This window comes from Lactuca saligna, chromosome 1, assembly GCF_052625555.1.
Source record: "Lactuca saligna cultivar CGN05327 chromosome 1, ASM5262555v1, whole genome shotgun sequence".
NCBI lineage: Eukaryota > Viridiplantae > Streptophyta > Magnoliopsida > Asterales > Asteraceae > Lactuca > Lactuca saligna.
The window spans coordinates 47694839-47766927 of NC_136417.1; the positions used below are offsets into that span (position 1 = coordinate 47694839).

The 72089-nt window shown below is 35.2% G+C and overlaps 4 protein-coding genes, 2 long non-coding RNA genes and 1 pseudogene across 7 annotated transcripts; 4 read left to right on the forward strand and 3 right to left on the reverse strand.

Annotated features, from left to right (window-relative positions):
* Window positions 1-6031: 6031 nt before the first annotated feature.
* On the forward strand, window positions 6032-9567 carry LOC145035586 (uncharacterized). Its single transcript, XR_013678353.1, has 3 exons — window positions 6032-6137; window positions 7392-8855; window positions 8938-9567. It is a non-coding gene; the product is annotated as an uncharacterized LOC145035586 (long non-coding RNA).
* A 2050-nt stretch (window positions 9568-11617) lies between these two features.
* Window positions 11618-13261, reverse strand: LOC145005963 (uncharacterized; annotated as a pseudogene). The gene is made up of 3 exons (XR_013662744.1): window positions 13200-13261; window positions 12260-12378; window positions 11618-12169 (listed from the first exon to the last, which is right to left on the reverse strand). The product of XR_013662744.1 is annotated as an uncharacterized LOC145005963 (transcript).
* A 3871-nt stretch (window positions 13262-17132) lies between these two features.
* Window positions 17133-18418, forward strand: LOC144997929 (uncharacterized). The gene is made up of 2 exons (XR_013660023.1): window positions 17133-17576; window positions 17659-18418. It is a non-coding gene; the product is annotated as an uncharacterized LOC144997929 (long non-coding RNA).
* Window positions 18419-19229: 811 nt separating this feature from the next.
* Window positions 19230-20731, reverse strand: LOC145035593 (uncharacterized). Its single transcript, XM_078984119.1, has 3 exons — window positions 20290-20731; window positions 19798-19905; window positions 19230-19706 (listed from the first exon to the last, which is right to left on the reverse strand). Exons 1-3 carry the CDS (start codon window positions 20599-20601, stop codon window positions 19395-19397), a joined length of 732 nt encoding a protein of 243 aa, XP_078840245.1. The 5' UTR covers window positions 20602-20731; the 3' UTR covers window positions 19230-19394.
* Window positions 20732-26510: 5779 nt separating this feature from the next.
* Window positions 26511-29152, forward strand: CLV2 (Leucine-rich repeat (LRR) family protein). The gene has a single exon (XM_078984126.1). The coding sequence runs from the start codon at window positions 26854-26856 to the stop codon at window positions 29071-29073; it is 2220 nt and encodes a 739-aa protein (XP_078840252.1). The 5' UTR covers window positions 26511-26853; the 3' UTR covers window positions 29074-29152.
* Window positions 29153-57354: 28202 nt separating this feature from the next.
* CYP97B3 (cytochrome P450, family 97, subfamily B, polypeptide 3) lies at window positions 57355-60386 on the forward strand. The gene is made up of 12 exons (XM_078984133.1): window positions 57355-57649; window positions 57846-58029; window positions 58118-58225; window positions 58300-58384; window positions 58478-58716; window positions 58793-58966; window positions 59037-59144; window positions 59248-59334; window positions 59414-59502; window positions 59594-59747; window positions 59828-59977; window positions 60066-60386. Exons 1-12 carry the CDS (start codon window positions 57531-57533, stop codon window positions 60291-60293), a joined length of 1725 nt encoding a protein of 574 aa, XP_078840259.1. The 5' UTR covers window positions 57355-57530; the 3' UTR covers window positions 60294-60386.
* On the reverse strand, window positions 60352-61644 carry LOC145035620 (syntaxin-121-like). Its single transcript, XM_078984139.1, has one exon. It carries the CDS (start codon window positions 61420-61422, stop codon window positions 60535-60537), a length of 888 nt encoding a protein of 295 aa, XP_078840265.1. The 5' UTR covers window positions 61423-61644; the 3' UTR covers window positions 60352-60534.
* Between the last annotated feature and the right edge of the window lie 10445 nt (window positions 61645-72089).

Here is a 72089-nt window from a genome sequence, read left to right on the forward strand (position 1 = left end):
GGTCCACCATTGGTTTTTGTATCTTCCATGTAAATTCACTAATCTCATGGAAATTAACAAATAAGATGTTGTCTCTCACTCTTCTATAGAGGTTGTGTATCGTGCTATGTATAAGACTACTTGTGAGATTTTTTGGTTATGTTAGCTTCTTATATATATGGGTGTTGATGTTTCTCATCCTACCCCTTACTTCATGACACAATCGTGTGGTGGAGATTACAGATAATTATGCTTTCCTGAACGGACGAGTCATATTAAGATTAAATTTCATTCCACTCCCCAACATCTACAACTTGGAAATATCTCGCTACCATATGTTTCACCGGTATTGAAAATTGGTGATGTTTTCAAGAAGGCTCGATCGACATCTTGGTTTCGTTTTTTTTCCTGGAATCTTTGATGTTGCATTGTGAGTTTGAGTGGGGATGTTATTGGGTTGTAAATGAACCGAACGAACACGAATGAGACATGTTCCTGTTCGTTCGTTTAAGTTATTCGAAAAAATAATTGAATAGGTTTTCTTGTTCATGTTTGTTCATTTAACAAATTACATTGTTCATGTTCGTTCGTTTATCTTCCTGAACATGCTAAATGAACATAAATGAACAAAGATAAAAAAAAAACATAACAGAGCATATATGAACATATGATATTAATATAATCAAACACAATTAAGCATATATGAACATAAAAGGAAGTTAGATGAATGAACATAAACAAACGTAAACAAAAAACATAAACGAACGTTCACAAACATAATTGAACGAACGAGACCATTGTTCATCTTCGTTCGCTTAACTAAACGAATGAGAATTTGTGTTCATGTTCGTTCATTTATTAAATAAACAAACATAAACGAACTTCATGTTAAATGGTGCATGAATAGTTTGTTGAACGTTCAGTTCGTTTACATCCCTAGATATTAGCAGAATAATAAAATAAGATATTATGCTCTTTTTATGTTGGGATTTTTCATTAGCCTTTTTAGCTATGTTAACTAGACAAATTTCCTATTCACCAACCTTATTTTCCCTTTCTTTGCAATTTAGTTTCAGTCAATAACAAAATCCAAACCGTTTTCTCTATATTGTTATTAGTTTGCAGAATGTTACCCATGTTGAATCCTAATACAAGGTCATGCTGAAAGCATGGTATGCAATCTCTTACCTTCACATTATCATCATTAATACATATAATCTTACAAACATTGGTATCAAACTATTTCTCATCACAACCATTTGTTTTATTATATTTTGTGGTCATCAATTAGGAGCCTATAACTCACATGAACTTTTGTTTCATATATACTCGATTTCCTTATAAGTTGATTGTAACGCTTCTTGAACTAACTAAAAATGTAATGCATAATTAATAAATATAAACATAATAACAACATTATAACTATTCAGTGTTGAGTAAACAAGTAGAAATAAGGACAATTGTGAAATTGCACAAAAATTCTAATAATAATAATAATAAATAATAATAATAGGTTGTGGATTACTTAAAACCATTTACTTAATAATAATAATAATAATAATAATAATAATAATAATAATAAATATGTTGTGCATTAATTAGAAACCAAATGGGTGGTTGGGTTGTGTTAGGTTCACCCATGAATGCTTTCTTGACAATAATTAAAATAAGAGGAATAAAAGTCGGTAACATATATCTTATGTTCAATGCTCATTTTTATTGATTGTATCATCCCAAAAATCACAACAAAATTTTCATTTTTCAATTAAAGTAAAATCATTGTTTCAATCAAAACCCAACTCATAAAAACCCAGCATCATATATAATTATCCCAAAATCAGAGTATCATAAAATCTCCAAAACATATCACCGAAAGGACGTGTATAATCACACGTTCATCTTGTCCCAATAATCTGAAGTACCTAAAACATAAAACTTAAACTATAAGTCAAAGTTTAGTGAGTTTCCTAAAAATACCACACACAAAATAAAAACAAACTTATACACTTGGCCCACAACCTATGTCTGGAATACCCCTACCAGGCCCACAACATGAGTTTGGAATGCCCTTCCCGACGCTCAACCCATGTTTGGAATGCTCTTGAGCCCTTAGAATGAGTTTGGTATACCCCTACAGGGTCCTCAACCTATGTCTAGAATGCTCCTAGTTTCTTGGCCTTCTTCACAAAGCATAATTACCTCAACCCAAACCGTTACAATATGTCGACATGTGCACATAAACAAATATTCAACAACTAACAAATAATCTTGCAGATCTAACCAATCACTACAGAATAACAACATCTTAACCAGTATACATAACATAGTGGACTGACATTGGTGCCTTCGACCCACGTGTACAGTGAGGAAAACTCACCTCACAATCTAAAAATAGCTGGACATATCACTGCTCCAGATGTTGTCTCCACCAATCACCTATACAATAAATGGAGACCTAATCTCAACTATTATTCAAATTACCCAAAATACCCCTAATTCAGACTTGGTTAAATTCCTGGTCAAAGTCAAAGTCAAAAAGTCAAAAGGGTCAACACAGATTGAGTACACCTTATGTACTCAGTCACTACGCTCGACGTAGTAGATTCTTGGCCAGATTACGGGGCCTCTTCCCAGTACACGCTGCGTACCACTAGGTGCGCCTGGTATACACAACCTGAGTCTACTTTTCTCATTAAGTGATTATTACATTAAGACATTACTTCCATAGTTTATATCTAGCCCTGAATATCATTCTAAGTCATAAAGTTTCCAACTTTATGACTTTTGTGGCTAGATAGAGTCCAAAAACCAAAACCCTAACTTAATACACAAACCTAAGCACCATAACTCTTGCATGGACGGAAAAAAGGGACCAAGATCACATTTTTATGGTTCCTAACACTCAAAAACGTATGAAAGGACAACTCTAATGGTTTAGAGTAAGCCATATTCATGAATACCAAGATTATGAGACCAAAATGCATAATAACTTAAGAACTAGCAAGATCTACGAAAACATTCATCAAGTTCATGACTTTATACCTTCTCAAGGTTGCTTGAAAGGTGCAAATCCCAGATATACAATGCTTGGAGCTTCCTAAATGCATTCTAAGGATTGTCTTCCTTCAAGCATAGACACAAAGTAAAAAATTGCTCAAAAACTCATAAGGAACACTAAGGTTTGCAAGGGGTCGTTTAGGGAGGATGGAGGCTGGAAGTGGAAATGGTTTTGAGGGTTAAGGTTACATACCCCATGAGTATGTCCAATGTACTCACATGCACCTGTAACCACTTTTAATGAGCTACCTCATGCGTATGCACCAAGTACACATGATGTAAGGACCAATCTTGAAACATATATATATATATATATATACTTCTGGGGTAAACTAGGAAAATACATGATGTTGGGTGTTACATCGATACCCTCAATGAACTCATCTTATGGCGATTTCAAGTTAACCATTGATAAGGAAACCCCAATAAATGATGTTAATGCTTGTTACCATAACACCGTATTCCCGAGTTCAACTTAAAGAATGAAAAGAAGGAAAATGGATGGAAGTGAAAAGAAAATAAAAGAAATTAATGTTTCAGAGTTTCATTAAAGGATGAAAGTGGAAAGAAATGGAAGAAAATATTTTCCTCATAACTTTCCTTTCAATTTGAAAGGATTTAAAGAGAAATAAACTATTTTTATGTTCTTTTGGTTATCAAGAATTAAACTATTTTTTATTTTTATTTTGAGCCCTCTCATATAATATGATGTAATTTTTTTTAAAAAAGCCATATTTTAGTTGTTAAATTGAATTATTTAGTTTATACTAGAAGTTTTTCCAAATATTAAACCAAGTAATAATAGTCATTGCAATAGATACAATTATTTTCGAACTTTTAACAAATTATGTTTTCCTTTTTTCAAAGTGGTAAGCGAAAATTAGAAAAGTATATGTGCTTCATAAAGCAACTGATGCGACTGTTGAAGAGAACCCAGAGTATACGGGGTAACACATTACACACGGTGGGTGTTTGAGATTGCTTATAAAATTTACTTATTGGCTTTTCCAAAAAGCCAATAAGCTAAAAATGTATTTGGCTAATTCAAAAGTGCTTTTAAAAGGGTTTTTTTGGCAAGGAAGGAAACACATGTTTTAAAAAGCCAGGCATTGTTGGCTTTTTGATGGTATATTGCTTCTTATAAATAAAATTACATTTATACCCCAACTACACTAATAATGACATTCATTATTCACAGTTGAGAAAACACCAACAACACTTGCGTCGTTCTTTCCCGTGTGTCGTTCTCCTCAACACAATTCTGTTTTTTTTTTTTTTTTTTTTTTTTTTTTTACCATTGTAACATCCCAAAACATGACGTAAAATTTTTCATTTTAAATTATTAGTTCACATAGTATTTATCCAAAAACCCATTGTAGTATCAAAAGTGTCGTAACTATCAAATTACAATAATAATCATCAATGCGGAAAATCATCAGGGGATAATGTTGTGCAGTCAAGTCAGACCATTCCCTTTAGAACTGAAGATACCTGAAAACATTCAAACCACTAATCGTAAGCACAATGCTTAGTAAGTTCCCCAAAATACAATATAGTATACATACATTGTCATAAGCTACCCTCATGATCTTGCATACAAGTATCATGGGTTAGCCCCATGGTCTTTCATACCATTGTTATGGGCTTCCCCATGGGCTTCCCTTATAGTGCCTTGGCTGCCCCCATGATCTTATACACAAGTGTCATTGGCTACCCCCATGATATTTCATACAAATGTTACGGGTTACCCCGGGGTCTAAGTACACGTTGCACCAAGAAGTTCAAAGTACACGTCGCACGAGTAATGATGATTCGTATATAGCAGCGATATGATATATTATCGCGCAAGATATAATTAAATTGAAGAGATGAATGTAATATGACGTTACCTATGATATTTTTTATGCATTATTTACAATTTGTATTCTATTTTTGTATGAACGTAATTTTTATTTTATCATGGTAAGAAAATGTTTGAAAAAAAAAAATATTATACGATTTGTAAAAAAATGTTTAAAAAATTGAAAATTTTGTTTAGTCATTTTATAAGTAAAAACCAAGTCAAATACTTTTTAAAAGTTTATTGATTTTATTTTATTTTTATTACTAAAGCTTGAGGGAGTAAAAGATAACATGCTGTACTGTCACGTCATTTTAACATTTTTAAAGTTTGTCATATCAATTTTACTACACAACATAAATGACATGATATTTTTAAGGGGTGGATGAATTTGATAAAAAAAATAAATAAGTAACCACATTCACATACACATTCTTTCTTCTCTCTTTTATCAATACTAAGGGCACCTCCAATCCACTTCCAAACTTTATTTCTTCATCCATTCTTCTCCAATTCTATCTCATTTTCACTTCTATTTTTTGAGATATGAATAATATTCCCTCATATATGGGGGAATACTATTAATATCTCAAAAAATGGAGGTGAAATTTGGTTGCCAATTTTAATCTCGTTTTTATTTTATACATTTATAATTTATTTTATTTACTAATTATAATTTAAATGTAATATTTAATATTTATAATATCATATTATATACTAATTTATATTAATTAATCATTAATATAGAGTTTAATTAGTAAAAAAATGTATTTAACAATATATAAGTTATAAAGATTAAATATTCTAGAAATATATTTTTTTGGGGTAAAAAATGAAGTAAAAAATAAAGTAAGATTAGAAATGAAAAACTATTTACATTATTTTTTACTTTATTGGAGAAAAAATAAAAATAAACCGTAGTCTAAAATACTATTTGGAGATGGTCTAAAATTTTATTTGATTTGATTTTACCATTATGTCATACTACCTTTGACTCAATGGTATTTATATCACATGCCAAAGAAATACCTAAATACTTTTGTCACCCAGTGGCTCCCTCAAGCCTAATCCAAACTCTTTAAGTAAGCCCAATAAGCATTTGAAAAAAAAAAAAAAAAAAACCCTACTTCCATCAAAAGGTGGGGAATAATTGAGCCTCCTTCATATATCGGTTTTTCTTCCTCATCGAATCACTTTGTTCACATACACACTTTCCAAAGCACTAAAAGCACAGGCGCATCCGCGCATATAGTCGACCTCGGTACGTTTTTGTTGAAATTTTTTCTCTTTGTTTATGGATAATTGGTTTTAGTTGTTTATTGTTTTGAATCCATCGGTCGTTGAAAAAGTATCTGGAAAAAATGTTTGATTTGCTACTCATTGTGAATTGTTCGTGGATGCTCTACAGATAAAATCAACTAAATGTTTAAAACTATAAATGAATGATAATATTAGTATATTAGGGCATCTAGGTTTAGGCCCTTAGGGTTTAGGAAATTTCATCTCAAAAGAATGGGATAATAGATTCATTATAGAAGCTGAAGGGTACGATATCCCAAACAACTGGATAAACACCGATTTGGATCAACTGATCCACTATATCCATGAAACAATTAAACACACAAATCTTAAGGGTTCGAAGCTGCAAGTAGCAGCTGCCTCTTATATGTATCGACCAGGCACATATTAGCAAGATAATCGAATGATGAGTGGGTTGAGATAATCAAGAGACAGTTCACAAGGAACATTATTAGCAAAAAAGTCAGCATTAAGGCTAATAAATAGCTTTGCGACCTTTTATTGTCTTAGAGAAACTCATGAATCTGAATTTGTTAGGTATCTTTTCAGTACACCTTTATCTTACACAGGTATGCATGCATATAAGCTGTTCTGTTCTTGTGTGCATAAGTTGAAGAAGGATCCAAGTTGGCTACTTAACAATCTTCATTGTCATCAATTTGCATCAGCACTATCCTCGATTTATGATATCTTGCAGAATTGGGAAGAAGGATCACCAAACTTCAATCCTGCTCTCAGATATGCGAGATTAGGTCCTGAATTCTTCTCGAATCTCCAAACAAAATCGTTTGCTGATTTAGTCTACTGTTTGGCTTGTATTATGGAGAACTTTGTTCAATCCATTGACAATGACCAGCCTACTAACATTGTGCAGTGTGAGCGATCTTGGTTTAGGCATAAGACCCTTAGGGTTTAGGTTAGGCCAAGGGGCCTTTATGTATCCCTATTTATATGAGGTTTAACCCTCGCTATTAATCAAACAATATTTTATATAACAGATAATGCCTCATCATTTTCCCACTTTTGGTTATTGAACAATGTTTTGAACAATCTATTATAATGCTAATTATACTATGGATTATATATATGATATTTGAAACATGATAGTTCTGCTGTGAATTAATAATGAAAATATCCATGGATACATCGACGTATACCTATTAACAACCTGTAACAGTTTGATCCCCTTTTTTTTAATTTGTTACATGGTTTGCAGGTCTCTATAAAAGCTAAAATACTGAAAGATGGAGTTTGTAACAGCAATCATTAGCCCGGTTATTGAATCTATAATGGTTCTTGTCAAGAAACAGCTAGGATATATCTTTTACTCCACAAAACATGTTACAAACATGAATATTAAAATGAAGCAACTGGATGCTGCAAGCCTTGATGTCAAAAATCACATGGAGGAACAATTGAAAAGGGTTGTAGAAGATAAGAAAATGTTTGATTATGTTGTGAAGGTGGTTATTGGGCAACAAATTGACATGTTTTCTATTCAGCAAACTGTGGTAGGATACATAGGTGAACCCTCACTGAAACGATTAAAACTATTAGAGCGGATCGTCTTCATATAACATTTGGGAACCCTCCAAAAGATAGAAGCAAGGTTTTAGTGATAATAGATGATGTATGGGAGACGATCGAACTCAAAGATATTGGACCGAGTCCTTTTACCAACGACTTCAAGTTGTTGCTGACATCACGAAATAAAAATATTTGCAATAAAATTGCAGTAAAAGCCAATTTTGATATGACACTAGTAAGAGTGGATGTGATGGAGGAGGTTGAAGCACTGAATTTCTTTTGGCAAATCATTGGAGTTTCAAAACAAGATGATGTGGAGTTGAATCAAATAGGAAGTGAAATTGTGAGAAGATTTGGTTTTTTGCCCCTTGTCATCAACTTTGGTAGCCTTTCCAAACTTAGAAACTTTAGCTTCTGAAACTTAATTCCACCATTCTTACTATGTGCAAGTACTTCCAAAACAGGACACTGTGAAACTGTAAGGGCACTCAAGCTTCACCAAACCACTTGCAATAGGGATTGTGAAGAGGTATCCTAAGTTTCCACACTTGAAAACATCAAGGACTCTTAGATTATTAAACGTCTGTTGGAAGCGATTCCAACTGATTCCAGTACAACTTCTTGAAGATCATTCATACCATCCACTTCTAAATAAAGCACCTGGGTTGTGGCAACGAGTTTGAATCAAACTTATTGTCACAACCCAGATGCTTTATTTAAAAGTGGATGGTATGAATGATCTTGAAGAAGTTGTATTTGAATCAGTTCGTCTTCCTCAACAGACGTTTAATAATCTAAGAGTCCTTAATGTTTTCAAATGTGAAAACTTAAGATACCTCTTCACTATCTCTATTGCAAGTGGTTTGGTGAAACTTGAGCGCCCTTAGAGTTTCACAGTGTCCTGTTTTGGAAGTACTTGCATATACTGAGAATGATGAAATTAAGTTTCAGAAACTAAAGTTTCTAAGTTTGGAAAGGCTACCAAAGTTGATAGGTCTTTGCAACACTTCTAATGTAATTTAGCTACCAAAGCTGGTGGAATTGAAACTCGATGGCCTTCCTAATTTCACTACCATTTATCCTGAGAATACATCTCTGCAACATTTCTATGCCCAGTAACATGTCTTACAATCAACCATTCTTGAACAAAGAGGTACCTCTATATTAGTATTTATGCTGACAGTTTCATAGATTGTCTTGGTAATTAAAGTCAACATGTCTTAATTATTGTGCAGATGCTAATTCCTAAGTTAGAGATATTGAAAATTCTTGGCATTGATAAGCTGAAAGAGATATGGCCTTGTCAATTTAGTGGTAATGACGAAGTTAATACCTGCATGTTGAGAGAGATTCATGTGAAGGAATGTGACAATCTTGTGAATTTGTTGCCAACAAATCCAATGTCGCTACTGCATCATGTGGAAGAGATTAGTGTTTTTCAATGTGGAAGTATTGAAGTGTTATTTGACATCGACATGAGTTGTGTTGGTGAAATCGAAGAACACAGTAGCAACTTGAGATACATTTGGGTATGTAATTCACAAAAGCTAAGAGAGTTGTGGAGGATGAAAGGTGAAAGTAGCTTTGATATCCTCATCCATAGCTTTCAAGCTGTTAGAAGCATAGTAATAAGTGGGCGTCAGAGCTTTGTAAATATGTTTACACCAACTGCCTCTAGTTCTGATGTGAGAACACTTATGAATGTGAGTATAAATGGTAGGAGACCTTGGGAAGAAAGCAAGAGAAACATTGAATTTGCTCAGAAAAGCTAAGAGATATGTGATATCATTGAGCTTTTTATTTCTATTTATATTTTGATGTTCGAGCACTTATGTATGTGTTTATATACCACATGTATTTATATGTATGTATTCATATGTGTATGTAAATGTGATAGAACCTAGCTGAATCTACCCGATAAGATAATAATTCTAACATTTGCACTAAAAGAAATACTTGATAAAATTTAGATAATCCCTTTCGAGATGTGGGTATCTCCAATGAAAGAACAAAGTTCTATAACGTAATTCTTAGCTGTTTTTCTCTACCTTCTAATTGGATATATATCACCCGTATATTATTTTAGAAATAACTAACAATATTAAAGGGGTGTGATGGTTGGTTTGAATAGTCAAAATGGTTGTGAAAGGTGTATGAATGGTTGTGATACTTCATAAAGGGCAACTATAAATATGTGATGTATTCTGATGTAACCATGTGTGATTAATAAAAGTTACATTGATATGTTTGTATACTAAATGCAATTTTCTTTTATCCCATTTATGATATGATGTGTCCATTTCTTGTGTTTGGTTAATCTGTGACCAACTTAGGAATACTTACACAAGTTTTTCTTGATCGGTTTGTACATATTCCTTTATTTTAATTTTTTTAAATAGAGCATAAATTCATGGGTTGAATCCTGAAGGTGCACAGTATGATGATCCATGGATGAAACTTACTTATCTCATACCAGACAAGAAATTAAGAAAAGAAAAGCCATGAACCTAATTTGCTATAACATGAAATTTCCCTTGATTCAGCACTTTATTCTTGAAGAAGCAAGTCCCTTTGTCTCTTGTACGATGAGTGTGTCACCCATGGATGCTTTCTTGGCAAAGAAAGATCATAAAAACGGGAAGAAAAAAATAAGTATGTCCTTAGTTTTAAGACACTGCAATCATCATAACATTATCTGAACTTCTAGTGGGAATCACTTTATAGGAACAAATGATCGTATGTAGAAGAAAGTTACTGAAATTGACCCTATGTAACATAACGAACAAAAATGGTCCCTAGTAGGAAACAGACAAAAATACAGAATTGGTTCCTATGTAGGAGAGAGTTACATTAATCGACCCTATGTAACAAAATTACAGAAGTTGTCCCTTTGTAAGACAAAATTACAGAAATGGTCCCTCCCTGCAACTTATGGGTTTAAACCCTCTTTTAATACAAGATTTAAGCTTCAAAATTATACTCCAACTATCCGTTTACAAGTTTAAAATGGTTTAAAATATGAGTGATGAAAGGACGAAGCTGCGAAGCTTCCTCAATTATCGCTCGATTTTGAGTTGAGTGGACCAAATTTTGAGGCTTCAATTTCAAGTTGAATTTTTGAGATTCTGCATGATTTTTGTAGCAAAAGGAACAGATCTTGCAAAGTTTAATTAAAAGACTAAAGACTTGCTACATCATAATGACAAAAAGTGGATCATATTCGGTAAGAACTTACAATCTTAGTTGCAATCTCAAAATCTCAGTACCGATTTAACTTGGAAAATATCCTGGTGTGATCGAGATTGTTTTTTATTTATAGGATTTCACAATCGTACTATCTTAAGATCAAGATTAACATCTTAACAACCATGAACCCACTATTCATTACATAAAATAAGTTGAACGTTGAAGTGATTATACATTAAAAACAAACCATAACGTAAGAAAAATTATTAGAGGTTATTGTTATTTGTTTTTTTATGGGGGTTACCCCCCCCCCCCCCCCCCCCCCTCTTCTCTCTCTCTCTCTCTCTCTCTCTATATATATATATATATATATATATATATATATATATATATATATATATATATATATATATATATATATAATACTATAACATAAATATATATGAGTATTTCAACCATCTAAACCTTTTCAAATCCCTGGTCCGAGAAAACCAATGGGGAACGATATGAAATAATAATAAAAGACCCGCTCGGGCAGGAAGATTATGAATGCTTAGACTGCTGAGAGTCTTCAAATAGAACCTTTAGAATCCTTTTTTGTAAAAATATCAGCAATTTAATACATGGGACATGCATAACACCGACTTGTCGTTTTGCTAATGGTTCTCACACAAAATAAACATCAATTTCAATTTGCTTTCGACGTTTATATTGAAGAATATTATCCGATAAATAAATAAAACTGACATTGTCACAAATCACAATAGACGGATGTGGCTTTTGTGATAGGAAATAACTTGAGTAGTAAATTTCAAATACAACATTGTCAATCCCTCAATAGAACACTGTTAATATATCATCTCATTGTGGTACAACAATTTACAAAAACACAGAATTTTCAAATCCAAACTTCACAAAAACATAAAAACACAATCCGTGAATGAGCAAAGATATAAAGTCATCTTTTTTAAAACTTAAAAGAAACTATTGTACTGACTAGTAAGAGAATCCTTAAGATTTTGATAAAGCCCAAACAGAGAGTACTGGCGAAGGTTTTTTACCTCATACCATGAATTAAAAACCGATTCATGTTTATCAGTTCCAGAAAACGCAAGTTGTATTCCAATGCTACAATCAACTGTTCCTCCTCTGTTCTTACAAGAATTAGTCCTGATTGCACAATCCTGATTGTTAAGGCACACAAAGTTGCTTTTCCCATGAAAAACACCCATCTCTTTTCCAAAACAAGTTCTGTAGTCTCCCCTTTTGGAATTCCATCACCTTAGTCACAAAATTATAAAATCTTTGCTTTTAGTGACGCCCAATGAAATAGTGACACGCCAGCGGTAATTGATATGATTATGATCTTACTAGGGTGAAACTGGTGACGATGTAGGTGATGTTTGCAACACAAGGCAGGGATTGATCTTGCAGCGTATTTTCTACCAACAAATGCCACCATATACCCACCAACTTTATCCTGTGTCAGTCAATATATCATTAAGGGTAAAATGGTCATTTACTTCCCATTAGCACGGTTTACAATTTCTCTCTTCTACGGTTTTACCCTCTTCATATTCCGCAAGAACAATCAATCAGGTATTGTTAAATGGATAGTAATAGACTAAGATGTCAAATGAGGTGCTTGAATTCCATTAGGGCAAATTCTATTCTTAAAGTATCAAAGGCATTTGTTGATCAAACTAAAACCAAGTTGCAACTTTAAACAATTACTTTTGTTAGAATAGAAAACAAACAGAAACATAAACTACAATAAGTTTGCCTTTTCTTCTTAGTGACAGATGATTATAGCTTTTTAATACATTACCCTCTCAAGTCATTATCCCTTAAAAAAATATCTATGTTTTTGGAAAAAAAAAAGTAAGCATATAAACATTTTTATTATATATATATATATATATATATATATATATATATATATATATATATATATATATATATATATATATATATATATATATATATATATATATATATAGGGTAAATTACATCAATCGTCCCTCGTGCACATACCAGAAAGCACGTTTAGTCCCTATTTATAAAAATTAACTCGGACTGTCCCTGAGTTTCTTTTTTCTTGCGTGCTTGGTCCCTATTGATATGAAATGACTATTTTACCCTTAGTAATTTCTTTTTCATTTTCTTTTATTTATTTATCAGTTTTAAATTTAAAAAATAAAAAAATAAATCAAATATCCCCTCTTCTCTTCCATTTCCCCATCTTTGCAACAAGGTTCTCCACAAATAACCCACCACCACCTATCACCGCCTGCACCTCCGACACCACCACCTGTCACCGTCATCTTCTCCGGCACCACCACCCATCACCTTCATCTCCGCCAGCATAACCATCTATCACCTCCAATAACTCCTCTCACTAAAAGCTAGATATGTCACCACATTTCATTTGCACTTCCGGCGACGCCTGAAGTACCACCCTTCATCTATACTCCGGCCAAACCCTTCTTCTCCGCACCACTATCATTGTGATCTCCCTCACCCTCACCGATAGAAAAGGAACAACAAATCTGCTATTTTCTGCCTTCATCTTTGATTTTAAACCCTAGATCCACCTCCACCTCAGTTCCAAACCCTAGATCTGATGTACGTTTCGCTGGAGTATTACCTGAGGTTTTCGTGTCGAATTTGTTAGGGAGGAACAAATTTTATTCAGTTTACAAAGGGGTTTTGTGGGACAGATTAGTTGTGGAAGTGTACGAGTGTGAAGAGTTGCAAGGCTAAGGAAGGTAAGTTTCTAGTGGTTTTGCAGTCTCCCTGTGGTGGTTCGGGCCGTGGTGGTGTTAATTTTCATTGATGGTGGTGATTAAGTGTTCTTCAAACAATAGACAGAGAGAGAGAGGATTCGCCAGAGATGGTGATGGATGTAGAGAGGGTTCATCGGAGAGATTATCCACCGACGGTGGCTTAAGGATGAATGGCTATATGTTTTTTTGAAAACTTTAGAGAAGAAAGACAGTAATGGGAAGGTGGGTTGGGTGGGGAGATGGGTTTGGATATGAAGTGGGACCATATTTTTTTTCTTTTTATTTTATAATTAATAATAATAACAATAAGATAAATTTAATTATAAAAGAAATACATAAAGGGCATTATGGTCATTTCAAATATGGGCAAGGACTAAAGTCACAATAAAGTCGCATATTAGGGACGAAGCATGCACATTTACAATAAACGAGGGACGGTCCGAGTTAATTTTCAAAAATAGGGACTAAACGTGCTTTTCGGCACTTGGACGAGGGACGATTGGTGTAATTTACCCATATATATAGAGTAAATTACACGAATGGTCCCTATGGTTTAGGGTAATTTGCACGTTTGGTCCCTAACTTATTTTTTTAACTCGGAAAGTCCCTACTGTTTGTTTTTGTTACACGCTTGGTCCCTATCTTACCTAAAAAAACTATTTTGCGCTTGATTTTTTAATTTATTTAAATAAACATACTCTCAACCCCACTCCACTCACCTTACCCTACCCATCCCATCATCTTTCCCTAATCAAATAATAGTCTTTTTAGATAAGATAGAGACCAAACGCGTAACAAAAACAAATAGAAGGGACCAAACACGTAACAAAAACAAACAGTAAGGACCTTCCGAGTTAAAAAAGTAAGTTAGGGACCAAACGTGCAAATTACCCAAACCATAGGGACCATTCGTGTAATTTACTCCATATATATATATATATATATATATATATATATATATATATATATATATATATATATATATATATATATATATATAAACTTTCTCAAAAGGTGGGGAATAACCGAGACTCCATATATTGGCCTTTCTTCCTCACAAATCGAATCACTTGTTCACATACACACTTTCCAAAGCACCAAAAGCACAGCAAGCCTTAGCACAGGCGCATATAGTCGACCTCGGTACGTTTTTGTTGAAAAGTTTTTCTCTTTGTTTATGGATAACTTGTTTGAGTTGTTTTTTGCTTTGAATCCATCGGTCCTTGACAAAGTATCTGGAAAAAATGTTTGATTTACTACTCATTACGAATTGTTCGTGTATGCTCTACAGATAAAATCAACTAAATGTTTAAAACTATAAATGAATGATAATATTAGTATATTAGGGCATCTAGGTTTAGGCCCTTAGGGTTTAGGAAATTTCATCTCAAAAGAATGGGATAATAGATTCATTATAGAAGCTGAAGGGTACGATATCCCAAACAACTGAATAAACACCGATTTGGATCAACTGATCCACTATATCCATGAAACAATTAAACACACAAAGCTTCAAGGGTTCGAAGCTCCGTTGCTAGTAGCAGCTGCCTCTTATATGTATCGACCAGGCACATATTAGCAAGATAATCGAATGATGAGTGGGTTGAGATAATCAAGAGACAGTTCACAAGGAACATATTAGCAAAAAAGTCAGCATTAAGGCTAATAAACAGCTTTGCGACCTTTTATTGTCTGAGAGAAACTCATGAATCTGAATTTGTTAGGTATCTTTTCAGTACACCTTTATCTTACACAGGTATGCATGCATATAAGCTGTTCTGTTCTTGTGTGCATAAGTTGAAGAAGGACCCAAGTTGGCTACTTAACAATCTTCATTGTCATCAATTTGCACCAGCACTATCCTCAATTTATAATATCTTGCAGAATTGGGAAGACGGATCACCAAACTTCAATCCTGCTCTCAGATATGCGAGATTAGGTCCTGAATTCTTCTTGAATCTCCAAACAAAATCGTGTGCTGATTTAGTCTACTGTTTGGCTTGTATTATGGAGAACTTTGTTCAATCCATTGATAATGACCAGCCTACTAACATTGTGCAGTGTGAGCGATCTGGGTTTAGGCATAAGACCCTTAGGGTTTAGGTTAGGCCAAGGGCCCTTTATGTATCTCTATTTATATGAGGTTTAACCCTCACTATTAATCAAACAGTCTTTTATATAACAGATAATGCCTCATCATTTTCCCTCTTTTGATTATTGAACAATCTATTATAATGCTAATTATATATATATATATATATATATATATATATATATATATATATATATATATATATATATATATATATATATATATGAAACATGATACTTTTGCTGTTAATTAATAATGAAAATATCCATGGATACATGGATGTATACCTATTAACAACTTGTAACAGTTTGATCCCCTTTTTTTTAATTTGTTACATGGTTTGCAGGTCTCTATAAAAGCTAAAATACTGAAAGATGGAGTTTGTAACAACAATCATTAGCCCGGTTATTGAATCTATAATGGTTCCTGTCAAGAAACAGCTAGAATATATATTTTACTCCACAAAACATGTTACAAACATGAATACTAAAATGAAGCTACCGGATGTTGTAAGCTTTGATGTCAAAAATCACATGGAGGAACAACTAAAAAGGGTTGCAGAAGATAAGAAAATGTTTGATTATGTTGTGAAGGTGGTTATTGGGCAACAAATTGACATGTTTTCTATTCAGCAAACTGTGGTAGGATACATAGGTGAACCCTCACTGAAACGATTAAAACTATTAGAGCGGATCGTCTTCATATAACATTTGGGAACCCTCCAAAAGGTAGATGCAAGGTTTTAGTGATATTAGATGATGTATGGGAGACGATCGAACTCAAAGATATTGGACCGAGTTCTTTTCCTAACGACTTCAAGTTGTCGCTGACATCACGAAATAAAAATATTTGCAATAAAATTGCAGTAGAAGCCAATTTGGATAGGACACTAGTAAGAGTGGATGTGATGGAGGAGGTTGAAACATTGAATTTCTTTTGGCAAATCATTGGAGTTTCAAAACAAGATGATGTGGAGTTGAATCAAATAGGAAGTGAAATTGTGAGAAGATGTGGTTTTTTGCCCCTTGCCATCAATTTTGGTAGTTTTTCCAAACTTAGAAACTTTAGCTCTTGAAACTTAATTCCACCACTCTTACTATGTGCAAGTACTTCCAAAACAGGACACTGTGAAACTGTAAGGGCGCTCAAGCTTCACCAAACCACTTGCAATAGGGATTGTGAAGAGGTATCCTAAGTTTCCACACTTGAAAACATCAAGGACTCTTAGATTATTAAACGTCTGTTGGAAGCGATTCCAACTGATTCTAGTACAACTTATTCAAGATCATTCATACCATCCACTTCTAAATAAAGCACCTGGGTTGTGGCAACGAGTTTGAATCAAACTTATTGTCACAACCCAGGTGCTTTATTGAGAAGTGGATTGTATGAATGATCTTGAAGAAGTTGTACTGGAATTAGTTCGTCTCCTCGACAGACGTTTAATAATCTAAGAATCCTTAATGTTTTCAAGTGTGAAAATTTATGATACCTCTTCACAATCTCTATTGCAAGTGGTTTGGTGAAACTTGAGCGCCCTTACAGTTTCACAGTATCCTGTTTTGGAAGTACTTGCACATAATGAAAATGGTGGAATTAAGTTTTAGGAGCTAAAGTTTCTAAGTTTGGAAAGGCTACCAAAGTTGATAGGTCTTTGCAACACTACTAATGTAATTGAGCTACCAAAGCTGGTGGAATTGAAACTCGATGGCCTTCCTAATTTCACTATCATTTATCCTGAGAATACATCTCCGCAACATCTTCTATGCCCAGTAACATGTCTTCCAATCAACCATTCTTGAACAAAGAGGTACCTCTATATTAGTATTTATGCTGACAGTTTCATAGATTGTCTAAGTAATTAAACTCAACATGTCTTAATTATTGTGCAGATGCTAATTCCTAAGTTAGAGATATTGAAAATTCTTAGCATTGATAAGCTGAAAGAGATATGGCCTTGTCAATTTAGTGGTAATGACAAAGTTAATACCTGCATGTTGAGAGAGATTCATGTGAAGGAATGTGACAATCTTGTGAATCTGTTTCCAACACATCCAATGTTGTTGCTGCGTCATGTGGAAAAGATTAGTGTTTTTCAATGTGGAAGTATTGAAGTGTTATTTGACATCGACATGAGTTGTGTTGGTAAAATCAAAGAACACAATAGCAAATTGAGATACATTTGATAGTTGTGGAGGATGAAAGGTGAAAGTAGCTTTAATATCCTCATCCATATCTTTCAAGTTGTTAGAAGCATAGTAATAAGTGGGTGTGAGAGCTTTGTAAACATATTCACACCAACCGCCACCAGTTCTGATGTGAGAAGTTTTATGAATGTTAGTATAGATGGTGGGAGACCTCGGGAAGAAAGCAGGAGAAACATTGAATTGGCTCAAAAAAGCCAAGAGGAATGTGATAGCATTGAGCTTTTGATTTCCATTTCTGTTTTGATGATAGAGCCCTTATGTAGATGTGTCTCTAGATACACACTAACACGTATGTATGTGTATGTGTATGTAAATGTGTGTGAGTGTGTGTACATACGTACATATACATGTATACATATCATACTACAACAAATCAATAAATTCTACACAGTTCTTTAGATGTATTCACACTTGAAGTGTATAAGATGTATTAACTTGCCGACAATTTATTTCTAAATATTTGCACATCAACACATGATTAAAAAAAAAGTTAAAAGTCCAAATTTAAATACGTGGACAAATTATTTATATAACTACCGTTTTAAGTTTGGAAAAGTAGCACATTGTCAAGTGTGGATCTCTCTCAACCTACATATTATTATCTTTAGAGTAAATTACACGATTTGTACCTCATCCAAGTGTCAAATTGCACGTTTGGTTTCTACTTTATAAAATTACCTCGGACCGTCTCTATAATGTTTTTTTTTTCTCCGTCTCTGATAAATATAAAATGACTCTTTTACCCTTTATGTTTCCTTTTTTGATATATTTTTTTGCTTTGTTTGTTATTAACAATTAAAAAAATAATAAAAAATAAAGAAAAACAAAAAATGAGCCCACCACCGCAAACACTTATCCTTCTACCCTAACCCCATCCACACCCTTCAATCCTTAACTTATGTTTTCTTAGTGTTTTTTAATACTTATGTCAAACCTAACATCTTGTTTGTTGAACCTCAGAAATACCCATTTTGCCCTTGTTTTTATTATTAAGCCATCCCTCCTGGTGATCATCTCAGCCCCTTCCATGCCTTGTTCTTCAAATACTTGAAGGACATCTTACTTCAATTGTTTGTTGAATCTCACCTGAAGCTTGATGATTATATATATATATATATATATATATATATATATATATATATATATATATATATATATATATATATATATATATATATATATATATATATATATACCCTTTGTTGAATAGTCATTTAAGAAGGTGCATGGAATGATAATTTGCTATAACATGAAAATTTCAAACACAACACTGTCAATCCCTCAATAGAACACGGTTAATATATCATCTCATTGTGGTACAACAATTTACAAAAACACAGAACTTTCAAATCCAAACTTCACAAAAACATAAAAACACAATCCGTGAATGAGCAAAGATATAAAGTCATCTTTTTTAAAACTTAAAAGAAACTATTGTACTGACTAGTAAGAGAATCCTTAAGATTTTGATAAAGCCCAAACAGAGAGTACTGACGAAGATTTTTAACCTCATACCATGAATTAAAAACCGATTCATGTTTATCAGTTCCAGAAAACGCAAGCTGTATTCCAATGCTACAATCAACTGTTCCTCCTCTGTTCTTGCAAGAATTAGTCCTGATTGCACAATCCTGATTGTTAAGACACACAAAGTTGCTTTTCCCTGAACATGAAGAACACCCGTCTCTTTTCCAAAACAAGTTCTGTAGTCTCCCCTTTTGGAACTCCATCGCCTGTAGTCACAAAATGATAAAACCTTTACTTAAAGTGATGCCCAATGAAATAGTGACATGTCAGCGGTAGTTGATATGATTATGATCTTACTAGGGTGAAACTGGTGACGATGTAGGTGCTGTTTGCAACAAAGGCAGGGATTGATCTTGCTGCGTATTTTCTACCAGCAAATGCCACCATATACCCACCAACGTTATCCTGTGTCAGTCAATATATGAAGAGAAACAAAAAAATATCAAGAATTAAACAGGTTTGTTCCCAATTTTCCTAAAGGGGGCAATTATACACGAACAGATCTATGGAGGGCTGTGATGAATGTTCACTGTCTCCAAAACAATCACTTTCTATCTAATTTCATGAACTCTTTCTGGTTCATAAACCTTATGGCCATTAATACCTTCCATTTAGTATCAATGCGGAGGCTGGACGTTCAAAGCTTGTGAACTGCAGAACCCTAAATTGTTTGGCCTCTAGACTACGTTGTCCTCATCGATTATTCATGCTAAGTACAGATCCAAACTCAATCAATCTACAAAATTTATTATATAATCGCAATTAAAATCGACAAAATTGAAAAAATACCGGTGGAAAAGTACTGCTGTTGACCGTGAGAAGGGAGATCTCATCTACTTTTGGGCGAAAGACGGCGAGTTGTGAGTTCGAAAGAGAAAGCCTCCTATCGCAAGGTGACAACTGAACCGAGCTGTTGAAGAAAAACGCAGTCCTCGACGCAAAAACGATTCCGAAAGTGAAACCGTCCGATCTCTGTATGGTGGTATCGGTGCACGGCGAGAAGACGTTGTTATTGTCGCTGCTCGGTTCGACAAAACGCGTCGTCGTGGAGAGAATTGTTACGGCGACGATGAGTAGGATTGAAGTAACCGGAATCGCCATTGCCGCCGGGAAGATTCGAAAACGGTCTAACGATGTTGACTCAGGTTTTGAAGGTTTTGTGCCTGTGTAGGTTGGAGTGAATTGACGCCGTTAGATTTAGCACGATGATGAAGCCCGAAGACAGCTAATGCTGCTATGCGTTGGGTTCTACGCATATTAGTACAATTTTTGTTGTAATAATCACAAAAATAACAATTATGGATTTTGTTATTTGAATGTTTCTTTTAAGTTTGATAAAAATTACTACAAAACTTTTTAAAATAGTAATACGTTTTATAGAAAGGTATTACGGATATGTTCTTATAGCATAAAAAATGAACATTTATTTTGTAATAAATAGGTTCATTATGAAATATATTTATGTTATAAACTATTATGATTATGAAGTATAAGGCTATTGTTAATTTTTTTTAGGAATTTTAACTTGTATTTTGCCATTGAGTGTGTAATTACTTTTCACAATTTACATTGTAAATTAGTTTTTAGAGTAAATTACACGAATGGTCCCTATGGTTTAAGGTAATTTGCGTGTTTGGTCCCTAACTTATTTTTTTAACTCGGAAGGTCCCTATGGTTTGTTTTTGTTACGCGTTTGATCCCTACTGTTTATTTTTGTTACGTGTTTGGTCCCTATCTTATCAAAAAAGATTATTATTTAAAGAGGAAAAAATAATGGGATAGGTGAGGTAAGGTGGGGGGGGGGGGGGGGATTAGGGGAGTGTTCATTTAAATAAATTAAAAAAATCAAGGGCATAATAGTCTTTTTAGGTAAGATAGGGACCAAGCGCGTAACAAAAACAAACAGTAGGGACCTTCCGAGTTAAAAAAATAAGTTAGGGACCAAACGCGCAAATTACCCTAAACCATAGGGACCATTCGTGTAATTTACTCTAGTTTTTATTGTGAAATCTGTATATTTTGTTGTATATAATTTATCTTAATACTTCAAAATATTGTAATCTTTATCTTTAATAAAAGCATTCATAATGCATTGAACTCATTAAAATTTAATGGATTGACACATTACTTTTCTAATCTCCATACAACTTTACCAAAGTTTTTTTACAGTGTATTAAATTCTACAAAGTTCAATAAAATATATTTATAAAATCTAATTTAAGATATATTTAATAGTTGAAATGTTTCATTTTTCTCATTGAATAGTTCAACGGTCATTGAACTTCATATCGATTGAATGCTAGCATGGTATCTTACAAATGGTATAGTATAATCCATTGAATGCCAATTAGACATGTCATCTCATTCAACTCTCTCATTGAATTGTATATTATGAATGTTCTAAGTCTCAAAACGTATTTTTATTAATCAAAATAATGAGTTATGATATGGATTTTTTTTTTTTTTTTTTTTTTGGGTATAAACCTCTTTAACCTTTCTGATTTCATGACAAAAAATAATGTTTAACAGATAATGAAATCAATTTATTTTTCCAATATTTATAAATGAAATACATTATCTAAACTAATTGACAATAATCACGTCATTCACTCTATAGATGTTGTTCATGCTTCTTCATTAAATATGGCAACATTGTTTTGTTGTCAATAGTAATAAGTTTTGCTAGTGAAGGCGTAATTGGTTATACTGAATATGAATCCAGCTAGACTTCTGATTAGAATCAAACAAATTTAAATAAAAGATAAATTTTGGAAAGATAAATAGATAAGTATAATCTCAATACTCCCTCCCAAAATGGAGTCTGTAGTAAGGATAAGATATAAATTTTGGAAAATCAGTCTGGAATCGGAACTGGTATAACCAGAAAATGCTTAAACGGTCTGGGTATTAGATCTAAAAATTAGTCTTATTCGGGTTTCGGGTATTCCTAGAGGTGGCAAAAATTGGCACGACACGAAACCCAACACGAACCCGACACAAAATAAACGGGTTTGGTTAAGATATTTCAACCCGTTTAAATAAACGGGTTGACACGACACGGCACGAAAATTAAACGGGTAAGGTTAGGGTTGAGAATTTCAACTCGAATATGACTCGAAAATGACCCGTTTATTTATATGCAAATTATTTGAATTATTTAAATAAATTAGAAAGTTGCAAAACCAAAATCATAAGTAAAAGAAAACCTTCTAATTGAGTCGTTTTGTAATGTTGAAATGACTTAGCTGTCTAGATGAAGACTTAATTTCAGTTTTTCCATTCTCTCCCAAACTATCCAGTCTCTTTCACCAATCTCACATCCTCACGAACTTTTCATCCACCTGTCCAACTCCCACTCTTTTAATTTTGTCATCTGAACTTGCTATGACTTCATCTATTTTGTCTCCAAACTCTTAGTTTTTCCTCTCCGCCTACCTAACGCCTACTCTTTCAACATGCTTAATTTTTTAACCTCACATGACACGATATATTTCAAGGTATAGCCCTAACCCGAAACCCGACACGAACTCAACACGAAAATAAACGGGTTGACACGACACGACACGTTAATTAAATGGGTCGGGTTAGGGTCAAACACTTTCAACCCGTTTAGTGTTTCGACACGACACGACACGATTGCCACCTCTAGGTATTCCAGGTATGGGTATTTCGGGTTTTAGAACTAGATTTGTAAAAGAAAAAAAAATGGAACCAGTTTATTATACCCTAGACAGGAATTTGAAAGGGTACTTAAAAAAAGACGCATACCGATTCAATTTGAAATCGACGAAAATGGCTACTCCTCTCATGTGAATGTGATCGACATCGACGACAAGGGCTACTTAAATCAATCTCATTTTTTTTATTCCCTTCTCTGTGATAGACGACAACTACAAGAGGGACGTAAAGTAAAACTTTATCTTTTCCTCTCTGCGATCAACATTGTCTATCACATTCATCCTATTTTTATTTTTCTTTCATTCATTCACAATTGAACTTCAAATCAATCTCCTACATTCAATTAAAGAGCAATTATGGATAATTGGGTAGATAACAATCAAGATAAGCAAGTAAGTTGTCAAGAATTTTGATTTCATGTGTTATGATGTTTGTGTTTTTTATTGTGTTTCAAGATTAGTGTTTTTATTGTAAATATTATCAGTTTGTTACCCAATACATTGTTCTTTGTATCTAATGCACTGAGTTGAGAGGTAACGTCTTAAGAATCATTATTCATTGTTACTTTTCACCTCAAATGCTGTAAGTGGTTGAACTGTCCTCGGATCTGAAATCGATCCACTCAAGCTCCTAAACATTAAAGATTTCCTTTTAAATACTCCCTTTCATAATCATATCCCCTTAAGATACAACTTTGGTCAAAGTCAAAGTCAATACCCTGGTTAAAGTCAACATTCTAGGTTGACTCAACTCGCCGAGTTTTCAGGCTACTCGTGGTTGTGATAAATGAGTCTACTCGTCGAGTTCCTCTATGAACTCGTCGATTTCTTCAGTCTAATAAGACTTTGTTAATAGGTCAAGCCCCTACTATTCAGATCTAAGCTCCAAGTTTCATAAGCACACTGAAAATGTCCTTTTAAGGGTAAAGTTTCCACATTTACTCGTTAATACCTTTCCTCAATGGATTTAACTTAAACCCTAACTATTTAAGACCTATATTTTGATCTAAAAGCCGTTAATACTTTAAGCTAAGGCATACAAACTGAGATCTGTACCCTAAACATTGCATGAACACGTAAAGTCGCTGACTTTCTCTCCATGCATGGGCTTTTGGAGCTTAAAAGACCAAAATGACATCCTAAAGCTTGCATGGGGTTCAATGGCCATAAAGTTTTCACCTTTATGCCAGGAAAGCCCTTCAAAGTCCTAGATCTGGAAGTATACTTACTTGGGAAGTCTATTTCCGAACGACCATGCTACTTGGACCAAAACCTTTATGCTACTCGAATGTTGCTTGCTTTGTGCTTTTAGGAGTTCTCATTAACATCATCTAACTAGTAAATGAATGCGCTTGGTTACATATTTTTGAGATTAGATAATTTTACAAGGTTATGTTAACTCTACTGTGTAGCTCTCGTTTGAGTCCAACTGTTGTAGTGTAGTACCTTTCATTCGAAGAATTATCTAATATTGGTAATATCTAATTGTAATCGTGTAAATTTTATGGGGTATTAGAGGGAATTCCTTCTGCAGCTGATAGCGGAGAGTGGTCTGGGAAGGAACCTAAGGAAAGCCTAGGATATGTCTTGACGCATGGTGTACTCTATAGTACGAGTGAGGTAATAGATAGTAAGGAAGCGACTTGGAGGGTGGGTTCAAGATTATCCTTAAGAAATGTATAGGTAGGTGTAGAAGGTAGTAATGGTCCCGTACTACTGAAAGCACAAGATCTATACCCAAAATAATGGAGGCTTTTATGAATTCGAGAAACTTTAGGAGTGTAAACCTCTTCGTGCATATATTGATTATTTTGTATTATGTTTCAACATGGTGATGACATGTGGCGAAGAAGGAGGTCCATGATCTGGGTTTGATTCAGGAACGAGCACCAAACCAATTGACGAGGGATTGTGCGAGTTCATCACATATGAGATCATGATAGGCATCCATGATGCGACCCTGATGATGTTCAAGTCGATCAAGGTGGGTATCATCAAGCTGATGGAGGATCGTCTCCAGACCTATAGGTTCAAGCTAGCTACTGGTCAGTATGGAGTCCACATTCTATCCTTCAAGGATTTCAGGGGATGTAGGGCGTCAGAATTATTTGGGGGTGAAGGAACCCATTGCTACCTGACGATGGATATATGGAGTGTGCTCAGATGACTAGTTTCTGCCCCGAGGGGTCGAAGGTGAGGTTCGTTGCAGACTGTCTGAAGGATAGAACCCAAGATTGGTAGGGATAGTTGACATTCTACCATTCCGACAGAATAAAATCGAAAAATATATTTATTAGTTTATGGTTTGCATTCTATCATTCTGACAGAATAAAATCGGATTTTTAAACTTGAATTAATTTAAAATATTCAGATTTTTAAATAATAAAGGAATTAATCATCCCTAAAAATCCGAAAATTTCCTTTTTTAATATAGGTTAATTAACTAAAATGCCCTTATGTTGAAATTTGTGTGATTATACGGTACATGTTATCATATTCTACTATCATATACCCTCAGATCATGACCTTTGATTATATTTCATCCGATGTTATCATATTCTACTATCATATATATAGTTTTTAATTTTAAAAATTGAAAAAAATTAACAAATGGATATTATTTATTTCAAAATACCACAAAATGACAAATATAAAACTAATGAGAGACTGATATATGGTTAACACATTGGTAAAATGTAAAAAATATTGTGATGAGAAATAGAAATATAATTTATTTCAAATTAGTTACCAAGTGTTTTTTTTTAATGAAAAAATTTTAATACTAAGAAATCAATTATAATTTAGTTTTTTAACAGATTTAAATTGGTTACAATTTTAGTTCCCTATTTAATATTGTTTAAACATAAAGAAAATGTATATTAGAAAATCTTAAATAATTTATTTGAAATTTGATATTATAAATCTAATACATGATTTATTTGAACTTTAAAAACTAAATTAATAAAGAAAATTTTATGAGCTTGACACGTATCAACTTAAGAATAAAAAATAAAATTTTAAATTAATATTCTAAAAGATTAAAATATATCATAAGTTATGTTTATTTATTAGATAGTATAGATAGATATAAATAAATATATTCTCTAATTATTTAATTTAACAAAGATATTTTTTATTCCCATTTTACCAACAAATAGATATTTTAGATTCTTGAGTTTCAAAGGTCATATTCTACAAATCCATTAAGATGCCAAGAAATAGTGGCTTAAACATGAAAAGAAGATAAATTTAGAGAAATTTATTGTTTAATCAACTCGTTTAAGCTTTAGAAATTCAAAAGGGGAAATGTTATGAAAGAGAGTGCAACCACGCGTGTAAAAAGTAGGCAAATCGAAAGATGCCTCGACAGAGATTTTTTCACGCTTATCAAAAGTTTATGTGAAGAAGTAAATAAATTCCCAAAAGCCATACTCTTTGCCTGGACTCGAGCCCAGAATGTTTGCTTTTTAATTCTCTTCTTACACAGATTAGCTTAGCTGCTTTCCTTACCCATTATTTATAACTCAAACCTTTTAATCTTAATGCCTGTTGAATGTCTGTCCAATCCCCATCATTTATCAGGTATCTTGGTTTCCCCTATTACCTGAAAGATGAAAACCCTCATCTTCTTGTCTTAAATTTTGTGAAAATCTGAAGGAATCACTTCTTTAAATCAATGGAAGCAAGATGGGATCCGGATTTCTGTTTCAAGACTTTCAGAATCTTTAATTCAAGGTTTACGCCGCTGTTTCTGTTGTTTTGCCTTTCGTTCTCGACACTTTCTTCTTCACTTACTAACGAAGATAACGTGCTCGACGAAATTACACTCAACATACAAGACAGAGCTTCACTTCTCCTGTTCAAGTCACAGCTCCATGACCCGAATCAAAGATTGTCATGGGTCGGTTCGAGTTGCACCAACTGGACTGGGGTGAGTTGCTCGAGATGGAACGGTCGGGTTGTTGCACTCAACCTCACTGGGTTTAACCTCTCCGGCCAACTTCATTCAAGCTTGTGTAAACTCTCATTCCTCGAAACCCTATATCTGTCTCATAACAATCTCGATGGCCAGATTCCAGCTTGTTTTAGTTTGTTTTGGAATATCAAAATCTTGGATCTTAGTCATAACATGTTTAGTGGTGTTATTCCTGATACCCTCATGAAATTGAGCAGATTAACCCATCTTGATTTTAGCCACAACCTGTTTGATCAAATGCTTCCGTACTGGATTGGGAACTTCTCAATGAAGCTAGAAAAACTCGAAATGGGATTTAATTCGTTTCGAGGGGGGATCCCCGAGGGTTTATTGCACTTGAAATCACTTAAATACTTGGGTTTATCTCACAATAATTTCTCCGGTGATCTCCCGGACTTCCGGCAAGCGTTGGAGCATCTTAGTCTCGTGTCAAATTCGTTTTCCGGTACGTTACCTTGTTTATCATCATCGGTTGAATCACTCTCTTTTCTCGATTTAGCTGAAAACTTACTCGAAGGTGGAGTTCCGACTTGCATTTCTTCCCTACGAGCATTAGAACATCTTAATTTGTCGTTCAATCATCTAACCTACGAGATTTCGCCAAGATTCCTGTTTTCGAATAGACTTGTTGTTCTGGACTTGAGTTACAATCAGTTGTCGGGTTATCTTCCTAAAAAAATTCTCGACTCACCGGAAAAGTCAGGGCTAATTGTGCTAGACCTTTCGCACAACCAGTTCTCCGGCGAAATCCCGCCGGATTTCACAGAGTTAAAAAGTTTACAAGCTTTATTTCTCTCCCACAATCTTCTCACCGGCGAAATCCCGTCAAGAATCGGAAACCTAACCTATCTCCAGGTAATCGATCTCTCTCACAACTCGTTATCCGGTTCAATCCCTCTAAACATCGTCGGTTGTTTCCAACTTCTCGCATTAATCCTCAACAACAACAATCTCTCCGGCGAAATTCAACCGGAGCTCGACGCATTAGACAGTTTAAAAATTCTCGATATCAGCAACAACAAAATTTCCGGCGAAATCCCATTGACGTTGGCCGGATGTAAATCATTAGAGGTCGTCGATTTAAGCTACAACAATCTCTCGGGACCTCTAAACGATGCGTTGACCAAATGGTCAAACCTAAGGTACCTTTCTCTTTCACACAACAAGTTCACCGGAGCTCTCGCCATTTGGATCTTCATGTTTGAATCAATCCAAACAATCGACCTCTCCGGCAACAAATTTTCCGGCGACATCCCCGACGGGATTTTCAACCTCAGTTTACATTTCAACAATGGCGAAGCTAAAGAAAACCCCAAAGCGCCATTGTTAGATAGTAAGTTTTCATTGGTGATGGGTGATGATCTGCATCTAAACTACAATCTTTCATCAACAGTCACCATTGATTTATCAGATAACTTGTTACATGGTCAAATCCCAGAAGGGCTATTTGGTCTACATGGTTTGGAGTATCTAAATTTATCTTACAATTTCCTCGATGGTCAAATTCCCACAAATTTGGAGTCAATGTGGAGGTTAAAGATTCTCGATTTATCGCATAATTCATTATCTGGTGAAGTCCCGGAAAATTTATCGGGGAATTTGACACATTTGAATCTTTCGTTTAATTATTTTTCCGGGATTGTTAATAAGACGAAAGGTTATTGGAGATTTTCGGGGGCGTTTGCGGGAAACCCTAATTTGTGTGTGGAGTCATCTGGCGGTGATGGTGGTGGTGGTGGTGGTTGTCTGACCGGAAAGTTGCCGGAGGAGCCGGAGAGGGTTTACGAAGAGGGGAAAGAAGATGGGTTGATATCGGGATGGGTGTTTTCAGTTAGTGCTTGTGTTAGTTTTTATTCGGTTGGAGTTGCTTTGTTTTGTTCATCAAGAAGTAGGAATTTTATGTTTCAGACGAAAGTTTAAATGTAGAAAGGGTAGATTACGATTGTATAGATGATGAATTTGCTAATGGGTTACATATAAAGTGTTTATCTTTTGTAAACATTTATGGTTTAGATGAATTTTAAACTATGAAATGAAATGAAATGAAATGAGTTCCATTTTGTATATAAAATAGAGATAGAGATACGCACGTCTTATGTCAAGATTGAGTCTTGAATTCATGACCATTAAAATTAAGAGTTGTGTGAATATTTTTGTTCTCATATAAAGCGAAAAGATTCCACTGTTAATTATTTGTTGGATGGAATATGTGCAATTTATGTGCAATTTGTGTGTTAAAAGCAATCTAGTTGGCTAGTTGTAGAAAAATTGGATGCCACCCTATGTATTGATATATTGTATGAAATTACTGTTTGTACTTGAAATCACCTTATAATCTTTTTTTGGGAATTATAACTATAACATTTATAAATCTCTATGGGGAGGGAAGGGAGGCCAGAGGGAGAAAAGGGAAGAAGATAGGAAGGAAAAAAATTAGGGTTTCCAAGTTGAAAACCCTAGATGCCTCAACTATAAAAGGAACCCCATGGCTCCAAAATCGGCACCTATGCATTCATAGAGAACCCTAGCCGATTTTGAGCCTCTCTAACCTCTCTCATAATTATCCATTGCTACTTGGTGTTTATGACTAATTAAAGGTGCAACACTTGAGACACTAAGCTCTTGAAATTCAAGATCAACTAGCTACGAGGAAAAAGTATTAATCTAACTTGGGTTTAGTTATCAATTTCGAAATTGTGTATGCTAGTCATAGGGTTTATGCTTTGGATGATTATTTGCATGTATAACTTGAGAAAAACTTAGATCCAAAGCATTATGGTTGCATGTACACCATATAAATGTTGTAGTACTCAAAACTCATTAGTGATATGAGAGACTAGGGTGGTTTTCTGTTATATTTGATGCGTTAATGAATTGTTCAAAGCAAAAAGAAAATCATTCTTTGGTTCTGCCTGATGATCACGTCGTGATGGCTCTCACGACGTGAGTCGGATGGTTCTCACGACGTGAAGTCGAGTCAGATAGCAGATTTTCTGGATTTTGCTTAAACTAGGCTTGGATAATTAGCATAAGTTTTTTACTAATTAAAAATTTTGATTTTTTGATATGGTAATTGATATCTTAACATATTTAGAAGATAATAGTCAAATGTTAAGATAATTACAAGCTTTTGTGATAAACTAATTATTTGTAAAATATGATTTGTATTTATCTTACAAATTAAAACTGGATTAGGTCAAATTTAGATAATCGTAAATTTATATGATTATTTTAATTATATTAAATTTGATCTACAAAGTTTTGAAAAGTTTCAAAACTTACCCTCAAATTTTGGAATTTAAAATTTGATTAAAAAAGTTTTAATTTTGAAAAGCTGAATTCTAAAACCCTAGTGTTTTAAAAGTTTAAAAATACACACTCATGGTTTTATTAATAATTTAATTAAAATATTAATTAAGAGACAATTAATAATTTCTTGACATGGTTTAAAATTAATTAAATTAAAAGATTAATTTATTAAAAGATTAAACCACCTAGTATTTTAAAAGTTTAAAATATATCATTATACTATTATAACATTAAAAGTTTAATTTATACATAAGTATAAGAATAAGTCAGTCTTACCATTAGTAGGCCTCATTCACGAAGCTGGTCTATAAGGGGTGTTTAAGGAAGCGGCCTGTAAAAAATAACTGTCATTGGGTATCCGCTCTTACCCACCACACCCTTGACTAGTGGAGGGTCGTTAGCTGAACGGGTAGGATAGGACACTAAGCTCTCATTAAAAGTATAATGAAAATACAAAGTAACTAAATCTTTTATACATTCCCAATCTTAGTTACTTAGGAAAATGTGAATTTGATGCTAACCTATGAAATTGCACTTTGCACGTTATTGTCGTTAGTGGAGCGTGTGTGGTTAACCGGCACACTTATATGGGACTAACGATGGATGAAAATAGGTTTCTCGTAAATTATTGTTGATTGATGGAGCGTGTGTGGTTAACCGACACATTGATTAGACGATAAATGATATCGAGAGTACCAAGTTAATTTGCATGGTTATTCACACCTCGTTTGGGATCCTCGGTATCACAGTCACAAACTTGAAGGGCCTAATCGAGATTAAACATGTCATTGAAAAGTTCAATGAATCTCAAAAGATCTAGGAATTTCATCTAAAACCTAATTCGTTTAAAATTTTGTTTTCCTTGTGGAATTGGTAAATCGTCATTTACCTACCTTCAGATAATTTGCAATTGGATTACGGCATCCATCTTCCGAATTGTAAATTATTATGTTGGGTCCTAGCCTTAATATTTCATTTAGGTGTTATATTAACGACTTAATCAACTAACTTGAATTTCTACCCTTTGTAGATGTCCAGTTTTGACAGGTATGGTCTTTGTAACATCCATAAATTTTATGCCAAATTTAAACTTTTTCAATCATAAATAAAATCAAACAGTGTTTGTTTACAAAAATGTTTTCAAATCAATATCCATCAGAGTGTCCCAAAATCATAACATAAGGATGAGGAGCGGTGCGGTCACGCCTTCGCCTTGCCATGATCTCCTGAAGTACGTGAAACAATAAACTGAAAACTGTAAGCCCAAGGGCTTAGTGAGCTACCCCCAAAATACCAATACCACACCGTTAATTCCATATCAATAACAAATAATCAACAACATGCATACCGGGCCTTCGGCCTGACTGGACCGCCCTACAGGGCCTACAGTCTATCTGGATCTATCCTGAGCCTTCGGCATGACTGGTCCGCCACGTGGGCCTACAGTCTTCTCGGACCGCTCATAGGGTACGTTGGCCTTCAGCACAAAGCAGGACCGCCTCAACCCAACCAACAAGAAAATAACCACATGCGCATAACTATCATATACTGGCATATACAACATCAAACACATCTATCTCACTGATCATCAATCATAGAATTCTCTCGTAACTAGAGCACCGACCTAGCAGGTCACTAACATACCAATCCCTACGGATCATAAGAGCATAACATATTGTCTACCCTGATTCCGATCTACCACGTGATAACCACACGTAACATACCATAACAATAACAACTAAAGGGTCGGCCTTGGTGCCGTAGACCCTATCGATATAATGAGGATAACTCACCTCACAGATGTCTACTCGAAAGGTAAACTCCAACTCTCAGATCACTTGACACGGGCTCCACCACCTATTATCATAGTACAACATACTTATAAGTCCTTAACCTTATAAAGTACTCCATAACCCATTAGTCAACCCCTGGTCAAGGTCAAAGTCCTCAGTCAAGGTCAATAGTCCATGTAGACCTTAACTCACCGAGTTCCTTGGAGCACTTTCCAACTCGCCGAGTCATCGGGGTGGCTCATCGAGTTCCTTCGATTTTCGATCAACCTTTAAGGCCACTCGTCGAGTTTCCTCCTTTCAACTCGACGGATACACACGCATACATATCCTGGAGAAAACTCATCCGACTCGCCGAGTTGTCCTTCAACTCATCGAGTTTATGGCAATCTTCATCAGACTTGCCGAGTTGTTCATCCAACTCGTCGAGTTCACGGCCATCTTCATGTGACTCGCCAAGTCAACCTTGCGACTCGCCGAGTCCATTCAGTTCTTTTTCCATACAGACTTGTTTTGATCCATGCAACGGCTCCAAATCATAGATCCAAGCTCCTAGGGCATGCTTATCACGTAAAATTGCAAACTTTACGTGCATGCATGGCTATAAAGGCTCTAAATGCCTATTTTAAGTTCTTAATGGAGCTTCATGCTCAAGAGGGACCTCAATCATGACCAAAACTGCAACTTTATGCCTTTAAAACCCAAGGAGGGTCCAGATCTGAAGTTACAACTTCAGATCTAGCCCATAACTCATCTTGTCAACTTAATATTCCATAAAAACCCTAAAACTCAACCAATATAAGAGATCTACAAAGAAAATGGCGATTTGGGTACCTCTAGAAGATGATAACTGAGATAAGTGTTGACTCCTACACTCTACTTGTTCCAATCTCCTTTTCCTCCAAGCCTTCTCCCTCCAAAGGTCCTCTTTTCAAGCTTCAAACACACAATGGGCACACACACACACACACGTATTAGGGTTCTCAAGGACTCTCTAGAACTGTAAAGAGGCCCAAGGGAGGCTAAGGTCCCTTTAAATAAGGTGCAAAACCCCGGGATTTAGGGTTTCATCTGCCAGCTCCTACTCGCCGAGTCTCAATATAGACTCGTCGAGTAGGTCACTTAACACACGATCCCACCCCGTTGCTACTCGACGAGTTGGGCAATCAACTATTCGAGTAGGGCTTAACCCAAGAAATGTTATTTAAAACAATACCTGAGAATCGGGGCGTTACAATCTTCCTCAATCCATTGGAAAAGGCATTCCATTCAAATATGATATTCCACATGTCGATCAAGGTGAAAGATCAATCCCTTCTTCGTGCAAAGGTGAAACTAGAAATCATACTTCTCTTCCTCTACCTCCTCCAATAATTCTCCTTGACCCAAATATCCATCGACTTGAAAAGTTCAAAGTCACTCAAGCCCTATTGGCAAACAAAGACCAAGATGGAGGGTCTGTGTGTGCACATGTCTTGAAGATGAAGTCAAACATTGATAGACCAGGAATGTTGGGTGTCGTTTTCCCGAGGAAGTTAGCTGTTGACTTGGTTCTTCAATCACTTCCTGAGTCGTATAGTCAGTTCGTTAAGGACTACTATATGACAAACCACGACGTAACCCTTAATGATTTGACATATTTACTAATTGTTGCTGAATCAACGATGATTTGGCGCACTGGTAAAGCAAAATTGATTGGAAGATCTACATCTTAAAATTCCATGGACATAGGAAATGACAGAGGTGATAGTCCATAAATAGTTTCTTCTCCTAAGGGAGAGAAATCGGCCATGGTAAAAAAGTTTGATCATAAGAGAAAGGCTAAGTCTAAGATTGTTCCATTTGTAATTCCCAAAGAGTCTACTTGTTTCTATTGCCAAGAAAATGGGCATTGGATGCAAACCTGCCGTATCTACCTGAAGGATCACAAGGATGGTAAAGTCAAAATGTATGACTTTGATTCAGGTAAGTCCACTATCTAACTCTATTAAGTTCCTGATTTATAGATTCTTAATACATGGCGTGATAAGATTGCATTTTGATATTTTGTAGTATCGAAGAAAAGGAAGGAAGCTTAAAAGAGATTAAGAGTAAGCTGAGTCTGATCATGAAGAGATGGATTTCAATCACATGGTTCGATGATCTGATTTTTGAGCTGCTGCTTAGGAGTTATGATAGATTTCTTGGGAATATATAAAAACAAAGTTTTCATATGTATTTGTGTTGTAAGGACAAGTTTTCCGCATATTAATATGATTGTTTTTATTTACTTTAATGTTTCCTTGCAATGGTATTTATGGAAAATTGGTGTTTATATATTTCCATTATTAGCAATATTAAAAATCGATTTGATTCTTAATTGTATCGTTTTGTGGTAGTGTCATAATTTAACAAGTGAGGAAGGATTCTCATCACCCAAGTTTCGATTGGACAAAGTCTTGATTTTATAAGATTTGAATTGTGTGATGTATGAAAATCTTAATCCTTGGGAAATTGAGATTGATTCCTTGTTCACATATGTGTGTGAGTCAAGTGAAGGAATAAATGATCTAGTACATATTGATGTGCACTGGTCAGAGCCATCACAAAGGATGATAAAGTCTATTTGTCATGGTTTACTGATAATTCGGTAAATATGGTTATGCTTATAAGATTAAGTGTAATTCTAATACCTTGAAAACTTTCAAAGTATAGCAGAACGAATAAGAAGAATCAATTCGGCAGAAAGATAAAAGTTTCTCCAATCTGAAAGGAAAGAAGACTACTTTAGTATCGTGTTTTATGATCATCCTAATGATTATGGAACCATATAACTGTTGATCCTCTAAGGACACCTTAGTGCATTTACATCACTAAGAAGAGGTATCAGGAATTGTTGAAATGGTTAAATCAAAAGAATGAATCATACTTAGTTCCATAGTCGAGTTTAAGTGTTATACTTACTCAAAGATTATACCTTGAGTAATACTCCTTCCATCCCAAATTAATATTCCATGTTTCCTTTTTGGTTTGTCTCAAAATAATTATCCACTTCTAAAAATAAATATCATTTTTACCAAAATATCCTTCATTATTAGTTAAACTACTATGTAATTAAATGCAACTATCATAGAATTAAATGCAACTATCATCGAATTAAATGCAACAAATGGTATAATTGTCATTTCATTTAATAAAGTTAATGGTAATTAATATTTCCTTAATATGTGTGTTTTTTGTCTGTGGACAATAATTTTGGGACGAAGGGAGTATGTTCTAAGAAGGTTTAAAACACATCATGAAATATGGAGTAGAAGTGTTTTTCTTACTCTTGCACATTTGAAATTGGTAATTATGACGTTTTGGATAAAACAAAGACCAGCTAAGACCAATTATGTGAAGTGTTATCTTGATAAGAATCCACACCAACTCTTGAATATTTGTTTGTCAAGGAATGTTGCTTGACAGATAATCTTATATGTCAATAGGTTAGTGAGAGTCTTAAATGGACTTGAATAGTTTCAAGAACTAGTCAAGAATAAACCTATTGTTAATCACTAGGACACGACTTGAGGTTGATAACCTATCATGTTGACATAATCTTGTTTCTATCCCCTTCCAGTTAGGTTGACTATGAATGTGAGTTCTATAAGTTCTCATTTGATTGCATAAGGAAAAGCACCTTGATCAGTGAAATTGCATTGATCAGTGTAGGTGAGCTGATCAATAACTTGGAAACGATGGTAGACCCTTGTGTTGCCCATATGGAAAGAAATTGAGATTAAGAAAGTTTAGTCCACATGAGTTTGAATTTTTCATAAACTTTGTCTTTATGATAGTGGGTAGAAATGACAAATTCACATGGATAGGAACACATACACCATAAAATCTAAGTGGTAAGAGGTTTCTATTTACTTCATGAAAATGATTGTGAGGAAACACTTTCACGAGTAGATTTTAAAGGATTATAGTAAGCAGTTGTGATAATTTCATTCTCAAATTCGAGTATGATTACGACATCCCTTTTCATAGTTCAATTTGTGAGAAATGACAATTAGTTTGAACATTCGGGACTAATTGCTATAAGTTCTGAAAAGGTTTAGACATACATATAAGCTATTTAATCGAAGGTGTATGAGGTTGATAAGTATAGGTAAAGACTCATCAAATCATCATGTATCAAAAATATGAACTTTGGTAAGAAAGTCAATAGGTATTGATTTCTAGAACTCCACCTGATTTCTGAGTACATGTCAAAGTTAGTGGGAACATAATTGCTATGCTCGTAAGAACATAATTGTTACGCTAGTGGGAGCATGATTATTATGTTAAGTGTTGCAAGTAAGCAATGTTATGTATAGGAAACAGAGTTTTCAGTTTGCAAAGTTGCAGAATTTGGAAATTGTTTCGTTGCAGTAAGGTTTAAGGGAGAGGACATTTATACTTCATTTCAAATCTAAAATCTTAGATTGAAATTTTAATCAAACTTAGTCATGTACATATATGAATATCATGCTGAAATATTTCAACATAGGAAATTCTGTATATGGGAATATTTTAGCAAAAGACTGGTCAAGTATCATGTCTTTATGTAAGACGTTATGAATCGTATCCCATATGCTTCATGTATAGGATCGATTGCATATGCTATAATATTCGTCTATTCTGATTTTTCCAAATGCCTAGCACATTAAGAGGGAAAAGGGACCAGAACCGGATATTACTAAAGATATTAAACAACTATCAAGGACAATCTGAGGTTTACCGAAGATTGGTTTCTTGTGGGCAGTTGGGAGTATAGTAATGGATGGACCATAATGATATAATTCTGAATAGATAAGATTCTATTTAGAATGGATAGTCATATGGCAATTACGGAAATGTTTCCATAATAGGAGTTTGAAATTAAGAATCTCTGTGTAAGTTAGAAAATCTAATGCAAGAAGGATGTTCAAGGAATGTTCTTTGAACGAGAGACTTAATTTTCGTGGAATTGTCTTGTAACAATCTCAATGGAATGTTTTGTAATATTTTTGTCCAAGTCTCTATGACTTTGGTGCCTCGACATTACAAAAGGAACATTGCTTGAAAGTTAAGACTCTAACAGATTCTATTAGTGGCAAGAATTTAGTATTCTTACACTTATAAGGATTAGAAAATTGTGAAATGTGCATCATTGGAAATGTGTTCAATTGATCTATTTCACAAAAAAATGACCATAGATGAACATAGTATGCATGCTTGGAGGATGAGATGACTGTTGTTTTCATTCAAGTATTAAGTTGATTGTTCGAAACATTATACAATGAATAAATTCTAATCAATATAGTGATTAAATAATAAGTGTTTTATTTATATTCAAAAGTTCTGAGACCATATTTGATTGTTTTATTCTTGTGTTTCACTCGCATGTTTTACTTCCCGGGTAATAAGATTATTCAAACATACACCGTCGATCATACTTTAGAAGTAAGTAATGAGGCAAGACTGTCATGAATCCGACTGTAGATTGTCTAAGCGTTTAGACATAGCAAATGTTTGATTCATTGTTCAAGGGTATTATGAAATAGGAATTTGAGTATTGGATTAAACCCACGTGTATTTGAATCACTTCATGGATTTTATCACGAGTGATTGTGAGATGATAATATCTTATATTTTTGAAATGGAAACACATGAGTTGTTGTTTACGAGTCGGTTGTGCATTGATAATACGTAAACGCATCAGTAACTTGATGTTATAAAACGTATTGTTGTGTATGATTTGATGAGTAAATAGTACAAGCATATGGGTAAAAGTTTATATGTTCCTTTTACCCAAAGTGGGATAAAAAGCAATATTTATGGGCCCCTCGATAATTTAGTGATGACACTCTAAGTGCTTGGCCAAGCCTGGACTAAGTTGACGTGTTCAATTGTAGTCTGTTATCGGTCGTCATAAATCAGAAATCGGGAAACAACACATGGACAGAGAGAATGATTATAAATACATATCTCATGTCCATATGATATCTTGTACAATTGAGGAATATTTGATCCCTTATCTAAAGGACGCGTTACTGATAAGATCATAGTTCGACAATGGCTTTTGAGAGCTACAATTGCTAATCGGATTTTGAAGTCCTACTTGCAGTTATAGTTATTAGACTTATCCAAGTGGGAGACTGTTGGATTAGGTGTCTAAGCTCATAACTATAATTGGTATGTACTTGACCCGATAGTAGCATAGTCCTTTTGGGTTGCCTTCACCATAGCAATTTAATAGGATAAATTATGGAGAAATAGGTTAATTGTGATTTATTAATATATTATAAGAATAGTATATTAATTGTGAAATCATATTATTTAATTAGTATTGATCAGAAGTTAATTTGGAATTAATTTAGTGATCAAAAGAGACTGATTAAATCAACGGGGATTGATTATGTAAATCAGTAATAGTTGTAGTTTGGGCTAATGGACCCTATTGGTATAGGGTGGACAAAAACTATATGAAAGTCCATATATATTTCATATGTAGGCTTACGTAAGGGATCCATGTGTTGCTTAGGGCCTAAGCAATGGAATTAGGGTTTCCAAGTTGAAAATCCTAGAAGCCTCAACTATAAAAGGAACCCCATGGCTCCAAAATCGGCACCTATGCATTCATAGAGAACCCTAGCTGATTTTGAGCTTCTCTAACCTCTCATTCATAATTATCCATTGCTACTTGGTGTTTGTGACTCATTAGAGGTGCAACAATTGAGGCACTAAGCTCTTGAAGTTCAAGATCAACTAGCTACGAGGAAAAGGTATTCATCTAACTTGGTTTTAGTTATCAATTTCAAAATTGTGTATGCTAGTCAGCTAGTCATAAGGTTTATGCTTTGGATGATTATTTGCATGTATAACTTGAGAAAAACTTAGATCCAAAGCATAAGGGTTTCATGTATACCATAGGAATCTTGTAGTGCTCAAAACCCATCAACACATTCATTGAATGAGTGACCTTGAGTAGAGGTGTGCTTCTTTGGTGGCAAGTGAATTGAAGTTGAAGCGTTAGGTTGCTATGCTCGTGGGAAAGACTTGTGAGTTTGAACAGAAGTACAAGTTCTTAATGGTTAAGAAAATGTCTCTTGAGGAGATGAGGGCTGTGTTGGATAACAAAGTGGACACCCTTACTCAAGCCAATGGAAGCTTGATGATTTAGAATGAGAGCCTGGACCGAGATGTCAATGATCAAAATAAGCTTATAGAGGAGGCTAGATAGGGGTTGGCACAGATGGGTGAAGATTTTTACTGGCGACTATGTGTTGGTGGTGTTCACATTACGGACAAACTAATTGAACACCCTGAGTTTGTTAGCAACTTCCACCAAATTCACCATGCTTATTTCGTTATCAGAGAGGAATCTGGTCATGCGGGCCTAAAAGCATAAATTGTCACATGGATGTATGACCCTAAAGTGAGTGATTGTCATTCCATACATACTACCGACAAGTACCATAACATTATGGATTTCACGACGTTGTATTATGCATCGATTCTTGGTCTTGGTCGTCTTGACTTTGCATGTCTAAGGCAATTGTGTGTTTTTGATGATGAGGATGTTGTTGATGCACCTGTTGGTGGTGGTGCCTATGGAGATTCGAGTGATGATGGAACTGGTGGTGGAGCTTTCTCAGGAGGAGGCCAAGGTTCTGATGGTGTTAGGCCTAGCAATGTTCAGGCTGGTTGAAGTTTCATGTCCTATTATAATGCCCTTGGGGATGAAAAGAAAAACTTATGTATTTTTTACATTTGGATGATAGCTCTGAATGGTATATGGTTGTTAATGTCCGTTTGGCCTATCTTTAAGATAATTTCCTAATAATTCCCCACTATATATTGGGGTAGTTTGTGTTACTTTGCATCTTGGCATGTTTGTATTTGCCTTTAACTCTTCCACTTTTGCCTAATTTTTTATTATGTTATTTGGATTTGATCTTTGTATGTTGCGGTTGTGGAAAAGTTTATGGTTATTCCTAAGGTTGATATTGGGGTCTCTCCGTCCTTGGGAATCTGGTCTTGTTGGCTTCCTCTGTAGGAATTTACCAGAATTCTAGTCAATTTGAGTTGGAGATCGTCGAGCCTTTGTGATTTGGGTCTATTGGCCTACTAGTGGGAGTTGGGATATGATGCCAATTAGCTTCGAAGCTAAGATTGAGATTTCTGAGCTTTCATGTTATGGGATTGTTGGCCGACACGTGAGAGTTGAGTGGAGACGCCAAGAAACTTCAAAGTTGAGATTGGAATCTCTAATCTTATGTGTTTAGGGCTTGTTGTTCGGCGCGTGAAAGTTATTCGGAGACGCCAAGCAACTTCAAGTCTAAGGTTATGATCCTTTCTATTATTTTTCCCCCTCCCCCCTTTTTTGTTGGATGAAGGGTGGGTGTGGATTCTTATTATAATCATCAACATTGGAAAGTAAATGTATTCAAATTAACCATTAAACTGGGTGATAAACCCATCCGAAAAATAAGTAAACAAGATATGAAAGAGTATATAAATTCATCGCTCTTTAATAGGGGTTGCATGATATCCTAACCGTTATTGTGCCTAATACGGTACTCAATTCTTCATTCTTCTTGTTGAGCTTCATTCTTTTAGAAGAATAATCGTTTAAGGCTCCTTGCATTCCATGTCCTGGGTATGGGTTGTCCCCTCAGGGTTTCTAGCATGTATTACCCATTCCGATGGGCTTCAACAGTTTTGTATGGTCCCTCCCAGGTTGGTCCCAATTTTCCTCAAGTCATGACGTGACTTACTTCGTTCTTCCTTAGCACGAAGTCTCTGACTTTGAATGCCTTCTCCTTTACTTACTTGTTGTAGTAATTTTGATGGAATTTTTATAGGCCTCCTGATAGATGTTGGATCACTTGTGTCTTTCCTTGATAAGGTCTAGATCTTCCCCCGTTTAGTCTTCTTGGAAGTTGATCATTCGTATTGATCCAAACATTAATTATGTGGGCAGCACCACCTCCATTCCGTAAGTTAGGCTAAAGGGGTTTCCTGGGTGCTTATTCTTAGGGTAGTTCTATATGACCAGATCACATTGGGTAGCTCTTCAACCTGGTTGCCTTTAGCATTTCCTAGTCACTTTTTGATTATGTTGACCAACATCCTATTAGATACTTTCTTCTGTCCATTTACTTGGGGGCGTGCCACCGATGTGAACCTTTGTTCTGTGTACTTCTCGGCACACCAACTTCTGAATAGGTTCTCGATGAATTGTAATCTGTTGTCACTTATTAGGACTTTTGGTGTTCTAAACCTTGTTAGGATATTCTTTCATAGAAATTTGATGATTTGTCTCCTCGAAATGCAAGCCAGGGTTTCTACTTCGATATATTTGGTGAAGTAGTCTACTATGACTACCATTAATTTCACCTTTCTATGGGCCTCTGGTAACAGCCCTACTATGTATTCTTCTTTGATAAAAGGGTCATAGGCTTGTGATGCTTTCCAGAAGCACGACAGGGAGGCTATGCACTGGAGAGAAGGTTTGGCACTCTACACACGCTCCTTTTAGTGTTACTGTATCTTTATGGGCATCTGTCCAGTAAATTCTCATCCGAAGGACATTTCATGTGAGTTCTTACATTCCTTCGTGGGCGCCCGCTGGCCCCACATGGATGTCCTTGAGTGTTGCTTGGTCTGTGGCACTGTTGACACATTTTAACCATGGTGTCGTGAATCCCTTCTTGTAGAGCATTCCTTTGGGGATTGCATATTCGGGGCTTTCACTCTTATCTTCTAGGCATCCACTTAGTTTTATGAGAGGACTCTGTGTTGGAGGTAGTCTAAGAAAGGCATCATCCATTTTGTCTATTCGAACAAGAGTGTGTTTACCTGGCACTCGTCAATGCTCATTTCCTTTAGTACTTCTACTAAAAAAATTTGTACAGGTGGTCGAAACATGTTGATGTCAGCTTGTTGAGGGCGTTCGCCCTTTTGTTGCTTCCTCGTGGTATTTTTTATGGAAAAACTCTTAAAGGATCGTGTTAATCTATTGACTGCCTTTACACATCTCTCCATTCATTTATCTTTTGTTTAGAACTCCCCATTGATCTGATTTGCTGCCAACATTGAGTATGTCACATGAGTTACCCTTTCTACCCATATCTTGTATGTCAGCCAGAGGAAGATGTTTTAAGGGGCCAGAGGGGGCCATGGTCCCTCTGTTTTTTAGCCTTCCAGGTATGAATACTCAAGGATTATGGACGCATGAGTGGATCTCTTAGGGCCAATGAGGATATGGCCTCCCCGTTGTTTAGGCTCCTATATGTGAGGATTGGCGAGACCAAGGACCTTCAGAGGATATTTGCAAAACATTCATGTCGTCATTCATACTCAACCCCTCTCTGCTCTGACGATTCTTCTAAATCGCTCTGTTTTATGGCAATCTACCCTAATTAATTAGTATGCTTCCTACTCATTCTCATCTTTAATTCTTTTATTTTCCAGAACGTCATTTTCTTGTACATTCTTTAGGTTTTTGCAACCCAATTTTGCTACAAATTTATTTGCATTTACATTGTTAACATCGATTTTGAATTTGAAATTACATTTCGTACTCATAATATTTTGATTTGAATATGAACATGAATGAGTATTTTGAGATTCAATAATCAAATTTATCAATCAGTAATAATGACAACTATTTGATCTTTTGAGGCAATTGTACATTATACTTTTTGTTCCGTTTACTTTATTGAATATGTTTCATATTGGTTGTTCATCATTATTTTTATTAGTTTAATATATGATTTAAGGATTAAAATCCTTTAAGTTTCCAAAATAATGGAAAAGGGGTTTCAAGAATTTAGTCGGTAGATGATGTGTTATAGGAATTTATCTATTTTTTGTTAACTGGGGTGTCTTATCCTCATAGATGTGTGTTATTAGTTACTAGATGAATAATGAACTTCATAAATATAATTCAATTTAATAATTGTGTCTGGTTAAATGTGTTCCATCATATGCTCTTTCTGCATGCTTTCTTTCACATATGGATATCTTGAAAGTCGAAAATAAATTGTTTGGATGCTTCAATATTCTCACACACAGTTATGTTTGTTACTTTTGCACTGTCTACTTATATGTTTTTCTTCTGGTTGTCTATGCTCAATCTCTTATGGTCACTTGTTAGTCCTTTGTAATACTATACACAAACGTTACTATGATGATCTACCAAAGAATAGGAGCAAGCTCTTACTAAAGTAATAGGCTTGTATTAAACAGAAATGGTGATCTTACTTTCTATTGTTAATGTTTGCTATGGTGGTATTAGTCACTACTTCTCGTTAAGGTTATAATTTTTCTTTTATTATCATTAACGACATTGTTTACTTTTTATATAGTTTTGCTTTGAAAGTTGAATTCGGCCCCCTAGTTCTAATGTCCGTGTTTCACCCCTGATGCTAGCCTTAGACTGGCTAGTAGGTCTTTTCACTTAGCTTCGGTTTTTAATGTGTTGAAGTTAAAGTGGAGTGCATAGATGACTTGTTCTCCGTCTAGGCTTTTCAGTATTAGGCTTGCTCCTGATCCTTCTTTTCTTGATGTTCCCTTGATGTATAGCATCCATACTTGTGTCCCATCCCGACCTTCTACCATTTTTCCATCCAAGATTTGGCTTGGGCTTGTGTTTTTGGGTCTCTCGTTATTTCTAGCAAGAAATATATCAAGTCTTGTCCTTTGATTCTCATATGGGGTGGTAGTTGATGTTGTGTTCCCCTAATTCTATTGCCCACTTGGCTAGCCGTCCCAGTTGTTATGTTTTGAGGAGGATATGCTTAATAGAACAACTCGTTATAACTTCTATCTAGTATGTCTGGAAGTAGCGTCTTAAGCCTTGGTCCTCCTAGACGAGTGTTGGTACTAGCTTTTCCAGGATAGGGTAATTGATATTCGGACCCTGTAGATCCCGACTGATGAAGTAGATTAGGAGCTACATGCCCTCTATTTTTACTGCCAGGATTGAGGATATGGCTTCATCGGATGCATATAGATATACCGGAAGGGTCTCTCCTGGTAGGGATCCTGTGTAAGGCTTCCTTTAGTTATTTTTACACAACTTTTTCCTTTGCCATCCAGTGGAAGTTGTTCTTCTCTATGCATCCACTAAGCATCTGGAAGAGTGGTATGACCTTCTCTGTTGACTTGGATATGAAGCGGATTGGCTCGGTCAGTTTTCCATTCAGTCCTTGCATGTCCCTTAGAGTGTGTGGTGACCTCATCTCTAGCAGCTCTTCCACCTTGGTTGGGCTTGGTAGAATGCATTCTCTCATAACATAATATCTCAAGAACTGCCTTTCTTCCACTCCAAAGGTGCACTTTCTTGGGTTTACCTTCATCTGAACCATCTCCAAGGTTTTGAAAGTTTCCTCGATGTCTTTGAGAAATGTTGCTTCGTCGGGACTCTTGATGACCATGTCATCTATGTATACTTCCACATTGTGTGTCATATTTTTTGAGAAAATGGAGTCTACTGGTCTTTTGTAAATTTCCCCCACATTTTTTAGACTGAATGAAATATTTGTATAGCAGAACGTGCGATAATCTATGTAGAAGATAGTTTTCTCTTCATCTTCTCCGCTCATGAGTATCTGATGGTAGCATTTGTAGGCATTTAGGAAGCACTTCCATTTGAACCCGTAGAGGGAATCTACCTTCTATTCAATTTTTAAAAGTCGATAGTGGTCCTTGGGGTATGATTTTTTCAGGTTTGAGTAGTTGATGCTCGTATGTCATATTCCATCGTGTTTTTTCACCATGATCAGATATGCAATCCATGTTGGGAAGATTGTTTCTCTTAGTATCCCTTCTTTGGTGAGCTTGGTGACTTTTGCGTTGATTGCCTTGTTCCTATCTCCCCTTTGAACCCTCTTCTTCTGTTTGGTTTCCTTGATTCCTAACTTGATGTTCAACTTGTGGTCTATCATCTTTCTGTCCACCCCTACCATACATGTGGGTTTCCATGTGAATACATGTTTTTACTTCTTGAGGAGTTCCAAGGGTGCCTATCTTGATATCGACTGGAGATTGGTTCCTATCATTATTGGCAGATCAAGATATTTCATAACCTCCTTCTCGTTTGGCATTTCTAATCGTGGCTGCTTGGTTCCCCTGGTGATATCTTCTAGCTGCATGATCTGATGGAATTGTAGTTCTCTTGGTGGGGTGGCTAGGATTATTCCTGGTCCATCCGTCGTATAAAATTTCAAGATATTATGTATGGTGGATGGTACCGCCCTGAATTTGAATAAAGTTGTCTCTCCTAGTATAATGTTGTGCTCCATTGGGTGTCGAATTACTACAAAGTCTACGAGAGCTGTTATTCTTTTTTCCTCTGGGTGGATGGTTAACGTGAATGGCATATGGATCGTCTTGAATGGCATAGGTTGTGCCTGGTAAAACTTGTCAGTAGTCCTACCGTGGGCTTGAGATGTTCCTTCTATCTGTCAGGGAGGAGGTGGAAACTATGTTCATAAATAACGTCCATGAAGCTGCCCGTGTCGATATATACACCGCGTATCGTGACCATCCGTATCGAGCCTTGGATGATAAGCGGGTCGTCTCGCCTCCATCCACCAGGTTGTGGGTCTGTGATTGAGAATGGCAGGCCTTGCATGCATCTCGCGATGTTATCAATGTCTCTATGGTTTCCTAGACATTTTCTGTTGATGAGTATGGCAAATATTTCTTGTGTTCGGTCATAGGGCCTCCAATTCTCCCTAGGGTTATATGCTTCAAACTTTTACGCATAGGCTCCGTGTGATTTCCCTTAGTTGGTGGTGTCGTGGGCTCTACTCTTATGATACTCGCAATATCTCGTCTTTAGGTTCGTGTTTTTCCCAGTGGGCTTTTCTGGTATAGTGTTGATATCTGATCAACTTCCCCTCCGTTCCTCTCTACGGAACGACTAAAATTTCCTTGGTGGACATCCTCCATGTCCATGATACCTATTTCCACCATGACATTCTTGATAAAAACTGGGTTGGTGGTGTTGTTTTGTGTGTGTGGCTGACATCATGTTTAAGTACGTTGTCTTTAACACTTCTCCTTCTTCTTGTCATAGATAAAGTTCCACCTTTTCTTTTAACTCAACATGTTTTTGGGGGATTTTTCCTCATAAGCTTTTGGGATAACGAGCCTAGTGGGAATCCCAATGTGAAAGCTTCTTCAATTAGGCATTCGTCAATACCCTGGAATGTCCAAAGCAGCGTTGGTGAACCTTGTGAAGTAGTATTTGACTGAACCCCCTTATTTTTGCTTACATCCTATGATAGAACGTGAGTCTCGTTTGTATTTTCTCAGTTGCATGAAGTTTGTTAAGAAGATAAATTTTAACTGTTGTAAATTATATATACATCCTGGTTGTAACATTTTAAACCACATACCCGCGTTGCCATCGAGTGTCGTCAGGAAATATGTGACCAGAATCACTCGTCGAGTTTTATTGAGGCTATGGTCCATTTGTATGTATCTATGTGGCTATCTGGGTATGTGGTTCCATTGTAGGTCTACAGGTGAGGTAATTTTGTTGTGTTTAGGATCTTATAGTTGAGTATCTATTTCATGAAAGTGGATGTAATGCTTCTTGATAAGAAGCGTTGGTTTGGGATTTGAAGTTTGTAGTTAGGTTAGGGTTATTGTAATGGTATGTCCGATTGCATAAGCATGTTGTTGTACGCAAAGAGGTTTGTTTGTGCCGGGCTATAGAAGGTTTGTTGTGGTAACGAGAAGGTGGGCATTTGGTTCGTCAATGGTGTTATCATTTGTTGGTATGGCAGAAATAGGTTCGACGGTGGGAATGGTGTTTAGGTAGCCATCAGAGGTGGTAGGTTTTGGCTACCTGTGGTCATGACTACTGGTGGGGTACAATATTGAGGATCTGTGTTGGTCTCGGAGGGTGTAACATGTAGTTTGCTAATAGTGTTGTGTAAAACGATAACATTGGTCACCACATTTCGCTTATCAATGTGTTGAATAATTGTTTATCGCCAGATTGTGGCAAGCTACTTGTGGTTGTTGCTGCTGGAGCTGACGGCATCACCGGAGTAACGAATGGTTCTAGTGATACCATCGGTTGCACCACACTTCTTGGTTTTTGGTTGCTTTCACTGGTATTTCCGTTTGTCATCATCAAGATTGGGTGATGTACGGTGTTTGTATCGGTTGTCACACATTGGACGGTGCCAAATGATGTGAATTGAGTAAAACCATGTTTTAACCAATGGAAAACCAACAAATACAAATATGTGTAATCAGTCATCAAAGATGTGTATATCATTTTAATTTAACATTTGACGATAAAATGAATAACTAACAATTTATAATTATATAAACTATAAAAAATATCTTTAAATTTTATATAGATAACGAATATTAAACATAAAGAAAATATTCTCCCTCGAAATCATTTAACATTTTTAAAAGAGGGGCCATGAAACTCACATTCGTCATGTGCTTTAACCGTTGCGAAGCTTAGATTGAAACCGTAATCGGAAACGAAACGGAAAGCAGTTTGTTTAACGAAAAGTCGAAAGAGAGTTGTAGATCGGGACACTTCGGATCTGAACGAGGCTGGAAAAATCTTGCTGAGAAACTGCTTGGACTCACCAGAAAACCACTTTGGTGACGGCGGCGGTGGTGGTGGCTCTCGGCAGCTGTTTTGGGCTGCCGGAGCTAGTACCTCGTCATAGATGGTGGGGTGGAAGGGAGATGAATTTGGAGGGTCATCAGCTGTGACATCCACATTTTTATGGCCATTTTAAAACTTTTTTTTATGCTTATTTAAAACAAATTTTATTTATAAATGCAGAATTTGGTCCCATAAAAGTATTTTCGAAAAAATGTTTTTCATTGATTATTAAAAACTTTGGGATATTATAATTAATATAAGAAATATAAGCATAAACAGGTCTTATAGTATCTTTGGACTAATAGTCTACATCTCATTGAATCTCTCATCATTCATGTACCTTTGTACTGCTACTTGTGATACAAAGAAGTTGAGTGAGTTAGGTTGGGAAACCTGGTGAGTACATAGAGTTTTCAATCCTTAGTAATATAAATAATATGTTTAATTGTCAAACACTTAACACAATTACCCATCCTCGTTACCTTTTATATTATTTTCTAAGAACTTGTCCTAATGATTATCACCTACATCGCATGTCATCGCTAAGGACTTATCCTAAGGTTCATCACCTAACATCACATTTTATATTTTCATTGCTAAAGACTTCTCCTAATGTTCATCGCCTAACATCGCACTGACAATACTACTTCGGGGATTTCTCCGCAATACATGTTGGTAGATTACATCGCATGAATACACGATTTGTGCATTACCTAAACTCGTAATTCGTCACCTACAGGTTGCAATCCTGCCGATGTTCCATCGGACTGCCTAGATTAGTCTGTGGTCATCATCTATACTCTGGTAGATGACTACATCGCAATCATCGCAAGTAAGGGTCAGGGCGTCTCCTAATCATTTTTTTATCTCTCATCTCTCATCTCTCATCACCCATCACTACCCGATATATATATATATATATATATATATATATATATATATATATATATATATATATATAGTCACCTCGGATCGTGACACGTAGCCCCCTCGCTACGCCCAACGTCTGGTCTCGTACGCGCAACGTACACCTAGCGCTCCTTGGTCCAGCTTGAGCCACGTCGCTCCACCCGAAGCGTGCCATCTGTCCGCCCCATCCGAAGTTACGCCCCACGTAGCCAAGGATTACGCCCAGCGTAGTCCGAGGCTCGCAGGCTATAAAAGGGGGTGAGGGTCTCCGGATTTTTCACACCATTTCTCAGTCTCTCTCTAAAATCTTTCTCTCTCTAGGGTTTTGAACCCTCCCTAAAGTCCAGGTGAACCCCTAGCACCCTAAGGAAGCCCCGAGGCTCCCGGAGTCCCGAGAAAAAGGAGTCTTTCGGTTTCGAAACACTGCTCCAATTAAGTTCCGGTTTTCGATAAAACTCGCTGTAAGTGTGCTACGCTCACGCAACTTTTAATATAGCTTTCAAATAATTATAGGAATGTTATTAGGTCCTTAAAATAATTATTTGGGCTATTATTATGAGTTATATTGAGTGTTATTAACGCTTATATAATAATAATAATAATAATAGTTAGACTAATTAATTTGTCGCGGTTATCGTTAGACTAAACCCTAGTGGTATTGGTACTAGGTTTTATCGAAGGAAATTGTTTTGAGAGTATCGAAGCGCTGTTTGAGTACTAAGTCACCACCTTTCAAGTGAGTGCATAGTTCCCTTTCATCTTACACATAGATATGAAGTATTTTATATAAATTAGGTGCTATGTGTGCATATTATCTGAGTACTTGTTGTCTATGCTAAATGAAAGATTTTTATACATGTTTTAAATGATTTAAATTGTATATGTATTTTATATCTACAAAATATGTTGGGTAAAACATGGGTAGATGAATGATGAGGGATAAAAGCTGAAATAGAGGAACATTAGTAGCATGGACCTAGTGCCCTATAGGTATACATTGGCAGCAGTGGGCCTAGTACCCTATAGATGAGCACTGGCAGCTGCGCCACAACCCGTAGATGTTTCAGGTCTAGGGTAAACATCCTAGCAGCTGCACTCTAAGGACAATATCGGCAGCTGCGCCTAATAGGGAGCCTTATGACCATGACAGTAGCGTTTAAAGGTCAATACCGGCAGAAGCGCCTCATAGAAAATCTCCCAATTTTGGCAGCTGCGCCTAAGTGACCAGATTAGCAGCTGCGCTTGACCAATGTGTCATTGGCAACAATGGACTTCATGTTATTTCCTTAGGATGATCCTTAGGAATGAATGAATGAGAAATAGCTGATTCTTAGGGTAGATCCTTAAGAATAAAGAAGATAATGGGGATGGGTAATTGGGTTGATTGTTTGATTGTTTAAACATAATAATTATATTATTGTGGGTTGAAAATCCTATGTACTCACCAGGTTTTCCAACCTGGCCCACTCAGTTTATTTATATCACAGGTGTTGATCTGAAGTCACATTACACTGAGAGATTTAAAGAGATGTAGATCACTAGTGTAAATAAATGTAAGTTCTGTTTATGCTTATGTTTATGTATTAACGATGACATCCCAAACGTTTTGAAACAAATAAAATATGTTCCTTCGAAAATGTTTTAATAACGTATTTATCATGTTTTTCTGGGAACAAATTCCGCAACATTTTTATTAAAAGAAGAACTCTGATTTTTATAAAGCATAAACAAAATCGGTCTTTTCTGGTCGTGAAAATGGGGATGTCACACCTTATTTGAGCGAGGTGCACTCGGGAAACTTCAAAAATTTGTAACTTCTTCATATGAACTCTGTTTTTTACGTTCTTTATATCCACACATAGCTATCGTCAAGATCTACAACTTTCTTTAGACTTCGTTGGTTAATTATCACTTTATTTGTTTCTCTATTATTTTAGAAGGCTTAGATTGCTAATCTCCATTTAAATTTCATATCTTTTGCATACGAGGTCCGTTCTTGACCGCCTTTATATTGACGGACTCTTATTAACGAGATCTTCAACTCCCGTTTAGATTGTTTCAACTAACAATCAATCAAACAAAAATTTGATTTTTGTGCTAGCACAGTTGCGCCAAAACGTTGAAAAATCATAACTTCCTCTCACGAATTCAGATTTGGACGTTATTTATATGCAAGCCCTCGGTTTTACGTCTATTGTGACTTTCGTTTAGATAGCTTAGGCTAATAAAAAACCTATCTAAAATTCACTTTTTATGATGTGTAGAGTCGTGTTGGTTTAATCGCAAAACTTCGAAGAAGCATGACTTCTCCATACGAAGTCGGATTTCGTAGTTTTTTTTTTATATGTATGTGATCCTTATGACATATACTAAAAATTCTGTTAAGATTATTTAACCTAAAAAATATTCTATCAAAAAATGTTGTATCGCTAGTTGTGCAGCTCGAATATGCGGGCGTTACATCAACAACAGGTTAGGTGGCAAGGAACGGTGACGTAAAGCGGAGGAGGCGGGGGTCGGTGGCGATGTTGTCATCGGTGATTGAAAAACAAGGTTGGGAGAGCTAGAGAGCAGTGGGGAGAGAGGGAAACCCCCTCTTTCTATTTATAGGGATTTTTAGAGCACAAAATGTTGACAAGTGGCACTTCCCAAGCTTGACAACTGTCGCACTCACAACGAGGATGTGTCGCTGTCACACCCCAAACCGAAACGGCGGAAACGTTTGGGGTGGAGGACGTCATGTGTAGTATCATAACATTTGCATTATAGTAATCAAAGTAAACACAAACATTACATTGAATAAGTAGAATATTTACATCTCTTTGATACCTAGATTTTATACATCAAAAGTGTAACAAAATATAAAAGACGTGACTCTAAACGCTCTGTCTTCTCAAAAGCTGCAGGGATACCTGTTTACTGATTTCCTGAGAATACAAGCGGTTTTAAAAAGAGTAGATCTGCATTTAAGGCGTTAAGTTCATAAGCATGTTTTGTAATGAAAACCTATCATTGAGTCTGTGAAAATGTTTATATGTTCTCAATAAAATCCAATATTTTCTTAGTATTGAAAAGTAGTCTTAAACTCTAAGACCAGAGTGTATGTTTGTTACTGAATTATGTAATTGTATATGAAAATCCCTGAATACCATTAGTAATGTAAAGTAATGTATTGTATAAAAATCCTGGCTAAAACTAGTAATGTATAGTATATTCTTTTATGAAAACCCTGACTAACACGAGTAATGTATAGTATGTCCTTGTATCAAAACCCCTGGTTACCACTAGTATGTATAGTAGTTTCATTACTTAAAATAAAACTGTGTATTATCCATACTTATATGATATTACAAAACATTTTGTAACCTATAAATATGAGCATCTACCCCTCATTTACACTTTTCTGGCCGAAAACTCTCCTACTCTCTCTCTCTCTAACCTCTTAACCGTAAACACCAAAACACCATCTTTTCTTCCCTTTTGTAACATGTTGAGCACAAGGGAAACTTTCAACTTGAAATTATAATTGCATAGTTTTCAGAATAATTCAAGAAATAAGTACAAAACATTTTAGGCAAACTATAATGGGTATAGTTTAGGGAATTCATTACACAGTTTTCAGATCAACTCATAACATACATACAAACTATAATAGGTATAGTTTGGAAGTTAAATACACGGTTTTCCATATACAGACGGTAACGTCCGCGTTTCAAGGCTAGGCATTATCCTTGATGTAATAGTCTAGGTTAACCCTTGAAACTCTTTTTTGAAGTATTAATGATGAAATATTTGAGTATTATGTGAATTATGTGTTTATTTTCTTAATTATTATGATTTAATGAATTAAGAATAAAATAAGCGTCAAATTTAAGATGTGAGATAAGCCCTATATCTTTGCATAAAGATGTAGTGGTTGAAACAAGGATTCCGAAGATATAAAGAATGCCGAAATCCGAGTTATAACGAAGAAGTTATGACCCGTCGAAGTTTCTCGACAGAACCGACAACGTTGAATGACGTAAAAAGTGAAATTTACGTTAGAGCAATATTTAGCGTTAGTGATCTAAACGAAAGTCGTAGAGTTCGTTAAACCGAGAGCGTGCATAAAAAGAACGCCCAACTCTGACATCGTATGACGAAGTTATGATTTTTCTAAGTTTCGACTTTGTAGTATGCAGCCCGAATACTCGATTTGAGACCGGGCGGTTTTTAGCCAAAACAATCTAAATGAGAATCGAAGATCTCGTTAATAGTAGTGAAACGATAAAAAGGTAGGCGAAAACGGACGTCGGATGAAGAAGTTATGAATTTATAATGGAGTTTTCCTGTCCCGACCTACTAAAAATAAATAACAAAAATAATCAAAATTAGCCGACGGAGTCTAAACGAAAGTTTTAGAGCGTAGTCTCACCTACGCGGGGATATAAACAACATCGAAAACGGAGTTCGTATGAGGAAGATATGAATTTTTGAAGTTTATTAAATAATTTTGGTATTTAATTTAATTATAAAATACCCGATATTATCCAAATTGGGGGGGGGGGGGGGGAGTCAGCGAGCTTATCCAAGTTACGCCCAACGTAACCTTAATTATGCCCAGCGTAATTCGGTGGTTCAACCCCTATAAAAGGAAGTCAAGGCTGCCGAGTTTCAATTGCTATTTTCTTTCCTTCTCCCGCGTTTTTACCTCGTTTTTCGTGTAAGAATTATCTCGAAGCCCCGATATCATTCCCGAGACCCGAAGCAAGTCCCGAAGCCCCGAAGATCCCGAGAAGTGAGATTCTCGAGCCAAATCTCTGCCCGCGAGGAGCCCGGTTTTTGTGAAGATCTTCTAGATCTACCGAAGAATACTACTTCTACAAGCCGTAGTGTTGTCCGATCATCTTCTGATCAAGTGAGTGTGTAGTCACTTTCTTCTAACTCATAATTAAGAAGTATTTTATACGAAATACATGTTATGTGTATATTTTGTTGTTATATGTGTGAATGTATATTCACTTTCTTCTATCTCATAGATATGATTTATTCTCTATGAAATACGTGTTATGTATATGTGTCTCATCTGTTGTTTGGAATATGTAATGAATAAGAATGCTATACAGGTTTTAAACTATGTATATATATATATATATATATATATATACTAATATGTTGGGTAGAACATGGGTAGATAGTTGTGTGATAAACAGATGCGAGGTCTCGATGTTGTTTTTGATTCAGTCATCTAGCGGAGTTTAGATGACGACCACTGACTTTTCTAGACAGTCCTGTGGAACGCTAGCAAGTTCGCCACTTGTAGGTGTTAATGAACTTGGGTGTTCATTCGCTATACTCTATCCCCCTCATGGTTGCCTTATTTGACATATATTGCTGGGAAACCCCCGAGTGCATGTGTTGTCGCCCCGATGAAATATTCTAAGACTAGGTCCCTTGTGTTAGTTGTTTTAGGGACGTAAAGTGAGAATAACGGAAATGCGTAATTGGGTTATTGTTGGTTGGTGAAATTAAATATAATTATTTATTGTGGGTTGAAAACCCTATATGCTCACCAAACTCCCAATCCTGACCCACTCAGTTTCTTTGTATTACAGGTAGTGGCGCCAGAGCATAAGTTGGATGATTTGTCAGGATATTTTGGATTATAGACCTGTTGTTGTAAATAATTATTGTAAGGTCTGTATTGAAATGTTTATGCTTTTGGTCTGTTTATCGGAACATGACATCCCAAGTATTGTAATATAATGAAAAATACATTTCTTTAAGAAATGCTTTGGTAAATCTTATTTTTATCATATTTCGTTTTAGGAACAAATGTCGCAACTCTTTTAATCAAAAGATTACTCTGAAATCATTTTAAAAGCATAAATTAAACTGGTCTTTTCTGGCCGTGATTTTGGGGATGTCACACAGACATATAAACTATTACAAGAATATAGTTTAGGGAACAAACGTATCTTTTTATAAACTTATCAGTTATTTTTAAAAAGGTTCTTTCAAAATATTGCTTGTAAAGTCGTTTATCTAGTTTGAGAGACACGTCTTTGGGTACAATTACATGTGCTAGTGGAAGACTACCCTTATGATCCAGAGTCTACAGCGTGAGTTTGTGTATAGATCTATACGGGACTGACTACCCCGCACCTTGCTGCTAGCTACAGTAGGACCAGCAGGTCTACAAGTGACAAAGTCATTAAGGATATTGGCATCCGATTCACGTTGTATCAGTTAGCATGGTCATAAAACTCGCAAGTAGATAGCAACGATATATTTACGTAGTATTATACTTTACATGGACAATGCTTATATGATATAAGTATGAATAATACACAGTTTTATTTGAAGTATGAAACTAGTATACATACTAGTGGTAACCAAGGGTTTTCATACAAGGACATACTATAAATTACTCGTGTTAGCCAGGGTTTTCATAAAAGAATATACTATACATTATTGGTGTTAGCCAAGATTTTTATACAATACATTACTTTACATTACTAATGGTATTCAGGGATTTTCATATACAATTACAGAATTCAGTAACAAACATACACTCTGGTCTTAGAGTTTAAGACTACTTTTTAATACTAAGAAAATATTGGATTTTATTGAGAACATATAAACATTTTCACAGACTCAATGACAGGTTTTCATTACAAAACATGCTTATGAAATCACCGCCTTAAATGCAGATCTACTCTTTTCAAAACCGCTTGTATTCTTAGGAAATCAGTAGACAGGTATCCCTACAGCTTTTGAGAAGACAGAGCGTTTAGAGTCACGTCTTTTATATTTTGTTACACTTTTGATGTATAAAATCTAGGTATCAAACATATGTAAATATTCTACTTATTCAATGTAATGTTTGTGTTTACTTTGATTACTATAATGCAAATGTTATGATACTACACATGACGTCATCTACCCCCAAATGTTTCCGCCGTTTCGGTTTGGGGGTGTGACAGCGACACATCCTCGCCTAGATCTACATGCAATCTGATATCTCACATTTATTCAAACACTACTTCAATGTCCCGAAAATTATATTTCAGAATATGTAAATATATTCTTCTAACGAATAGCATAACTATGTTAAATTTGTGTTTGAAGTCATTTGTCGGGGGATTTCAGTTTCAACGAATCAACTGTTTTTCATAAAAGTGTTATGACTTCAAGTTACGGTTATTTATAAAATAGAATCCAATACTAGAGTGTTGTTTGATTCATGAAATATTTTCAAAATCACTTAACAAGATGTGTAGCTATTCCAACAAATCGTTTGAAGATTCGTTTGCGAAAAAGCCAGTATTGTGTTGTTTCATGTCGAACTTTTTTCGGGCAAAATGAGTTAGTTCCAAAATCAAATACTAAATTGACTAGTGATAATGGGAAAATTGTTCGAGATCAAAAATTCATGTTTTAAAGTACACTACATAGCGTTTGAAGTGACGTTTCCAAGCCGCAGACCGATATCTGACAGTTTGTGTTCTTTAAAAGGTCGTAACTTTTGTATATGAACTCCGTTTTCGACGTTCTTTATATCTATGAAATTGTGTTCTCATGCTCTATCAGTCTAGAGCGTTGTTTGTACATAATAATATTTAATACATAAATCTTATTTTCAATGCATTAATTCATTACTTATGTATAGTGAATAGTGTTTGTTTGACAAAGTTCTATATTCATAGAAGACTTGAGTGGTATTCCGCATGCATTTCCAAGTATAAAAACTTTATTTGCATTAAACTACATTGCATCAGGTCTATTACATGAGGTGTTTGTAGTGGTTTGACTGATGATCTTTGACCTAATTCTTGATTGTCACATGTAGTGTCCACGGATGGCGCCATCTGCCTCAGGTTTTCGAGTCTAAGATATCTTGTTAACTTCTTCACGTATGGATTATGTGACTAGCTCTCATACCTGAATTGCACTATAAATCGTTACACGTTCATCGGGATGAACTCCCAGGAGAACGTCCTGAAGCTTAAGTTAGAAGATAAATATCGAATAAACCTCAAGGAACAGTGAATTTGATCGATGGTACATACATTTGTTATTCGTTATGACTTGCTTTTATACCTATTTTCCATGAGAAGTAACGGCTTGGACATGTCGAGACGATAGTCTAGCCGCCATTAATGTTCTTGCTACCGAAGGTAGAAAATGTTGTACTTAGGTTGTATCATTAGTCTTATCAATATGGATTCATGAACTTTTATGATTCGCTAGTACATTACAATCTATTTAATGATAATGCCAATGTTTATATGACTTGATGTCATTTGTTACTAGTGTAAGAGATCTGATCATCTGAATGGTTCGAAAAGACCATACTTGTGGTAACCTCGGTGACTCAACATAAACCATGGTTTAGGTTCGACAAGTATTGTTGTTCTCGTTCTGGAGGTAGTATGCCTCTCTAAGCATATACCTCATTAGTCATGAAGGACATATATGAAAAAACCAAAAGTTATAGGGGGTGGAATGCAAATATCCCCACCTTACCAAAATCCGATTTTGGGCGCACAGTAAACAAACATTTCAGTTAAAGTATCTTCCCAATGCATTCCAAGTTCAGTTTTTTAACTTCAACATTCTACTATAATTAGCAGCAATACCATGTGGGTGGCTCCCCAAATTTGCCACTGATATCATAATATCGCAATCTCCAATTGCGTCGATCTTCCTAACTGAAACCCCTTTCCGATTGAATTTCAGTAGCCATGTCAATTGTCACCACTAGTTGCTCGTTGCTCCCTCAGTTCTGCGCAAATGATATTCCATCTTCAACTTCTCCTAAACCCTATCGCTTCAGTGCGAATCCGAGAACATGTCGAATCAGGTAACTCAATTTGAAATTCTAGGAGAAAATAGAAATCCATTCTGCTGCTTCATCTGTGTTAAGTTTTTTTTGTTAAAGAGGTGATTTGGACATTCGATTTACTCTGTGTGGTGGCATGAATTACTTAAATTGATTACAATTTTTTTGAATCTGATTATAAGAGATTAGTTGTGGTTGTGTCGTATGATGAATGCAGATGTCAATCAACAAGTACAGATGAGAAGACGAATAAGAGTAGGAATGTTTTGGATAACGCAAGCAATTTATTGACTAATTTCTTGAGTGGTGGAAGCATTGGTTCCATGCCTGTAGCTGAAGGTGCTGTGTCTGATTTGTTTGGGAAACCTCTTTTCTTCTCTTTGTTTGACTGGTTCATAGAGGTATTTTTCATTTTTCTTCTCTTTATAAGATTGATTCATAGGCTATTAGCATCTATGATACCTCAATGATGGTTTGTTTGTTTTACAGCATGGCTCAGTTTATAAACTTGCTTTTGGTCCAAAAGCATTTGTAGTTGTATCAGATCCAATTGTTGCCCGATATATTCTTCGTGAAAATGCATTTTCATATGATAAGGTACAATTCTTAAGTTCTTGATATTCTTTTTCTATTCTTCCCTCTCTGTATGACACTTGATATGCATCGTGTAGGGAGTTCTTGCTGATATTCTGGAACCAATCATGGGGAAAGGATTAATTCCTGCTGACTTGGAGACTTGGAAGCAAAGGAGAAGAGGTAAACTGGATATTTATTAGGCCCTTTTTTGTATTGTTTGAAAATGAGAGTTGATAATTAATACAGGTGTTCTTGATTTGTAACTTTTCACAGTTATAGCTCCTGGATTCCACACCTTATATCTGGAAGCCATGGTGCAAATGTTTGCCAATTGTTCAGAAAGAACAATATCTAAACTCGAGAACCTTCTAGAAGCAAAAAACTCACAAGGAGAACATGAGATCGAGTTAGATCTCGAAGCAGAATTCTCAAATTTGGCACTTGACATAATCGGTCTTGGTGTTTTCAATTATGACTTTGGTTCTGTCACAAAAGAATCTCCTGTCATTAAGGTCTACTCATCATTCAATACATTAACAATTTTTTTTTAATTATTAAAATCTTTTTTTTTTTTTTTTTTTATCTCAGGCAGTATATGGTACACTTTTTGAAGCTGAACATCGTTCTACATTCTACATTCCTTACTGGAAATTTCCTTTAGCTAGATGGCTTGTTCCAAGACAAAGAAAGTTTGCAAATGATCTCAAGATTATTAATGATTGTCTCGATGGTCTTATAAGAAATGCAAAAGATACAAGACAGGTGACTCTCATTAATAAAAGTATAAAACCCACAATTTTTTTTTTTAAACTTGTAAACTTTTTGTTGATAGGAAACAGATGTTGAGAAATTGCAACAAAGGGACTACAAAAATCTTAAAGATGCGAGTCTTTTGCGTTTCTTGGTTGACATGAGAGGAGTTGATGTTGATGATCGTCAAGTAAGTCTGTCATGACTCATGTGTTAAGTGTTATCTCACTTTTTAAAATTAAAATAATAAATTTCAATTTGAATAATATTTTTTTAGAAAATTTATGTAACAGTTACGAGATGACTTGATGACAATGCTTATTGCTGGGCATGAAACAACAGCTGCTGTTCTTACTTGGGCTGTCTTCCTTCTTGCTCAAGTACAAATCAGACCAAAATACTCTACCATTTTGGACATTTTTGTAATTATCACTTAATTTTATGTGTCTTATTATTTAGCATCCAGACAAAATGAAGAAAGCACAAGCTGAAATCGATACAGTCATCTCTGAGGATGGAATAACTTTGGAGTCCCTTAAAAAACTAGAGTAGGTTTTCGGGTTTTCCAAATGAATGTTACTTTTTTTATAAGTATATTGTTATAATTTATGATGATTACTATTTTTTTGCACTTGACAGATATGTTAGACTCATCATTTCTGAGAGTTTACGTTTATACCCTCAGCCTCCATTGCTCATCAGACGTTCTTTAAAATCAGATATATTACCAGGAGGTTATAAGGGTGATAAACAGGGTTACCAAATTCCTGCTGGAACAGATATTTTTATTTCAGTAAGTAAAAAATCAACATTTTTCATAGTCTTTTATATGGGAATTCAATTGTTCTTACGTTAAGATTTTGTTATTTTGAGATATATAATCTCCATAGATCTCCATACTTCTGGGAGAATCCGAATGAATTTGAACCAGAAAGATTTCTAGTTCAAAAAGATAACAATAATATTGAAGGGTGGGCTGGTTTTGATCCATCTAGAAGCCCTGGAGCTCTTTACCCAAATGAGGTTTTTACTTTTTACTTTTTACTGTTCTTACTTGATGAATTGTGGAAAGCGTGATCTAACAGATTCATGGGTGGTGATGTGATAACAGATTGTATCAGATTTTGCTTTCTTACCATTTGGTGGAGGACCTAGAAGATGCGTAGGAGATCAGTTTGCGTTAATGGAGTCTACGATAGCTTTAGCGATGCTATTATGGAAATTTGATGTGGAGTTGAAAGGATCGCCGGAATCTGTGGAGCTTGTCACCGGAGCAACCATCCATACGAAGAACGGACTCTTCTGCAAACTCAAGAACAGGTCTCGCAGAGAAGATTGAATTCAGGTGATTTTAATTGTATTATTGTAGAGAAATTAATCAAATATTGATACAGAAATTAACGAAGAAAATAGAAGAATGAATATCGTCTCATCTGCCATTAAATTACATACTATGAACACCGATCAAACCAGAAAACATCAATCTCAGTATCTCACTCACGAATATGAACAAATAATTGGAAAACAAAAACTAATAAACATACCAAAGGTACAAGTATTGGAGCGCAGAGTACAGGTTTCTACTTCCATGGTCTAATGGACAAGACGATGATGGCGATGATAATCAGTAACAGAAGGATCGCATAACAAGTCCACTTTCGTGTGTTCTTTTGTTTCTTCCTGGCTTCATTCAATTGAACAGTTCCACGAGTCACGTACGAGTTGGCTCTGTTGACATGATCCTCGATGTTATCGAGTTGCGCTCCTTGATGTTCCACAAGCACAGCCATATCCATGAAAACTTGGTGAAGCTCCTTAAGGTTTCTCTCGATCACTGTAACGGCGTCGTGTCGTTCCTGAATTTCAAGCACTGTATCCATCACCTGTCCTCTTCCTTGCTCCTGAATCGCCTTCTGTAGAAAAGTCTCGCTTTGTCCTGTTGAGATTAGGTTATCGACTGTAGCTTCATCCGCGTTTTCGCCGGTGACGGTGTAGTACCTTCTCTGAACGGTTTCCCGGTGTTCGGCGGTCATTTTCTGACGGAGCTCGTTGAAGGACTTCATCGACGTCTGGAGCTGCTTACGAAGGCCGTTGACGACGGAGGTTCGTGTCCGGTCGGTGGAGGTCCCCGGACCACAGCCGGGGAGATTCCGGTTGGATGCATTGGAACGGTCTAGGACTTCTAGACGATTCTTAATAAGCTTCGCTTTCTTCAGAGACAAAGCGACGTCGTTGTCCATCTTCGTTCGTAGGGTTTTGATGGATTTAGCGTTGTGTAGGGTTTTGCTCTCCTCGTTCGACGATTGAAGTTGATCGTGAAGTAACTCAAGACCTTTGAGCTCCTCCTTTATCGCCTCCACATCTTCAAAGAACTTGTCGAGGTTCGTACCGTCGCCATCGGCGGCGTTCCCCATCTCAATATCACCGTTGCGACCGGCGGAAAAGGAGCGGGATAGAAGATCGTTCATCTTTGTCGCCGGCGTTTTCAAAATTCAAAAAAATAAAACACAAAATCAGAAATCAAAATCGTTCCTTAATCTGATCGATTGGAGAAAGAAAGAATTTGTGGATTTGGGAGAGGATTATGGGAGAATTATGTAAGGATTAGAACTGAAAAACGCGGTGGCGAATTGACTTTTCTTCCACGGCTGCTTCTGGTAGACTAGTCCAGGTCGTTGGAGGATGGCGGGACGAAATTTCAGTAACCCTCGTATTACTTTCAATATTTGAATGTTTTCTTATAAACTTTTACTAATATAATTAGAAAACATCAAAAAATTTATCTAATTTTTAGTTAAATAAATATAATCATTATCAAATAATATGGATTTGCGTTCACAAATTATATAACTAATACGACTTAAAGAAATTCAAGTGTAACATATTTATTTATCATTTACCATTTTTAATTAGGTTGATTGACTTTTTACTCGACATCTAACCGTGGGTAAAAGCTTTTTGTGTTAATTTTTTCTCAGTTTTTTAAAAATAAAATTTGTAAAGTATCACATGATTATTGTCTAACTTCAACTTATCTAAATGACCCGATTAAATACCGACTTTGGGACTTGATTGGTTGTAAATTATTAGTTTTGTTTGATAATTACTTTTAGGATTATATTATGTAATAAAAAAAATTAAATTTATCAGAAGCACATAAACAGAAATTATATGGATGCTAATAGATTAATTAAGTCAAATGGAAAGATAATCTTTGCCAACCGAAAGATATATTATGGTTGGCCACGAGAAGGATGATCGCCGCCAGGTTTGGCTTTTTCGAATACTATATTGCTTCCTTCATTGTTAAAAAAGAATATCTCTTTTTGATTTATAACTTTTTAATTTGAATTTATTTGTAATTATCGTTGTATGGTACTCGTTAAGTTTACTTTTTTTGGTCCATAAATTCTGGATTGATAACAAAAGTTGTTGATCAATTTGTTACGTTAAAACTTTTGTTTTCGAAGTTTACAACGTTATATTTCATACGTTTTGAAATTTCATCTCACGTTTGTTTCTTAGTTATTTTGAATACTAAAATCTTAAAACCAACTATGTACCTTATGGGTAGCATTAATTTTTATTCTTATTATAAAGTTAATGAATTTCTAATGTACATTGATGGAACAACACTTACGTTTTAGTTATGATTATGCCACCATTTTAGAAATGTCCATACTAAATACTGATGTGTCAATGATGTTAACTGTTCCATTATGATAATAAAATCTATTGCGTTTACGATTATACATCCGCATGTTTGCTTAATGCAACTATGTGTTTTCAAAACAATAAGTTTTTCAAAATTTATATTTTTCCTATGTTGTTAACGACGTTATCTCCTTATACAAATTTGATTCTCTGGCTTTCATCCTCACCTTCTTCTCCAAATACAAACACAAAGTCAACCATCTTTATTTTTGAATTCATGGTCGTTCAAGTTCTTTGCAGCGTAAATGAAACTTGAAATAAAGTTTTTCATGGGGTTAAATGGGTTGGGTGTATTAGATAATTATAAAGAAAAGAAAAACCGCATGTTAAATTTTTAAGTCGCATGTTTCCACCAGCCCAACAAACATAATTTAATCGCCATGTTTTTAATTTTTTTATATACTAAATATTAAAAAACACAGAAACGGTTAAAACAAAAAGTATAATTAAAACCCTAAACAGCAGCCGTTTGACTTTGCCTACCGGTGTTGACTATGTGGCTAATTTTCCAGACAACTTTCAGAATCAAGATTTTTAGAAAATATGTGAACAATATGGAGTGGTTTCAAATGTCTATCTAATTATTAGAGATTGGTATACAAGATTTGGATGTGTATGATTGTTAAAGGTGATTGATCAAGAAATGTTAGTATGAAACTTATGCGCCATTTGCATCAGTTTTGAAAGGAAAGGTGACACAAGGTGGTGGAGTAGCTAAAGGGTTAGGGAAGACAAGTAAATTGGTGGAAAGGGATCTCTTGAATGTTTTGGACGCTTCATGTGTGGTTTTTGTTAATGCTTGTGATGCAAACTTGATTGCTAACCTTTACAAGGTGTATAAGAAAGAAGGATTCCTAGATTTAGAGATTAATTATCATGTTTATTGATGAATATCAAAAAGATAATGTATCTATGGGAAGAGTTTGCATCAAAACGGAAATATGTCCTTGATTTATGAAAGAGCATGGTGATTATTGGAGATATGAATTTTGAAATTTTGTATTAGAGAATGGCGGGCTTGGATTCCTATAACTGAAAAAAAGAGGAAAAAGAAGATGGGGATGGTGAAGATTGGAATGAAGCAAACTTCTATAAAAATGATAGGTGACACCGATAATATTGAAAGTAACGAGAAGGTGGAAGGAGTTTTCTTTGTCACGTGGTGGTTTTTTGGCTTGTTAGGAATAAGACATTGTTTAGGAAATAACGAAGCATCTCCAACTTACTCTTATTTTTCATTTTTTATCATAATTCTTACCCCATTCCTCTCCAACTATACCTCATTTATTCCTTTATTTGGGGGAAATGAATAGTATAATATCATATTTGGTGTTATACTATTATTTTAAATCTATATTTAATACTTATAATATTGTCTTATATATTATATTATAATAATTAATTATAAATATAAAGTTTATTTTTGTTTATAAATATAAAGTTTATTTTTTGTTTATCAAATTCATATAAAATTTTAAATATATATTGAAATTTTAAAACACGATAACGTATTTTATAAAAGCTTATACTTAAGTGTTATAAATATAAGCTTATTTATTTAATAGTATTGTAATAAAAGAATATAGATTATATATTTGTTAAAACCAAATTAGTAGAAAGAGTATGGTTATATAAATTGGAAGAATGAAATATATAAAACATATTTAGCCTTCCTGCCATAGGAACCGTTTATGTAATTTGTTCAAGCCACAGGAACCATTTATGTAATTCTATCTATTATTTATTATCTTTATACTTTATCTATTTATATTTTTTGTGAATTAATTTTTTTATGTTTTTTTCAATATAATGTTTAATTTTTTATTTTTTCGCTTATATTTGTTTGACTTTTTTGTTCAAATAAATTTCTTAAATTTTTTTGACACTTTATTGGTTCCAAATCGAAGCAAAACAAATTGGTTCCAAATAATTATATAAAAAACAAATCGGATTTAAATAATCATATAAAAACACTTCAACTTTATTTTGAACATATAATCACATATAATCATACAAATAATTGACACATATCCATAACTGTTGGAGTTCTTCATCGGTACTAAGACATTTTTCGAAGTTGGAATAGCCTAAAACGGAGAAGTCTAAAACATAGTACGAAATGAATGTCTTGGATTGGGGGTCCACAACACCGAGCCAGATTTGTCACGTTTAATAATACGAGCCGGAATGTATACATTGTTGAGTAAGTGATTATTTAAAAAAATTGGTTATTTTTATAAAATACAGTAAACTCTTAGAATAGTGATGAATGGAAACATATTGGAAAAATAAGGAGACAAACAATCCTAATAAAGGTGATCAATATATTTAGAATATGATTAAATAGTGTTGGCGTATTTAATTCAAAGTTACGCACAATGATTTCTTCACAATGAGGCTAGTGAGTTACTCAGATATAAAACTTGATGCGCCACGTCTGAGATATATAAACAAAACCAGAGACCGGAACATAAGATATGGTAAGAAAACCACTATTGTGTAGGCTCCTCTATAAAGAAGGTACATTTCTAAATACAAATTTTAGGAAGCCATACACAATATAATTTCCTTACCATTTAATGATCAAGACCAAATCTCCGATACGTTGTCTTTATGCACATAAGAGGTAGATGAAAACACACTCACACAATATCCCTTCCCCCACCTTTTTTTAAAAGGATTCGAGTCATCTAATGTCCTAAAGATTAAGTATGTCCTTCCACCTTAATAAAAGATGGTCAAAGAACAGCTTTGATATAAGTGCCACGTGAGAAATATGAAATTTTCACATTTTCGTCTACTAATCACTATAAGTGTTAACAGCCTCACCATGGGCAATGTACATTACATTAAAACCATCATATTACCCTCCACACTTTTTCCTCCCTTGGAACATATATCTATGTATATTCCCCAAACCTCGTTCTGAAACACCACCACCCTTCCATTTTTTCTTCTTTTAGATTGTTTCAACTTGTGGTTCGTTCAATCCACGCTAGTGATACAAAATTGAGATTTCCTCCCTTTAAGGGGGTGGTTGGGATTGCTTATTTAAACTCATGATTTGTTTATACGGGGTTGACATCGATATTAAGTAGATTTTAGTGCTTGGATACCAATGATTTATAAACACTTATTGGCTTGAATAAGGAGTTTTATGGCGTGTTTGGCAAAAGTAGCTAGTAGCTGGAAGTGGGTAGCGGTTAGCTGATAGCGGTTAGCTGGTAGCGGTTAGCTGGTAGCATGTAGCAAATAGCTGGTAGCGGGAAGCTGTAGCTTTTATTTGTTATATGAATGTTTGGCAAAAGTAACTGAAAGTTTTTATATGAATGTTTGGCAAAAGTAGCTGGAAGCTTTTGAAATATATAAAATTACATAAAAGGACAATTGATTAAAAATAAATAAATATATAAATATATTTTTACGGGTAATTATGGAAATTGATTTCAAAAGCTCTGGAGCGTTTTGTTAAACGCTACATGAAGTAGCTTTTAGAATCGGAGCGTTTTGTTAAAACTAAAAGTTAAACGCTCGTACTGTCAAACGAAACTTTTTGTTTAAATTAGAGCGTTTTATCAAAAGTTAAAAGCTAGAAGCTCTCAAACGTTTCTAAAAGCTCCGTGCCAATAACGTCCTTAAATAAGTTTATTATTCGTTATTTATTATTTGACTAGGAAACCTAATTACTTTTTTTAATGGCTGTAATATTATAAAAAGAAAGCTCTAACGAAAAGCTAGAATAAAAACCAAACGATTACATAGAGAGTTTAACATAGGGTTATGAAGCCAATCATTCCATTTACCCTGGAACTTATGCTTCCTACGAGCAACCCATTAAAAAGCAAACAAAACAATATCATCAAATAATCTAGGTTTATTTATTTACCCTATCTTAACGTAATACCTTTTTATATATCGTCGACAACTTTGCCTTTTTTTTCCCTTAGAACGTTCATGTTGTTTCATCGTTGGTTATCATTATTATTATTTTACATTAATGTCACATAATTAGTATTTATTAAATTTAATTTATAATGATTTTTTTTGAATCATCACATTATATTTTCTCATATAATAGAATTTTTATGATGCACTACTTATGAGATGGTATAGATGTTCAATTTTGTCCACGTGAATGAATGAATGATTTTTTTTTTACTTTAACATCTTCACTTTTGTTGTTTTTTATTTTGTAATTCACGTCTCACGCATGCAAAAAACAATAAGAAAAAAAACTCTTTTCAGATAATATTTTTATAATGAAAAAAAAACATAAGCTATATTAAAAAAATCAATAATATTTAAGATGTCTTGTTTATAACCACACTTATTAATCACACCACCAAAAACTAAGTTCTTCATAATCTTAACATGTATAATATTTCTAAGAAAAAGCACTTTTCGATAACTAAAACATAAAGACATAGAACTATGACCAACAAGAGGTACTTTATTGTGGCCTCCCATGTACAACACTAATCCATCATCTACGATTTATAATCCTTGAACCAAAAGACATATTTATATACATAACTTGTCGCCCCCAAGTCTATCCAACATGCATGATCATCAACCTGAACATAAGTTATTGCCCCCAAATCTATCCAACATGCATGATCATCAACCTGAACATAAAATGTTTCAAGAATAAGTCTTACATGATATATATATATATATATATATATATATATATATATATATAACATAAGTAGTTTCTACATAAATAAAATTCTAACTTTATTTTGATTTTGGACCTTGATCCTGAGGTCCTTGTGCAAAAGTGCTTGCACCATTCTTGTTTTTCTCAAATGAAAATCTCATTTCATGTGACCAACAATTCCAACACACAAGTTTTGCTTTCTTGTTTGAACCTTTGTGGTGGTTATTTTTCTTCTCCATTTTTTCTTTGTTATTTTTCTGATGTTTTTTATCTTCCACCATATTCATAAAAGATCCAAGAACTTCTTTTTCTTTTCATTTGTCACTTTCTTGAACCCGAATGTCTCTTCAATTCTCGAGTGACTGCCAAGCTGTACAACAGACAACCCTTCATTTTGGTGTTTCAGCGTGTTCTTAAAGTCTTTCCATGATGGGAACACCTAAGACGAAAATGGATTCATCCAATTTTCATATATTCTTGTTTAAATTATCCTAAAATCCTCATGAGTTTATTGTATTGTTTTATTACAAGTCTTGAACATTTTGTAATTGTTAAAATTACTCATTAGGAACTCCTTACTAGAAGCATCATGGACCATGTATTTGGATTTCAAGGCACCCCAAAGATCCTTTGCAGATTCATGATTTTGATAGAGATTAAAGAGCGAGTAAGACATAAAATTCAAGATGTTCTCCCGACATATGTAGTCATCATTGTCTTGCTTGCATCTTCTTTTGGTATATTCTACAATTTCACATTCCATTGGTTATGGTGCATGAGTGCTTAGAACATGAACAACTTTCATGGTGGTGAGAAGGATATGCATCTTCTATAGCCAATGTCGTAAATCATTTCCTTCAAACTTATCCAGTTTCTCGAATTTGGAACTCATGCCCCTTACCGATTCGGCCATTGTTATTCCTTGTAAAATTACACATTTCGAATTTTAAAGTTTAAGGGAATTAGATTAACTGTAACTTGGATATCTCTTGGATTGTGTTTGGACATCACTTTAAAAAATATGTAATTTTACCCTTATTACCGGGGTTTGCACTGTGACATCCCCATTTTCACAGCCAGAAAGAGACCGATTTTGTTTATGCTTTATAGAAGTCAGAGTACATCTTTTAATAAAAATGTTGCGGAATTTGTTCCCAGTAAAACATGATAAATACGTTATCAAAGCATTTCCAAACAAATGTATTTTTATTCATTTTAAAGCGTTTGGGATGTCATCGTCAATACAGAAACATAAGCATAAACATAACTTACATTCATTATCACTAGTGATTTATATCTCCTTAATCTCTTAGTGTAATGTAACTTCATATCAACACCTGTGATATAAATAAACTGAGTGGGTTAGGTTGGTGTGACATCCCCAAAATCACGGCCAGAAAAGACCGGTTTTGTTTATACTTTATTTCAAAATCAGAGTTATTTTTTAATAAAAAGGGTTGCGGAATTTGTCCCAAAACAATAATATGATAAAGATTTATCAAAAGCATTTCCATAGAAATGTATTTCATTAAAAGACTCGGGATGTCATGTTCGTACAGATCAAAAGTATAAACAGTACAATATAAGCCTTACTACATTATTTCATATCTACAGGCCTATATCCGTAATCCCTCGTCCAAAACATCACACCTATGCTCATGCGCCACTACCTGTAATGCATAAAACTGAGTGGGTCAGGCTTGGGAGCCTGGTGAGCACATAGGGTTTTCAACCCACAATAAATAAGTTTATTAATTTCATCAATCAACAATAACCCGATTACCCGTTCCCGTTATCCTCACTTTACGTCCCTAAACACCTATCATAAGGGACCTAGCCTAAGGATCATCATCGGGACGGACACTACTGCTAAGGGGATTCCTTAGCAATAAATGTCCTAATAGGCAACCATGTGGGGGATGGAGTACACCGGTGAACACATCGTTCACAACACCTACAGGTTGCGAGCCTGCTAGTGTTCCACTGGACTGTCTAGAAGAGTCCGTGGTCGTCATCTATACTCCGCTAGATGACTGGATCAACAACAACAACATCGAGGCCTCTCATCATTTTATCACACATCACCTATTACATCTACCCATGTTTTACCCCAACATTTTCGTAGATATAAAATACATATACAGTTTAAATCATTGAAAACATGTATAACAACGTTCATCTAACGTAGATAGCAAGTATTCAGATAATATGCACACATAGCACGTAATTTATATAAAATACTTCATATCTATGTGTAAGCTGAAAGTAACTATGCACTCACCGGAAAAGGTGGTGATTCCGAACTCAGACAGCGCTTCGCTTCTTAAAAAGAATTTTTCTTCGACGAAACCTAGTATTATTACCACTAGAGTTTAGTTTATTATTCGTCGAGACTAATTAATAGTCTAGCTATTATTATTATTATTATATAAGCGTCAAAAAAATACTTATATAACCCATAATAATAGCCCAAGTATTTATTATAAGTTCCTAATAACGTTACTATAATTAAATAAAAGTTATATTAAAAATAGCGTAGGCGTAGCTCACTTACAGCAGGTTTTATAGAAAACCGGGCTTTGCTTGGAGCAGCGTTCCCGAGCCGAAAATCTCTTCTTCTCAGAGCCTTCGAGCACTCCGGGGCTTCCGCCTCGTGCTAGGGAGGTTCCCTAGGCTTTTCGGGGGATTTCGGGGCTAGAGAGAGGTTCTAGAGAGAGAGAGAGAGTAAAGAGAAGAAAGAATGGGAAAGGTGTGAAGAAAATGAGGGTGGGAGAGGTGGTATTTATAGGGTGAAATGTGGCTGAACTTGGTGCCACATGTCACCATCTGGTGGCAAGCCTTGGGGAGAAAGCAATGGCCAAGATTGTGCCACATCACCCATTTTCGCACAGCACACTTCCGACTTCTAAAATCCGTAACTTTCACATACGACCTCCGTTTTTGACGTTCTTTATATCCACGCGTAGGTAATAATAAGATCTACAACTTTCATTTTGACACCGTCAGCTAATTCTCGACCGATCTTAAATTTAACAGTACAAGGAGATTATACTGTTAAACGTCTGCGTAAAATTAATAACTTCTACATACGGACTCTGTTTTTTGTCTGTCTTTTTACCGTTGATTTCCTATTAATGAGATCTTCAACTCTCATTTACGTTGCGTAAGCCAAAAACCGCTCGAACTAAAATTCGAGTTTCAGGCCGTGCACTGCTAAGCCGAATCTTAGAAAAATCATAACTTCTTCATACGAAGTCAGATTTGGGCGTTCTTTTTATCGATGTTCTTAGTTTAACACATTCTACGACTTTTGTTTAGATTGCTAAGGCTAAAAAGTCTTCTATCGTAAATTCACTATTTACGTCTCCCGGTGTCGTGCCGGTTTAGCCGTAAAACTTCGGCGGGCCATAACTTCTTCGTTATAGCTCGGATTTGGGCATTCTTTATATGTACGGAAACCTTGAGACATATTCTACAACTTTATGTAGAGATATCGGGATTATCTCACACTTTAATTTTGACGCTCATTTTTATTCTTTATTAATTATACATTTATAATTAAATAATAAACACATAAACACACATAATTCACATAATACTCAAATATTTCATATTTATTACTTCAAAAAGAGTTACAATAGTTGACCTAGACTATTACATTGACAAAAATGCTTAGCCCTGAAAACCCGGGCGTTACAATTCTCACCCCCTTAGGATGATTCCGTCCCGGAATCATGCATCAGCAAACAGATGTGGATAGCGACTCATCATGTCATCCTCTGTTTCCCAAGTGAGATTCGGCCCATTCGAATGTTTCCATCGGACTAGCACCAAGTCGACCATCTTGCGTCGTAACTTCTTAGTCTTACGGTCAATAATTGCCTCAGGCTCTTCGATCAGCCTTTTATTCTCATCCATCCTTAATTCCGAGATTGGAATTATGTCGGGAACATCTCCCATGAATTTCCTCAAATAACACACATGGAAGGTGTTATGAATACCATTGAGTTCTTCGGGCAATTCCAGCTTGTAAGCTTGGTTCCCAATCCTCTGAAGAACTTTGAATGGTCCAATAAACCTTGGACTCAACTTTCCTCGTTTCCCAAATCGTATAAGTCCCTTCCACGGTGAGACTTTAAGTAAAACGGAATCCCCAACTTCGAAGGTTATCGGTCGTCTTTTCTTGTCGGCATAACTCTTCTGACGATCCTGAGCTGCTAACATTCTTTCCCTAATCACCTTCAATTTCTCAGCAGTCTCATGGACTATCTCGGGGCCCATAAACTGCTTCTCTCCGGCTTCAAGCCAACAAGACGGCGTACGACACTTCTGTCCATACAAGGCCTGATAAGGTGCCATCTTGATGCTCGAGTGAAAACTATTATTGTAGGAAAATTCTACTAGGGGTAAGTGGTCGTCCCAATTCCCTTGGAATTCGAGGGTACATGCTCTCAGCATATCTTCCAACGTCTGAATCGTTCTTTCGCTCTGACCATCAGTTTGCGGATGGTAAGCAGTACTCAAACACAACTTTGTACCCAACTCCTCTTGTAGACTCCTCCAAAACCTCGACGTGAAACGACTATCACGATCTGACACAATCGTAAGAGGGATACCGTGAAGTCTTACAATTTCCTTCACGTAAGCATTTGCGAGCTTATCCATAGACCACTTCTCGTTGGCTGCTATGAAGTGTGCACTCTTGGTGAAACGATCCACGACTACCCAAATCATGTCGTGACCATTCTTCGTTCTGGGCAG

Excerpts from the sequence above, each read along its gene's own strand:
- CLV2 (XM_078984126.1), top strand. The coding sequence starts at position 26,854 with ATGGAAGCAAGATGGGATCCGGATTTCTGTTTCAAGACTTTCAGAATC.
- CYP97B3 (XM_078984133.1), top strand. The coding sequence starts at position 57,531 with ATGTCAATTGTCACCACTAGTTGCTCGTTGCTCCCTCAGTTCTGCGCA. Across the intron at positions 58,226-58,299 it reads ATGCATTTTCATATGATAAG|GGAGTTCTTGCTGATATTCT; the intron begins GTACAATTCTTA and ends TGCATCGTGTAG. Across the intron at positions 59,503-59,593 it reads GAGTCCCTTAAAAAACTAGA|ATATGTTAGACTCATCATTT; the intron begins GTAGGTTTTCGG and ends TGCACTTGACAG.
- LOC145035593 (XM_078984119.1), bottom strand. The coding sequence starts at position 20,601 with ATGGCGATTCCGGTTACTTCAATCCTACTCATCGTCGCCGTAACAATT. Across the intron at positions 19,906-20,289 it reads ACAGCAGTACTTTTCCACCG|GATAACGTTGGTGGGTATAT; the intron begins GTATTTTTTCAA and ends TGACTGACACAG. Across the intron at positions 19,707-19,797 it reads TCGTCACCAGTTTCACCCTA|GCGATGGAGTTCCAAAAGGG; the intron begins GTAAGATCATAA and ends TTGTGACTACAG.
- LOC145035620 (XM_078984139.1), bottom strand. The coding sequence starts at position 61,422 with ATGAACGATCTTCTATCCCGCTCCTTTTCCGCCGGTCGCAACGGTGAT.